General features: G+C 33.0%; 9 protein-coding genes across 14 annotated transcripts; 7 read left to right on the top strand and 2 right to left on the bottom strand.

Annotated features, from left to right (window-relative positions):
* Positions 1-6,395: 6,395 nt before the first annotated feature.
* Positions 6,396-9,044, top strand: LOC107431463 (ATP synthase subunit delta', mitochondrial). Its single transcript, XM_016042377.4, has 2 exons — positions 6,396-6,800; positions 8,442-9,044. The coding sequence occupies exons 1-2, from the start codon at positions 6,540-6,542 to the stop codon at positions 8,784-8,786; spliced, it is 606 nt and encodes a 201-aa protein (XP_015897863.1). The 5' UTR covers positions 6,396-6,539; the 3' UTR covers positions 8,787-9,044.
* A 2,944-nt stretch (positions 9,045-11,988) lies between these two features.
* On the top strand, positions 11,989-13,125 carry LOC107431453 (FCS-Like Zinc finger 3). Its single transcript, XM_016042363.4, has 2 exons — positions 11,989-12,244; positions 12,506-13,125. The coding sequence occupies exons 1-2, from the start codon at positions 12,123-12,125 to the stop codon at positions 12,678-12,680; spliced, it is 297 nt and encodes a 98-aa protein (XP_015897849.3). The 5' UTR covers positions 11,989-12,122; the 3' UTR covers positions 12,681-13,125.
* Positions 13,126-14,279: 1,154 nt separating this feature from the next.
* Positions 14,280-18,244, top strand: LOC107431442 (pentatricopeptide repeat-containing protein At5g39710). 2 transcript variants are annotated; one of them, XM_016042353.4, is made up of 3 exons: positions 14,280-17,538; positions 17,683-17,929; positions 18,051-18,244. In XM_016042353.4, the coding sequence occupies exon 1, from the start codon at positions 14,523-14,525 to the stop codon at positions 17,169-17,171; it is 2,649 nt and encodes an 882-aa protein (XP_015897839.3). In that variant the 5' UTR covers positions 14,280-14,522; the 3' UTR covers positions 17,172-17,538; positions 17,683-17,929; positions 18,051-18,244. The 2 variants fall into 2 exon arrangements, with proteins under 2 accessions (XP_015897839.3, XP_015897837.3); XM_016042351.4 differs by having other exon boundaries at positions 14,280-17,929.
* A 430-nt stretch (positions 18,245-18,674) lies between these two features.
* On the bottom strand, positions 18,675-23,172 carry LOC107431452 (probable serine/threonine-protein kinase PBL19). Its single transcript, XM_016042362.4, has 5 exons — positions 22,944-23,172; positions 21,637-22,039; positions 20,461-20,721; positions 19,752-19,874; positions 18,675-19,516 (listed from the first exon to the last, which is right to left on the bottom strand). Exons 1-5 carry the CDS (start codon positions 23,078-23,080, stop codon positions 18,962-18,964), a joined length of 1,479 nt encoding a protein of 492 aa, XP_015897848.3. The 5' UTR covers positions 23,081-23,172; the 3' UTR covers positions 18,675-18,961.
* Positions 23,173-28,834: 5,662 nt separating this feature from the next.
* LOC132803740 (eukaryotic translation initiation factor 4G-like) lies at positions 28,835-31,256 on the top strand. Of its 2 annotated transcripts, none has more exons than XM_060817213.1 (4): positions 28,835-29,042; positions 29,215-29,438; positions 29,678-29,757; positions 29,965-31,256. In XM_060817213.1, the coding sequence occupies exon 4, from the start codon at positions 30,270-30,272 to the stop codon at positions 31,191-31,193; it is 924 nt and encodes a 307-aa protein (XP_060673196.1). In that variant the 5' UTR covers positions 28,835-29,042; positions 29,215-29,438; positions 29,678-29,757; positions 29,965-30,269; the 3' UTR covers positions 31,194-31,256. The 2 variants fall into 2 exon arrangements, with proteins under 2 accessions (XP_060673196.1, XP_060673197.1); XM_060817214.1 differs by having other exon boundaries at positions 29,643-29,757.
* A 4,928-nt stretch (positions 31,257-36,184) lies between these two features.
* Positions 36,185-40,147, top strand: LOC107431458 (eukaryotic translation initiation factor 4G). Of its 2 annotated transcripts, XM_048476319.2 has the most exons (7): positions 36,185-36,405; positions 36,566-36,770; positions 37,446-37,582; positions 37,800-37,919; positions 38,106-38,179; positions 38,304-38,360; positions 38,643-40,147. In XM_048476319.2, the coding sequence occupies exons 2-7, from the start codon at positions 36,601-36,603 to the stop codon at positions 40,002-40,004; spliced, it is 1,920 nt and encodes a 639-aa protein (XP_048332276.2). In that variant the 5' UTR covers positions 36,185-36,405; positions 36,566-36,600; the 3' UTR covers positions 40,005-40,147. The 2 variants fall into 2 exon arrangements, with proteins under 2 accessions (XP_048332276.2, XP_048332274.2); XM_048476317.2 differs by lacking the exon at positions 36,185-36,405 and having other exon boundaries at positions 36,424-36,770.
* A 6,133-nt stretch (positions 40,148-46,280) lies between these two features.
* LOC107409981 (eukaryotic translation initiation factor 4G) lies at positions 46,281-55,355 on the top strand. Of its 2 annotated transcripts, XM_048476314.2 has the most exons (11): positions 46,281-46,558; positions 46,755-46,978; positions 47,176-47,312; positions 47,413-47,445; positions 47,536-47,655; positions 47,843-47,916; positions 48,042-48,098; positions 48,380-49,762; positions 49,866-53,059; positions 54,655-54,849; positions 54,957-55,355. In XM_048476314.2, exons 2-11 carry the CDS (start codon positions 46,809-46,811, stop codon positions 55,285-55,287), a joined length of 5,694 nt encoding a protein of 1,897 aa, XP_048332271.2. In that variant the 5' UTR covers positions 46,281-46,558; positions 46,755-46,808; the 3' UTR covers positions 55,288-55,355. The 2 variants fall into 2 exon arrangements, with proteins under 2 accessions (XP_048332271.2, XP_048332272.2); XM_048476315.2 differs by lacking the exon at positions 47,413-47,445 and having other exon boundaries at positions 46,282-46,558.
* Positions 55,356-57,325: 1,970 nt separating this feature from the next.
* On the bottom strand, positions 57,326-60,451 carry LOC107435920 (metacaspase-1). Of its 2 annotated transcripts, none has more exons than XM_060817212.1 (5): positions 59,906-60,451; positions 58,851-59,048; positions 58,141-58,283; positions 57,844-58,056; positions 57,326-57,589 (listed from the first exon to the last, which is right to left on the bottom strand). In XM_060817212.1, exons 1-5 carry the CDS (start codon positions 60,282-60,284, stop codon positions 57,530-57,532), a joined length of 993 nt encoding a protein of 330 aa, XP_060673195.1. In that variant the 5' UTR covers positions 60,285-60,451; the 3' UTR covers positions 57,326-57,529. The 2 variants fall into 2 exon arrangements, with proteins under 2 accessions (XP_060673195.1, XP_048332278.1); XM_048476321.2 differs by having other exon boundaries at positions 58,141-58,261; positions 58,718-59,048; positions 59,906-60,449.
* Positions 60,452-61,690: 1,239 nt separating this feature from the next.
* LOC125423129 (large ribosomal subunit protein eL43z) lies at positions 61,691-64,000 on the top strand. Its single transcript, XM_048476615.2, has 5 exons — positions 61,691-61,810; positions 62,714-62,753; positions 63,394-63,482; positions 63,607-63,689; positions 63,773-64,000. The coding sequence occupies exons 1-5, from the start codon at positions 61,808-61,810 to the stop codon at positions 63,834-63,836; spliced, it is 279 nt and encodes a 92-aa protein (XP_048332572.1). The 5' UTR covers positions 61,691-61,807; the 3' UTR covers positions 63,837-64,000.
* Positions 64,001-69,330: the final 5,330 nt, after the last annotated feature.

Here is a 69,330-nt window from a genome sequence, read left to right as displayed (position 1 = left end):
ACTTATATAATCGATTAAGAAGATATTGAATTGGATCGCTATCACCAAATAATCTCTAACTCATTAGTAAGGTCAAAATCTCCCTATCCTTCTCAAAATAAAATAAAATAAAATTATTATGTTATTTAAAGTAAGCAGAGAAAATATGTTAGTAAGAACAATTAAGAAGAAGCTAGAAAACGAGATGATTGTTTAATTAATTACCTATATTAAACAAAGTGATGATGGATAAATAGAGAGAAGGAATATAATGTTTTCCTACATTCAAATTTTTGAAATCTGCATATGAGATGCTTTCAATCCATGTGCTTACTTGGTCTGACCACATGTTAATTAGATAGAAGACTATGTACTTCAAATGTGAAGTCCCACATCGATTGGAAAGGAAAACGAAGCAAGCCTTACACAGGTGGTGTGGATACATTTCCCTTGCGATGCATTTTGACAAAACCGTGCGGGCTGGGCCCAAAGCGGACAATATCGCATGCGGGTGGTCTGGGCTGTTACAGATGGTATCAGAGCCGGTACCCAGATCGGTGTGCTAACGAGGACGCTGGGCCCCAAGGGGGGTGGATTGTGAAGTCCCACATCAGTTGGAAAGGAGAACGAAGCAAGCCTTACAAAGGTGGTGTGGATACATTTCCCTTGCGATGCATTTTGACAAAACCGTGCGGGCTGGACCCAAAATGGACAATATCGCATGCGGGTGGTCTGGGCTGTTACAGATGGTATCAGAACTGGTACCCAGATCGGTGTGCTAACGAGGACGCTGGGCCCCAAGGGGGGTGGATTGTGAAGTCCCACATCAGTTGGAAAGGAGAACGAAGCACTCCTTATAAGGTGGTGTGGATACCTTTCCCTTGCAACGCGTTTTGACAAAACCGTGCAGACTGAATCCAAAGTGGACAATATCACATGCGGGTGGTCTGGGCTGTTATACAAATTTATACCAACAACTAGCAATGCACAAGTGTAGAATATGTACTTTTATTACCCACCATAAATCATATAAAATTGTATCATTATTGTTAGTTTTCAATTTTACAAAAGTAAGAGGGTGTACGAAAAGGGAAAGAAAGAAAGGAGCAATTAAGGGCTTTTTCAAAAAAAGGATTCAAAAATCCATTTAATTAAGACTAGTGTGGTATGAGAATTTGAACTTCTAAGGAAAGTATGTGGGTGAAATCTAAGGAAATCTATGGGTGAAATTTTAATATTTAGGACTGTGGATAATTTTTACTATAAATTGAATTTTTATTGATTCAAAAAATCCTAAAATTTAAACCTAAAAGATCCCAAACTAAGCACATATAAGTCCAAGATTAAAATAAAAATATAAAATAGCAAAAAATAAACTAGAAATTCAGAAATTCAATGGCAAAAATGGTTACCTACCTAATTAATGTTCTCCCCAAAGTTATCTTCATTTTCCAGCATGTTTATTATAGTTTCCTTTGAATTTATAGAGTTTATTGTAGATGAAGAATGTGACACTTCTCTAATGCGTATCATGTCCTTCTTCAATTTGCTTGTTTCAACCATAACATAAGCTGGTTTTATATACTTTTTAATTAGCTAGTTCATTCAACCGAGTTTTTTCGATTTATGCCCTTAAATAAGATGATTCATCTAGTAAAGTGTTATTTTCCTTATTGAGTATGGTGTTCCTTTCCACATGAAGCAAGAATGAGCCATATATTTTATGTAGCCTTAAATGCCTCAACATGTAGGACTTAAGGCTATATCAAGACCCGTATTTTCTCCTATAAATAGAAGTTTTTTAATAAACAAGCATACATCCCAAAGTAAGAGTGAATACCAAGTAAAGTAGTGTCAAAAGCTCCCTTTGGCAAATAAAAAAAAAAAATAAAAATAAAAAAAAAAAAAGAGAATTTGGGGAGAGATAAACAAGAAACAAAAAAGAAAAAGTAGTTTGCTTTTACACCTAATGGACCCTTTTTTTTTATATGGTAGTCTGGACTATGATTTTAAAACTTGAGATTATTACTTCTTCTTCTTAGGATCTACCATTTAGCTAATATTCAAATTTATTAGTTTGATAAATATTTATTATACTCATAATTTTGTAAATAGTGGATGAGTCTCTAGATTGATGTCTCATGGTTTTCTCCCTCATTTGAAGTGTATCAATGTAAAATATTTAGGTTTATTTCTGTTCAATTTTATTTATTTCCATTATTATTTTAGTTGTTATCATGCCCATTTAATTGCACAAAAATAGGAGAAAAAAAAAATATATATATATATATATTATTTTATTATATTATTATTATTGTTTGTGTGCTTTTTTCCCGACACTCTCTTATTACTTTTACGTCATCCATTTTTAGCATAAACAACAATCAATAATCATCTTTATATACATATCGATATCCAAATTAAATTAGAAAAAGCATTCTCATCCAAAAACAAAATCAATTTAACATAAATGTTGCACATATACCTACAATGAAAATGAAATTTGAATTGCTACTGTGAAAAACAAAATTTAGAAAGCAATTGAGAAATAAAATATGGTGAAAAGGCCTACCACCACTGGATTGGAAGAGGAGGAGGATTTATATGCAATCTATGCAAGTTGTGTACAATAGAGTTGAATATTTAATGTATACAAAATAAACAAAAACAAACAAAAAAAAAAAGATTGCAAATTATAGAGAACAAATTAGAGAAAATGAATAACAGAGATAAAAAAAATAATAAAGTAAAAAGAAACAAAGAACTTATTCTAAAAGGTGCTATACATGTTAATTAATACAAATTAATATCAAAGTTCCATATGACCTATTAGAAGTTAAAAATAATGGTCAAAATGTAATGTTCAACATAAGAATTTTACACTTTTTTTGCTAAACAGATTTTTCTTCATCAAAATTATAATTAAAAATTAAAAAACAAATCCACCCCAAAAACCCTTCCAAGACTCCCAGATGGTCTTGTCTTGGGAAATTCTACTAAGCATTTTTTAGGAAAAAAAAAAATCCAATGGAACCTTATCTAAACCTGGACAAACACACATATACAATATAAAATAATACATTTATATATAAAAATAGAATCATAACAGTATATAAGTTCATAACTACTATCAATATCTACATTCTGTTATACGACAAGTCATTATTACACATACATATTAGAGTCACTATTGTATCTATAATTTAGATTCAGAATATTTTAAGAATATTTATAAAGTTAAGTAATACAACTTATATGAATAAATCTAGGAGAATAAAGATAATAGGAAAAGATAAAAACTACAACTGCTATGGAAAATACAAAACAACAAGTGATGCATGAGATTAATTGTCCACTACTATATGAACTTAGAGAAATGAATAAAAAATAAATAAAACATGAGATAATGATATTTCAATTAATAACATAGTACAATAGAAAAATAATATTTTATTTTTGTAGACATTTCTCTTAATACCACTTATTCCACATTTTAAAAAGTTTCTTTTTGAAAATCTATTTCATAAAACTAAATTTGTATCCCAATTCAATATCATAAAACAAAAAATAAAATAATAAAACCTTTGAAATATTATAATTCAAGCCTATATGTTGTAACTATTAGGAATAAAATAATATCAATATAAATTAATAAAATAATTATGAAAAATCAATGAAAATCCACATATATATCAGATAACCAACAATATACTTTGAAAAAATAAACAGTATATTATATGATATACCTAGTAATGCAAAGCGATGCTACACCATTGTATAATAATGAAAAAGAAAAAAACGTGTGGGATGAACCCATCTCATAACCAAATTCTTCTAAGATAGAGTTCAAACTGAATTTGACTTGTTCTAAAGTGGTAGAGTTCAAATTAAATTTGTCCTCTCTTTCACTTAGTCGACAAAAGTGGCTTAATGGATAAAGCCAATGATACTTCCTTAATGCTTTAAAGGTACCGTGGCAACACAAAACTTATGAAACGAACCCAACTCATGATCCTTAGTATTCGAAAGGTACCATGGTAATAATGAATCTATAGGATAAACCTCAACTCATGACCTTTAGTATACTGCAGATATCATGGAAAACATACGTGCTGTAATATAATATTGAACATAGATACTGGTTCTCTATGATACATTAATAATAATAATAATAAAGTATAATATTCATAAATAATTTTTTTCAAAATCTTACTTTTCTACCATAAACTGGAATTTAATATTCAGACCCAACCATTTAATTAATTATTTGAAAGATTCCAACTCATCATTTAATGCTAAAATATAAATACAACAATAAAATATATATCACCATAAATCATTTTTTTGCACTTTAAGATATACATCACTTAAATATGCTTAAACACATAAAAATTTCAATCCACTTTCTCAAAACTAATTATGCTCCAAAAGATTAAAACAGCAGTTCAAATACTAAAATATTATAATACCAATATTCACAAGGTCATTATAAACTTATTACAATTTGAAATCATTTTAAATCTTATAAAAAATTATATAAAACGAAAACACATATAAATAAATATTTTAAATCTCAAAATCATATAAAATATTCAAAACCATATTTACGTTGTACTAATGTACCCAAATCATTTAAAAATGTAAACAACTCATACATACCATAACTGATGATTTCTACTCCTTCGCAGGATTCATACATACTGTAATTGATGATTTCTACTCCTTCACAGGATCAACTCTAAACATAGTTTAGATGCCTATAATATAATAAAATATATCACAAGATCTAAAAATTAAACAAAGATATTGATGTATATTAAATATCTTAAAATAATTTTTATAACTTTAAAATTACATAAATTGGATACCAAATAATCTAATTATACTGTAAACCTTAAGACTCGATATCCAAAATTGGGAATTTTTTTATCTAAATATCAATTTTAAGAAATTGAACCTTCCGACAAGTCCTATTAACATTTAATTATGCAAAACCAACTTTAATTTGATTATAGATTGTCTAAATATAACCCATTTTATCGAGTATTGACACAAATTGACCCATTTTGGTTAACTACTCAAAACTCAATAATAATTTACAAAACATATATCAATGGAAAACCTACAAAATAGGTGACGTGATGGTATACTCACCTTACCTAGTTGAAGTTACTGGTGATCGAAAAATGGACAGAAAAATTCGACCAAACTTTAAACCGATATATTTCTCAAATGGTTAGGAATTAGGCAAAATGGAAGTCATATTCAAACTCATGCAGTCCAAATTCAATGGACAAGGATGGCCATACAACTTGGAAGTAGTCGAAATATGATGATCGGAGCATCACTAGCCCACTAGCTTTCCAACCTCTACATCGACACATCCGACGACTTCCCAGCTTGAAAATTTGTGGAGATGTTGGCAAGATGGGATGGGTGGTGATATTAAATTTCAATTTATTTGGAAGAAATTTTTTATGGAATCTCAGATTGCACAATGAAAGGAGGAATACCAACGACTAATGTGGGAGAAGATAATGGTTTGGGTGGTTTCATGTGTAAGGAGGAATGCCAACAACTCATGTGGGAGAGGAGGATGGTTTGGGTGGTTTCATGTGGTTTAGGAAGCAAAATAGGCATTTTGAAGTTTGTTCACTATAGGATATGCTTTCCAAAATATATATAGACCTTCATTTCATTAGCAGACAAAAATTAGATACTGATTTAAATACTGATATAATATTAACATTTAAAACATTTTAGAATTGTAAATTTTTAATCATAATTTAAAATTTGATGCACCGTTAGTTTATAAATTTGTATCGATAAGTTCTACATAATAATATTTCGAAAAAACTGAAACTTTAACCATAAAAAAAGTCTGAAATCCATATATAATGCACATGATCAAACACAATCAAACTCTTATATAATAAGAATTTTTTGGTACAGATTGATATCGATACAATATTTTGAGTAATGTTATTGCTTAATTTCTCGTTTGGTAAAAACCTTATCTTCTACAAATTAAAATGTACATCTATTTTAATATATATATATATATATATATATATATATATATATATATATATATATGTATATATTATATATTATATTATTAACAATATAAGATTAAAGGTGGAGACTGTCTCTTCATATACAATAAACATAAAATAATTAAATAATATAAACTTTAAATACAGATTTTATTTTTAATTACATTAAAACATCAATTTAAATCCCAAAATTCTAAATTTTCATTAGAGTAAACGAACTTGACCATTTTTTAAATCTCCAAAGAGAAAAATCGGGCCTCCCTGTTTTGGCCCTCCAAAGAAAAATGGGTCGGGGCAAAAATTACCCAACAATACAAAATGGATCCAAGCTCCCTTCCATTTTCACAAATCTCTCACGGCAAAATTTACTTTGTTCGCTTAAAATTACATAACAAAAATCAAGCCCTCTTACTCTTTCTCTCTCTCTCGGTCTCAGTCTCCGTCTCTCTCTCTCTCTCTCTCCGACCTTGCGAGCTCCGAGCGACCAAACCTCTCTCTCCCACCATGTTCCGCCGAGTCACCTCTTTATTAGCCCGTCCCATTATCTCCGCCGGCAGGGCTCGATCATTTTCTACCGATCTTCCGGCAAATCCCACCGCCGATTCGGCATTCGTCGATGCTTGGAAGAAGGTGGTCCCGAACACAGATCCCCCAAAAACTCCTCTAGCTTTTATGAAGCCTCGCCCTCCTACGCCATCTTCCATACCTTCCAAGCTCACTGTCAACTTTGTTCTTCCTTATGCTTCGGAGCTCTCGGCCAAAGAGGTAGTTTTTCCAATATCCTTTTTTCCCTTTTTTTTTTTTTTTTTAATGTGAGGTTGAAATAATTTGGTGTTGATTTGTTGGGTTTGTGGTAATTTCTTCGTTCTTTCATTCCTTTCTTGTGAATTTGGTTTTGACTTAGTGAATGTATTTTAGGGGTTTGGTTTATGCTACTTAGGGTTTATATGGGTCTGGTGTTACTTTGTTTCATGATTTAAACTGGGGGAAAGTAAAAAAGGATCTTATGGTTAAGTGCAATATCTGATTTTGTTTGCATTGATGAAATGTAGCTTTTCCATTTTACATACTTGCTATGAATTTCATTTTGCTGGCCTGAAAGGATTCTACATTTTGTCTGCATTACATAGATTTTGAGGTTTTTTATTTGTCTAGTTTTGAGTAAAGCTAGTCTATTTGTTTGATAGGTCCTAGGATATCGTTACATCGAAGTTTGAATTTTTTAGACTTTTTACTTTGTATCAAACTACCATTTCGGCAATCACACTGTTGGTTTTTCCTGTTTTGTTGTCATCTTGCATAAGCACGTTTTAATTCAATCATTTGCTTCTTGTTGTGGGTTATAGTGGAGATACTTATGGTTTTGGTCTTCGTTTAATTGTGTTGTTTGATTTTCCTCTTCGTTTTGATGTTTTGAGATTTGTTTATGCTATATAGGATTTATATGTGGGGGTGTCCTGCTAATTTTCATGTTGTAATATGAGTGGAATTATAATTAGGATCTTATGGTTAAGTGCAATATCTGGTTTTGATTGTATTGATAAAATATAATATCCCAACTACATATTCTCAATGGATTTCATCTTGAGAGCGTAAAGAAATTCTACATTTTATTAGCATTGGTTTTTTGAGTAAAGCAAGTCTGGCTTGTCTGATGAGACACTGATAGATACCAGTCCCACAATTTATTACATTTTGAGTATGTTAAAACATTTTTATTTGGTGTCACCTCTGTTTCGGCTACCAAATTGTTAGTGTTCTATCATCCTTGTGACATGTAGGGAAAAAGTTGCATTTAGTACTAAAATAGGTCTTGTTAAGAAGAAAATGAAACCGGTTACTGTTTGTCACAAGCATCCTCAACCTGCATTGGAAGTAGAGAATGTCAGTCCTGTATGAGTCTTCTGGTAAAACTATTTCAGTCCTCGCAATTGATGAATAAAATTTTATCACCCCAGTGCAACTGAGAACAGAGAAAGCAAATGAACTGTGTTGTAAGTGCTTTCTGTTAATTTAGATATTTTCTGTAGTTTGAAAAGAAGAAGGGAAGTAATAGTATCTAAGTGGCTCAAATTGCAAGTTCAGGACAGAAGCACCCTTTTTACAGTAGCATCTAATGAGATAACATAATAGCCGAGGGTGTGCTATTGAAATTTTGTGGAAAATAACCAGTTTTCAGCCTTTTTATGCTATATATCATATGTTCACCGAAAGTACATTCTTAGGAGTGATTAGGTGAGTGCATAGACCAAACGAAAAAAAAAAACTTTCCCTGCACGTTCATTAAACTGCAGTGCTAGTTTCAGCATATTTGAAATTGGAAATGCTGATGTGGAGGACTAAGTTAATCCCATAAGCAAATCATGAGCCACCATTTCTTACTTCTGATGAATCTTATGTTGACAGGTTGACATGGTTATTATTCCAGCAACAACTGGGCATATGGGTGTTCTTCCTGGGCATGTAGCAACAATTGCAGAGTTGAAGCCCGGGGTCCTTTCAGTTCATGAGGGTAATGACACCACAAAATATTTCATCAGCAGTGGCTTTGCATTCATCCATGCTAACTCTTATGCCGATATAATTGCTGTGGAGGCTGTTCCACTTGACCAAATCGATGCAAGCTTAGTCCAGAAGGGTCTTGCAGAATTCACCCAGAAGCTGAGCTCGGCTTCAACAGATTTGGAGAAAGCTGAGGCCCAAATTGGAGTTGATGTGCATAGTGCCCTTAACTCTGCTCTCACAGGCTAGTCGTAGAAGTCCTTTGGATTCGCGTTCTCATTACATCAGTCAATATCTCACTTGTTGCATCTTTAAGGCTGCCTCATTTGACACTTAAACTTGTCTTCTGAAGCCAAATATTTTGGTGTTGCTATTTTGTTCTTTTTGTGGAATTGATCATAATAATCATTGAATTATATCATGTTTCAAGAGAGCTTGGCAAAAACTTGGAGAAACAATAGGGTTGATTTTCAGTACTTTTTATGTGAATTCCTGCTTTCGCTTTCATTCCAGAGCCTGTTGTATGGGAATAAATTTTAGTGGGCTCCATGAAAACTATACCTATAAAACCAGTTGGTCATCCATGATTGGTATTTGCCTACTTGGCACTCCCTTTTTTGCTCAATTGAAGATAAAATAGCAATTGATTTTCTTGTCCTTTATTATTATTATTATTATTATTTATTTTAATTGTTTTTTAAAAGCCATAGAGATTAATGAGATAGAGGAGAGGGAGCTAATAAGAAAAGGGAAAAGGAGCTTAGGGAGAAGATGAACATGAGAAAACAAAGATGAAATGAGGATATAAAAAGACAGAAATAAAAGCACATTAAAATTGAAGGGAAAAAAAAACCATTACTTAAAAAAGTGAAAACCAAAAACTGAAATAGTGAACTCCGATAAGAATAATCTTCGTTAGAAAATAAAATTGTAAAACGTTTTTCTAGTTTAGTTTGCAAGAGAAAGTAAAATAAAGTTGGTACTCATTTCATTGTTGAAATATTTGGGAAAGTAAGTTACAAGTCAATGTGATGAAAATAAGTTTTCCCCACATAATTACAAAAGCAAACGACATATCTTCAAGTTCTAAAGCCCATCCAAAATAAAGTGAAAATAATCTACCAATACCGTTTTGGTGATTATTTTGAAATAAATAATTAAAAAACAAAATTTAAGAATTCTTTAAAAGAATCTATATAATTTCGAAAATAATGCGCGATTGATTCTCTAAATAAATAATCTTCTATGACGACATATCTCAATAACAAGAAGAAAAAAAAATAAAATAAAATAATTGCTCAATCATTTTTTAACTAATTTTTCTGTATTATTATATAATTAAAATCCTACCTACAATATTGCGTTTTTTCAAAGCCCACAAAACACACAACCAATAGCATCACTCATGCTTAGATGCCCGGCCCAAAAACACAAAAACAAACATAAAATATTTATGTATTTATTCAAATTTTTATTCTTTCCTTTATTAAATTGGAAATAAAATGACAAAAAATAAAATAAAAATAGAATCCCCACCACAAGCTCCTCCTCCAAGAGTCCGACGTGTGGAAACTTCAAGTGGAAAAAAAAAACCTCAATAATTATTAATTAGTAAGGTCAAAAGCGTGGCTCATCTTGCGCCGTTGATACAACTGACCTCGTTTTCCGTGATCGCTTCTCCAAGAAAATAGAACAAATTTTAGATCGACCATCTTTTAATAATGGGCCGCCACGTAGCACGTGTTAATAATTCCTTCTCGCTGCGCTGGAGAACAGTAAGGGTGCGCACGTGTAACGGGCCGGTAAAAAGAGTGGCTGACCGGGGAACGCGGGCAGCTTCTGTGGGCCCGGGGGACAAGGACCTAGGGAGTAGAGCCAGCATGGTCATGAGTCAGGTGTGGGTCCCCCGCGCATCGATGGTTTTGTTGGTTTCTGGAGTGGCCTGTGGGTCCCACTCCTAGTCAGCTCCAACGCTTCGCTTTCGCCATTTGGTTGTTTTGTTTTTCTAATTGGGCTTTGGGTCCCACCTCAGAGTTCTGGAAAGTAACGGATGATAATGGACTGGGCTCCAGAGAGATCGTCACGTTTTTAGACCAAAATTGTCCCCCTATATTGCGTGTAACTACAACACTGCCCTTCTCTTTGTTTTGTTAACTCTTTATGAGGGTGGTGTTTCTGTAATTATGATTAGATTTTGAGGATGGTTTAAGAAATTCATTACCATATGCCCTTTTTTGGTGTCTTTTTTGACATGTGTCCTAGAAATTTATTGATATTTTGTTTTTGCCCACATATCTTCCGTTTTTTCTTGCAAAAGCGCTATGCTGGTTTATTTCTTTTTCCACAATTTTGTTTTTACCATAAATGAATGATGCCCTAATCTTTTATTTTTTTCCTTTGTTTGTGCAAAATCTAATAAATTCCTAACTAAATATTCGGGAACCCCTTCCATTGGTTCAAAGAATTTTTTTTTTCCCACATTTAATATTATGTAACTCCTAAAAGTTTACAACTCTAAAAGCATTGAAATTCTAATAACTATTTCCTCACATTAGATTTTTCTTCTCTAAAAATGTTGTCCAACACAACCTTATACCTCATAATCTTTGCTGAATAATATTGCTAATTTTCTATTTTCATGTTTCCTAGTGTGCTCATATTTAAACACAAAATAATGTTCAAGATCAATAGTACTTTTTTCTTTTTTCTTGAGAAAAGAAATCAATACTACCTTGAATACCATACTATTGACTTACTTATTAAACCTAACCATGCAAAAGCATGTGAACTGATAATAAAATGATTTCCATTCCCATTTACCTTTTTTTTTTTTTTTTTTTCCTTTCCTAAACTTCAACAATTTTAACCTCGACCAGAGACATTGAATTTAGGAAAACCCTTGTCTTTTTCCTAATAGTAATATGCTTGTTCAATAAAGGAAACCTTATTACAAAACGCTATTCAAAAGTCCCTTTGGATTCTCATAACAACATGGAAATGAATACAGACATTTATTGAGAGACTATTAGTAAATAAAATAAAAACAAGTTGAAAAATTTTATGGATGTACAAGAAATACCCAACACCAAGGGGACCAAAAAGCTAATAAAAAATATCTGAGTACCTAAACACAAAACCTATTTGAAGAAAGAGATGCATGAACAAACAGCCAATGGATTCAACCCAATGGAAAACCCCATGGAATCTGGGGAACCGCCACTGGTTTTTATTATTAGACCTCTCAACGCAATTGTTTGTGATTTTTCACGTACTCTCTTGGTGAGAATATCTTTCTCTTCCAACCAATAGAAGTTCTAGCTTTTTGTCGTGAAGTTACGTATTTGGCCCTTTCAAGATTTTTGATTGGGCAAGACCATTCTTATAGCGAAACTCGCAGAGTAGCAGATTCCACCAAGTCTACCAAATGAGTCTCTATATATGACCACACCACCCATCGCTCTCCTCCCCCACAAGCTCCTCACTTATACAATTTTCTTCCATTGCTAGAAAGCCTGTAAGAAGAACGTCTTTGCCACCAATTTTTGGCTGAGCTTAACGGATTCTCTTAGTTTTATCTTTTACAATATGAGGACCGGGATGTTTCGTTTCGCTGAAGATGAAGATCATCAAAACGAGACTCACTTCCTTGAAGCTTGTTTTCTTTGCAGAAAACCACTTGGATACAACACAGACATCTTCATGTACAGGTTAGAAGCTTTGAACCCAGATTTGCTTCTGTACAATATTTTTGGTTTCCATGAATTTTTCTTCCAGTTTGTATGTTTTGAAAATCAACAAATTGGGTTTATGCCAAGTTTGTTCCTTTTTCATTATCCAGCTGCAAAGATTCAATTTTTTATTTTTTTTGGGTACAAATTCATGTCCCTTTTTTGCTTTGCTATGATCTGTGATGAACAATTCAATCAGATTCTGATGGCTATTCGTTAAAATTGGAATATTTTTTTCAGGGGAAACACACCATTCTGCAGCAAAGAGTGCAGACAAGAACAAATTGAGATTGATGAAGCTAAAGAGAAGAGCTGGAAATTATCTTCTTCTAACAGAGCGCTAAGAAAATCTGACCCAAACAAGAACTCTACCCCAAGCAAAACTGTGCAAACAGGAACTCTTGTGGTAGCTTGACCCGACCTAAAAGTGAAAAAGAGTATAAATCTTTCTGTCCTTGAGGAAAAAAAGAATGAAGAAAAAGGAGGAGGAGGAACATAGAAATTTCCATGTTTGGTAAGATGGGGAACGATTTAGTTGGAAGATGGGATTTGGGGATTTGGGGTTTTGGGAATCTGTAAAGGGTGTGGTGGTCTTGAGGCAAAAAGATTGCTGAGTTAGGAAAAGGAAATCCCAATATGAGAATTTTTATTTTTATTTTTCACTTTTTTGGATGTTTATAAGGGGTCCTTTGGAAAGGAGGATTTGTGTAATTTTGTAATGATCTTTGTCTGCTCTCCATAATATTCTGAGGCATTCAAGTTTCAGAGAACCTTGGATTTCATTTTTTCTCATGGGTCTCTTTTCTCTGTGATGTTGATTTCGAGGCTGAATACAATTTTGGTCATGGGTACTTTCATTATTGTTTTTTTTTTTTTTTTTTTTTTTTGGTCCAATTACTTATTGTTATAGTGAAATCTTATTTCTTATTTATTATGTAAGCCAATTGGTTTTCTTTTCTCCGGTTAAATTTGTGTTTTATGTATACTAACATAAATTAATTGTGAACTGTATATCAGTATGAAGCGGTGAGGTTATCAAGTAAAATGAATTGTTTATTACAAAATAAATTTCCAATTATCATAGTTATAAAATTTATTTAAGATCATGTATAATTGTATATATATCTTTTGGTTGAAACTTATGACTATTGATTATAGCAAAAGAAAAAAAAAAAAAACTTATGACTGTTGATGTATCTACAAGAAGTTTCCTCATGATTAAAAAGATGCTTCTAATTGAATAAGAATTGTTTTGGAAACCTTCAAGCATAAAAAAATAATTGTTTTGAAAACCTTTATTTAGAAGATGAAAAATTGATCATCACGAGCACACAAGACTAACAAGGAATATGTCCATATAAATTAAAATTTGTAATTTTGGTTAATAATTTATGCAAACCCTCTCGGTTGCTAAAGCTGAAACTGGGTCCTCCCTTTAGTCATAACATATAACTTTTGTTGGGTAATACTCATAACATATAATTTAAACAATGATAAAATAAACCTTATTACCAAGAAAAAAAATGATAAAATAAACCTCAATGGTTTAAATTTATAAAAATGAACTATTAAAATTAACATTAGGACTGCCAAATAATATATTTTGAATACCATTCAAAGATATTAATGATATTCTTAAACATAAAATACGATAATTATGCGCCAATAGAGTTTTCGGATGAGATGCAATTATGTATACTAATTTTGTTTGAGTAAACCATATAAAATAGTGGTTAAGTAGCCTATATTTGATATTAGTAATATTAAGATTACAATGGACTAAAATCGTATGGAAAAAAAAAAAAAAAAAAAAAAAAAAAAAAACAAAGTTTAAATTGTATCATCGAGACTAAGGTGGCATGAAAAAGTTAATGAAATGTACATAGCACAAAATACAAAATTACAATAATCCAAAATCTTATCATAAATATTTTTCCTATTTACATATTTTACTAAAAGGTAGGACTAGATCTTTTAAGAGACAACATGATGATAAAATCTTATATTTTTTTTCACTCAAGAGATCCTGAATTAGTTTTTGTAACTGAGTATCAATCTTCACTGACTTTTTTGTTGGCTTACAACCCCAAATAAAAAAGCTAAAAAAAGAAAAAAAAGGAAAATTAGAAATACTTATTTCTGTTTACATGAAAAATGGTATCGAGCTCAAACTGATCTTAACGAAGCTGGGATATTTGGGCCACAAAAGTTCGGTCCACAACAAGTCATTTAATAACCAACCCGACCCGCATTCCAAATGCCTCGTTTGGCTCTTCCATTTGCTTTCTTCCCTCTCCCCTCGCCATTGTCCCCCAAAGCCCCAAATCCAGCTCCACATTTGGCCAGAAACCGACGATCTCCGGCGACTGCCTCATGTCCGGCAATGCGGCGTCGTCTTCACAACACTCTTCAGGTACATTATCACAGCCTTAACTTCTCCCAAAGCTCCCAGAGCTTTGATCATTTAACTCAGTTTTTGCCTCTTGCTTATTCCAACTCGAATTCTTTTTGCTCTGTGAACCCTAATGAGCGTCGTAGAATAACTGTTGGATTGTCTAAGATAATCAAACACCCTCAAAATCATGTCTTGATGGGATTTTCTAGAGAATTTTGCCCATTCCTTCTTGCTAAGATCATTACACTATTGGAGAACCGAGAGACCGCTTTTGCATTCTTTAAATTCGTGTTTAGGGATGACTCTGTTGAGATTGTAAGGTCCTGTTGCATCACCGCGCATGTTTTGGCTGCGCAGCATCTTCGGTACCTCTCACAAGATGTTGTTTCTTGTGTGATGAAGAGGATTGGAGTGTGTAGAAGTAGAGAATTGGTGGAATTTATGTGGGCAGGTCACTTTGAGTACGAGTCTGATTTTTCTGTCCTCGATACGCTTATGCGGTGTTTCTTGAATGCGGAAATGGTTACTGAGGCATTGGATGTTTTGGGTAAAATGAGGGTGGCAGGAATGAGACCGAGTGCAACAGCAATTGTGATTACATTTAAGCTGTTGCTTAGAATTGGTGATTATGGTAGCGTGTGGAAGTTGTTTAGGGATATAGTCCGCAAGGGGCCTAGACCATCCAATTATGTGTTTAATACATTAATTCTTGGGTTTTGTCGAAAAGGATGTCTTAGAATTGGAGAGAGTTTGTTGCATGTGATGGAAAAATTCAGGTGCAAACCTGATGTTTTTGGTTATAACATTGTGATCAACGCTAATTGCTTGAGGGGGCAGACTTCAAATGCTTTTGAGTGGAAGCGTGTCATGATTCTAAGTGGTTGTAAACCGAGCACAGTTACGTATAATACACTCATAAGTGCCTTATGCAAGGAGGGAAAAGTAGTGGAAGCGAGGAAGTTATTTGATGAAATCCTTGATGAGGGTGTTTCTATAAATGCTGCAATATACAATACCATGATGGATGGATATGTTAAGGCAAGAGAAATTGGTCAGGCAAAAATTCTTTTTGAAGAAATGAGGAGCAAGGGTATATCTCCTGACAGCATAACATTTAATATCTTGCTTGCTGGTCATTACAAGTATGGAAGGGAAGAGGATGCAGATAGGTTGTTAGAGGATTTATCCGTATCTGGATTGTTTCCCGATAGTTCATTATGTGATATTTCAGTTGCACGTTTGTGTTGGGCAGGTCAATTGGATAAAGCCTTGGAACGTTTAGAGAATATGCTGGAGAAAGGATTTCCTCTAACTGTGGTTGCTTTCAATTCAATTATTGCAGCTTATAGCAGGGCAGGATTGGAAGAAAAAGCCTATAAGGCCTATAGAATTATGATTAAATTTGGTTTCATGCCATCATCTTTGACATGTAGTTCTTTGCTTATGGTTTTGTCCAAGAATGGGAGGCTAAGTGAGGCCAGAGAAGAATTGTGTATGATGATAGAGAATGGTTTTTCTATTAACAAAGTGGCTTTCACAGTGCTTTTGGATGGATATTTGGGGATAGGGGACTTGGGTGGGGCACAAAGTTTATGGCATGAGATGAAAGTAAGAGGAATTTTTCCTGATGCTATTGCCTTTGCAGCCTATATTAATGGACTCTCTAAAGCAGGTTTGATGGACGAGGCATTTAACAAGTTTTCAGAGATGTCGAGAAGGGAATTTGTCCCTAATAATTTTTCATATAATTCTTTAATTTGTGGGTATTGTAACAGTGGGATGCTGAACAAGGCATTGAAATTAGAGAAAGAGATGTGGCAAAAGGGTCTTCTACCAGATATCTTTACCGCCAATATTATCATTAATGGGTACTGTAAGCAGGGAGGAATGAAGTTTGCAATTGATTACATGTATCGGACCGGGTTGACTCCAGATATTGTTACTTATAACACTTTAATTGGGGGTTATTGCAAAGCACTTGACATGATTAGTGCTGAGGAATTAGTGAATAAAATGTATGCCTGTGGATGGGACCCAGATATCACAACCTATAATATATGCATCCATGGTTTTTGTAGCAGTCGGAAAATAAAACAAGCTGTTATGATACTGAATGAACTTGTTTCGGCAGGTGTTGTTCCGAACACAGTAACATACAACACCATGATAAATAGTATCTGTGGAGACATAATGGATTGTGCTTTGATTTTAACTGCAAAATTGCTTAAGATGGCCATCACTCCAAATGTAGTTACTACGAATATATTGTTGTCACACTTCTGCAGCCAGGGGATGCCTGAGAGGGCCTTGATGTGGGGACAGAAGTTGAGGGAGATTTCCATTGATTTTGACGAAATTACTGCTAGAATACTAGATAGGGCTTATTACAATAAACAAAAAATTGCTTTAAATTCAAAAGATCCATCTGGAAAAAGCATGTTTCTGGATTCTCTCATGCACATTACATATGATTATTTTGGTAGAAATCAACCTTACAGAGAAATAAGCTAGAATCCTCTTAAACCAATTGCAGTGGTTTTAGCGGGTTGTAAGTTGAGTTGCCATTGATTTAGCACTTCAGTTCTTGTTGTTTAGCACCATGTAACACGAGTGAATATTGTTCCGGTTGCGAATTTTTTATGCAATTGGAGCAATGATGTACAAGTAGCCGCAGTGGGGTAATGAGAGAAAAGAAGCTTGGTTGAAGTGGTTTTGACTTTTTACAGATATTTGTTACTGCACGTGGAAAGAAGTGAAAAAAAGACGAAAAGCAATGGTAACTAGAGGAAAAGAGAAGTGAGGCTGATGATATGACAAAAGATGCAACAGTCTGCAGTTGTTTTGATGTTATGTACCTCTATAAATCGGAACCCTCCAGGTAATTGAAATTGAAGTAGTTGGATGTAAACTGTAAAAACCTGCCAATCTCTAACATGTAAGGATGATCCGTTTTTGAGTTGGTTTTTTTGGTTCTTATGGAATTACCCCTTGGTGCTCACCTTCTTTCCTGGAAATTGTTTAGGCAACCAGCATTTCTCCAGTGTACTTTAATGTATAATAGAAACAACTGGTGTACATCATACACTGTAGTTCATTTGAAAGCAACTCCAAGTCAAATTGCTTGATATGTAGAGATATGATACATCAGGCCACTGAGTGGATTATAACTTTGCTCCATGATAATCAATCAACAGCAGTAGGCTTGTTTGTCTCTTGACAAGAACCTAGGACTGACAATGAACATGACTGCTGATAGTTTCTCTTTCAAGGTAAAATGGAGGCCTTATTTTTTTTAGTAGTAAAACTCAACTACTCTTCACTAATATTTCATCTTTTCATTTACTTGGGGCTTGGATCTCTTACCGAGTGCATTCCTTTGTTTTATTACAGGCCGAACAGGGTGGTTACTGTAGTTCATTGGCAGAAAAATATTTTGATAGGTTGTAACCTTATCTTTTGTATAGCCACAGAGTTGCTGCAAATTATTGACACTGTAAATTGTGAGTTTGAGACCTATCATTGTTTATGAGAATGTTAATATTTCTCTTCGATTATATTTTTCATAATTTAACTTTCTGATTAGATACCAGACTTGCTTAAGTGTTTTGCAAAAACTCTAGGTCTATTACCACTCTACTAATTTAATCTTATTGTTATATTACCCTGCACAAACACCTCATAATAGTCATCATCAATCAGTAGGAACAGAGGACCCAGGATACCTTTTTCCACCTCGTCTAGTGAATGGGTTATACATTGTATTTAAGGCTTACTAGTATTTTCTTGCATGCTTTTCTTGATGTGCGATGTGATACATTACTTTTTCTTAATAAATTAATTTTATTGCACCCAATTACAATAGTTCTGCATCATTTGCTATTTAAGCGAGCAACATTTTCTAACCAATAAGACGGACATAGTGAAGGGTGAAAAGCATGCTTTCGCACGTCATTCTTTTTCTCTTAATCTTGTAAATGAAATATTATTTCATATACATACATATATATATATTGGTAATTCTAAGTTTATGAGATTGACATATGATGAAGCACCAATTAAGAGAAAAAGAGAATAAAGAACCTAACAAATTCTCATTACAACTATACATAGTAACGGCCTACCATCTTTACAAAGCCTGCACATCAAATCCATAGAAGTTCCATTTTCAAGTGCAGGGTCATCAACCAAACAATCCATGGTTCTTTTACATGTAGCAATTTCCATATTTGTCTCAGAAAGAAGCCATAGGTCCATAGCATAAACCCAATTGAAATGAAACTGTGCTGTGGAAATTGCTACTATCAAGTAACTTTGGCTCTCTGCATGATCATGAATCTTCTTCTGCTAGCACTCTCCACTTGCTCACCCAGCTTTTCCAGGTGTGTCATCCTTCTTTTCCATGATTCTGTGGTTTCTACTCGCCTTGGCTTTGTTTCTGAGTCAATCTGGTTGTTTTCGATGGACTCAGGACTTATCTCATTCTCAGCTGAGTTTCCATCTTCTGGAACTTGCATAATATGCTTCAATGTCTCTACCACTAGACTCATCGTCGGTCGATCTTTCGCACTCTTTAACAGGCAGTTGTCGGCTAACTTGGCAATTTTTCTGGCTGCACTAGAAGAATACTGGCTTTCAAGTCGTGGATCCATTATCAAGCTAAACTTTTTGCTATCAGGAGGGAACTGTTTAACCCATTCCAAAAGTTTCTGCTCTGTCCTTGGTCGATTTCTCTCCAATGATCGCCTGCCAGTGAGAACCTCATACAACACAACACCAAAACTCCAGACATCACTCTTTGCAGTGAGATGGCCTGTTTCGATGTAATCTGGAGCAGCATATCCGTACGTTCCAACTACCTGATCGGATAAAAATTTTCTATCAGCACTGCTATATTAATCAGTACTTTGTAATGGTTTCTTTCTCTAAATTTGTCAGTCTTGGAACATATTTTGCTGTCTCCCAATTTCCTATTCATAAACTTTTAACTATTAACGATAAATATAATGTCATTTTCTTCATGATACTAGAGTATGCGTCTAAACAATCCACATGCAACATACAAATGGAAAATAAAGGCAATAAAATACTTACTGCAGTTGAAACATGAGTATGCCCTGCCATTGGCCCTTCTCTAGCGAGTCCAAAGTCTGACAGCTTTGGTCTGAAATTCTCATCCAATAGAACATTGGACGACTTAAAATCCCGATATATCACCTTGAACATTTAGATAAGAAAAACAGGTCAATAATGACGAGCACAGAACTTGAATACTAACAAAAAATCTACTGCAACAGAACATATGATCAAGTAGAATGACCAAATATAAAAGTTCGAAAATTTTCACTTCCAACAAAAATTATATTTGTGTTTTAATTGCAGGCAGCTGTTATGATGCACTACAATCAAAATTGACCTCAAAGGGTATCAAATTTTATCAGAGTTTCAACACAAAGCTCTCCTGTAGAATAATCGAAGAAGGAATATAGATGTTTGGATCTTGGAGATCATTGTAAATCTTTACCAGTATGGTCCTGCTGGAAAACTAATCTGCAACATTTTTTTTTTCATAGGTGATGATACATTTTTTTTTTTTTTTTTCATAGGTGATGATAGACCAGGGACACTTGGATGGGATGGCATATACCATCAAGTTGTTTGTGAAGGGCAAGCTCAATGCATGGAGGCATTGTGCACTAATGGGATCTGGGATTTCAAAAAAACTAATTTTATGCAAAAGAAAAAAAAAATTGTTGTTTTATAAATGTCTTTAAAAAAGCTAGTACAGAATATTGAGAAAAACCTGAACTTCTAATCCTTCATGCAAATAAGCCAATCCTTCAGCCGCTCCAAGCACTATCTCTAATCTTTTTTCCCAGGGAAGAGCTGCATATGCTTTATTGAAAAGATGATCTTCTAAACTTCTGTTTGGCATATACTCATAGACAAGTAGTCTTTGGATCCCTCTTTCTCCATCCATAGCACAGTATCCTATGAGTTTGACAAGATTTGGGTGCTCCACAACACCAAGAAATTGAACTTCTGCTACCCATTGTTTGTGACCCTGCATGAGTGACAGACATATGTCAGAAACAGTTCTCAGAAATTTTGAAACAAAAAAGGAGAAAAAAATTGAGAAAGAAAGAAGACTCGTATAGAAAAAGCACAAGCCGGTTCATCACTCAAGAAAGAAGCGTCCAAAAGGAGAAAACATGTTTCTCAACAGCAGAATGTGTGCGATGCACAACCATGTACATATAACAAATTGTGCACTTAAAGAAAATAGCAGAAAAAAAGTATAGTGATTGTCAAGTGCTTACGTAAACACAATCCAAAACATTATCTACAAAGTTACTTTCCAGAGGGAACAAAAATGCATCAGTTTACAAAAGAAGTTTTAGCAAAGAAACTTCTGAGATTTCTCATTTGTTTCACTTGACAATCTCATTCAAATCAAACGCAAGCTGAAATAATCAAATGGAAACCATGGAAGTCATTGGCAGAAACCCCTGAATGGTCCACAAAAGCTCCATAAATAATCAGCAATAGCCAGAAAGGTGAAGTTCTAAGTAAGGAGGTGCTCGGGAAAGAAACTATGGCCCACAAAGGAATATCCATATCACTTAAAGTCCTATGTTCACTATGGATATCATCCTCCACAGAAAACAAAAAAATGACCAAGTTGAGTTCATAGTCACAGTGACTCTCCTGCAATTGTTTCTCACCACTAGTCGAATAAGGCAAAGTAGCAGTTGTAAATCATTTTGATTAGTAAGCCTCTTTTAATGAATGGCTTAAAGCATGGAAATTACTAAAAGATAAAGAGAGGAAGAATTTCTAAGAAAGTTATAAAAATAGAACGTTTTTATCCATAGAAAATACTCCCAACTAATAAAGTTTTTAATGCAGTCCACAATACAATAAAGATTAACTTACAAAATGATAGCTTTAGGTAAAGGAAGAAGATTGAAATCCTTACCTGCAACCCATCCTTGTTAAGCTTTTTAATGGCGACAACGACCTGTTCGCCGTTGCCATCAGCAGGCTTAATTGAACCTTTGTAGACACTCCCAAATCCACCTTCCCCAATTTTAAGCAGCCTACTGAAATTATGAGTTGCATTTCTGAGCTCAGCAAAGGTGAATACCCGCAAATTATGCGCTTTCTCCTCATATAATTCCGGTATTCCACGTGGAGAATTTGCTGAGCAGGAAGACTTCGTGATCCTATCACCTGCTGAACAATCAGATTTCTTTCTCTCTTTCAACTCTGGTGCTGATCTTCGTTCCCTGCTCCTTCCTCTATCCTTGAAATAGTAGAAACACTTCATTGCATTTAGACTTCTACAGCAACTCCTTAGATCCAAATTTGAAATCTCTTGGCTGCAAATCGTAACAGTTTTGACAAAAAAGACTACATTTAATTTTCAATGAAATATGGAAAGTATCAGCATTCTTTAGGTGGGTGGAGAACCATTAGGAAATACCAATATGAGTAAAAGTTTGAATATCAGTAAAATCAAAGTCAAAAATAAATGACTGCTTTAAAAGAGGGCCCCGCGGGGAGCGGAGGGGGGGGGATGCATTACAGAAAGGTACAGAAGACTGACTAAACAGACAAAGAAACCAAATAAGGAAATCATCAGATGCAAAATGGATTGAAGATAGAAAGAAAACGAAAATAAAGAAAATTCAAAAGTTGGTAAAGAGAGAATAATACAAACAAAAAAAAATAATAATAATGAAAATTGAAGCCACAAATCACATGTGGAACAGCAAATCGGAAGAGAATGTAGAATGTGGAAAATGGAAATGGAAATTGAATTTTGACCAAGCTGAAACAGAACCAAACACAGTAAACGAAAATAGAAGTAAAACTACAGAAGAGACTACAAGCAAAAAAGCATGTGGAAAATGGGAATGGAATTTCAATACAGTACAAGATGACAAAAAGGCCAAATACAGGAAATGAAAACTGAAGGAAACTCAGAAAAGAATCACAAGCAAAAAAGCAGGGAAAATTTTTTTAAAAAAAAAATAAATATGGGAATGAAATTCAGCCCTCACCAAGATGACAAAAAGGGAGTTAAACACAGAGGACATGAAAATTGAAGAAATCCCAGATGAGAAAACAAGCCCAAAAAAAAAAAAAAAAAGGCAGGAAAACCAGGAGAGAGAGAGAGAGAGAGAGAGAGAGCGAGAGAATAAATTATGCAGATAAAAAAAAATTGATATAAACGAGCAAGAACTATACAAATAAACAAAAAGAAAGGAAAAAGTAGCTTACTTTTCTTCGTTTGCTTGGCTTTGCCTGTGAAACATATGAATATGATATGAAGGCAGAACAAGAAGGATGGTTTTTGGGTTTTGGCAGGTAGATATTGGTAGGAAGCAATAAAGTCTGTTTTCCCAAGACTGTACCATGTACAAGAATTTGGATTGAGAAATTCAACGTCCTCAAATATAATCTTTATAGTTTTTTTTTTTTTTTTTTTTTGGCTACAAAAATAATCTTTTATAGATTTAAGAGCAATTATATACAGATGTATAATATAAATTATATAATTTGATTTACCAAAAAAATTTATATACTTTGTTAACGAAATGAGTTTGAACTTTACAACTGTTTGTTTAAGTTGACACCAGACTACTTCCAGAAGGCTTTATTTCTCTAAGAGACAGAGCCGACAAATTTGTCTATCTATTTACATAATAAAACGAAATAGGGACTGACTTCCTTCTCTTTCTACATCTCCAGCTTTTGTACGAAACTGGTCCATTCGGACTTTATCACTTTTTCCTTTTCTTTTTTTTTCTTTTTAATTCTCCATATTAGGACAAGGAAACAGAAAAGGAAAAATCCTTAAAATATGAAATATTAATGATTTGAAAAAGGAATATCCATGCATGTGATGAAATGGCAACAATTAAAACTATAATTAAGAATATGCGTTTAAAAAATATATATATATATATGTTTATATTAAAAAAACAGTTTTAAAAGTTTATTTGATACATTTAAATTTAATAGTGAAATTTGTTTGTTGTTATCATTATTATACTCATTCCCCTTCCTTAAATTAGGTAAAATATCATTATGGTAATTGGTTGGAATTTTTTATTGCGTATGTTTTCCCTCTATCTTTCTTGGACAAACCTAAACCCTACCATATTTTTTCATTTTATTATTTGTCGAAAAGTAATATAATATATACATATTTACAGCTACATATCTCATAAATATATATATATAGAATTTTAATCTAATGATCTACCTAATATATTTTACAATTTGATCTACCTAGTCTATTTTATAATACAAAATATAAATATGACACAATATTGAATGGAATAAAAAAATGCATAAATTTTTTATTTTTTAAATAATCAATAGAGCCTATGTACCACTTGACAAGTTAATTGTCTACCATTCAATTAATTTTCCTTGTATTTTTATTATTAAAAATTATTAAAAAAAAATTATATTGTATACACAACTGGTTATTGACTTAATATTGTATACACAAATATCTGTATATATATATATATATAACAAATAAATTGTATTTTAACACTGGGGAAGAAATTAGACAAAAAACAAAAATAAAAAGTTGAAAATTGAAGCAACTAGTTATTGACTATATCGTACACACAAAATTCCGATAGAAAACTGACAAAGACAAAGGAGTCCTCAATTTTGAAAAACTGTTATTTGTCAAATGCTTGAAGCAAAAGATGAGATTTATTAATTCAAGGATGAGTTCATTGGAAAAATCAACCTCACGACCTCTATAAGGGCACTCTCATGATCTCATCCATATCAAAAAGTAAAATAAAGTTGGAGTTGTGCAACTCCTGTCACCGTTGAAAATAACTCATGTCACCATTGAAAATGAACAATTTTAAGCGCTTGAAACAAAAAAGATAGTGTGGCCCACTTCAAGGGGGGAAAAAAAAAATAATCTAAAAACTTCTTTGGGTATTAGAGTGGTCAACATGGTTTTGTATTCTTCTGTTTCTTAATTTAAAAAAAAATAAAAATAAAAATAAAAAATTGTTTAGCATGCTTGTGGGTCACCCTCAAAGAAATTTTCCATTTTAATTGGATTAGATTCATTTCAAAGGTTTGAGAATAGTTGAGGTGATATTCTCTTTTGTATCACTAATAAGTGTTTAATTAAGTTGTTCTTTTTTTTCTTTATTTTTTCCTTGCTTTTTTTTTATTTTTTTATTTTTATTTTTTGTAGAATTGTTGACCATTTCTTCAATAAAATCTCATAGGAAACTTCAAAAACCAAAATATTTACAAACAACCTCATTATTTCAAATATTCGTCGAGACAGGTCTTGAGGTGTGGCCTGAATAATTAAATATTTTTAATGTTTCAAATAATGTTAAAACTCAATTCTTATAAATTGGTCCTTTTGGTTAATTCATTAATTTGAAAATTTGCAATACATAATCAGAGAATACGTTATGATTATGATTTAAGAGCCAACGGACTTACATGGTTTACCAATAAATTGATGCTTGGTCTGTATTGGTTAAGAACTCTAATAAAGTCCTGAAATTATCCAAGACTTTGCTAAATCCATTTGATGTTGTTTGTGTTTGATGTTGACCCATATACAATTATCGTGGGGTGGTTGGCATCATAAATTAATCATCTTGGACTGACCAAATAGCATATCTAACTGTAATTAATGCAAAGTTCATTTGGGACTAATTCATCTCCTTATTCGCTCTCAGATACTAATAAAAATGCATTATGATACTTATTCGAAGTATACAATTTATTGTACATTATGAAGCATACCTAACCTGATTTAAAGAATATAGTCAATGAAAACAGTCTAAAACCATTCGGGAAGACCAGGCCAAAAAAATAAAACAATAAAAAAAATAATCCTGTTTGTCATCACTTGAAATCCTTTCAGCCCTTTTAACTGCTTCAAAATAAATTCCACAAAATGAAAAGACCATTTACAATCCAAGTTCATGAGAAATTGATTTAAAGAAACATTAAAATCCTTCTCATTTGACGATCTAATCTTTTACATTTCGTTGGATATTTATTTTAAGATTATAATTAGCCTAATTGAGGTTATCAAGAAAAATATATGGTAATAAACTTTTAAGGTATCATTTTCAATGACTTGGCCAATAAACCAAGCACCGTTTGGAATCCAAACTTGCACACATTTCCGAGCTACATAGCATTACTCAATCTTCTAGGCTTTTGGGTTTGATTTCGCATTGTGTCTTGATACTTTGAGACATGGAATATTAATTTATATTTAATTATTTGAAAACACCGATAAAAATATAATTTATAGTTGCTTGATGTATTTCTCTCTTTGCACTTTTTTACCGTATAACATTTAGAATCTATAAAATTTTAATATGTAAAGTTTTGTATAATAAATTTTTCTAAAAAAAAATTATTATTATTAAAAAATTAATAAATATTTGACTGTAGATAAAAAAAATTATATTAAATACTCAATAAGTTTTCATATAAGCCAAAAAAACTATATTAAATGCTCATTAAGTTTTCATATAAACTAAAAAAAGAACTTTTCTAAAAAATATAAAATTTGAGCTTCTTTAAAACAATTTAAAAACACTTTTTATTATTTTTTTTTTTGTCAATAAATGCTTGTTGACTTTTGCCAAACATCTTTATTTTTTAACAAAAGAGATTTTAGTTTTCAAGTAGAGCTTTTGATTTAAAATAAAATTCGTCCAAACAAATACTTATTTCAAAGCAAAATATTGTCAAATATCTTTATAGTTTATTGTGTAATCCAAAAGCACTCTTGTTCGAGATAAATAGCTCCAAGCTATAAGATTAAGAAAGCAATGTGTGAAGAAAAAATATTTTTAATTTTCAATTTAGTTTTATCATTTATATATATATATTGATGATCATTACTATTAAATCTATGCTGATTTAGAAAGTATTAATTGATTCTATTTAATGTTTTTTAGTTTTTTAAAACTAATAATTTAATATGAAAAAGTAAATCCTATATGGTATCCTATTAAATTACCTAATCAAGATGTAGTATCCATTGATAATGGGTCATCAATAATAATAAATAATATTTTTATTTTTAATTTGAGTATTAAGGGAGTTATGTAGTTAGAATAAAATAAAAGAAGAAGAAAAAGGAGTTTTGTTGTTTTAATTAGATTATGCTAAAAAAATTCCCTCTATAAAATATTTAGAAGTCTGTAAGTAAGATATTAGCATATGGTTTTCTAGGAGGTTTACTTTCTCTTAAAGAAGCAGTTCTAATATTATTTTCAACAGGAATGTGAAAATGAAGTGCAATATAGTTAATGTCTTTAAAAAATTATGGTTTAATGGTAATGTTCTTAATGAATGTTAAATTGTTATAACTTAAGACATTGTTAAAATCAAATTTTATTTTTGAAAATTCTGATAGACATTACAAAGTTTTACAAAAAATAATTTTTTTATAAAGTTAATTTTTTCCAAAAAGAAAAAAATGAATACAATATAAAATTTTTGAACATAAGTAACTTCTGTACATATAAAAATACTTTTATAAGTGTCCCAAAACCATTTTAAAATATAAACATATTTTTATCACACAAAACCCTTCCGAGAGCTGTACATTATTATTGTTATCATTTTTTTCCTTTAAAAATATTACCTTTATTATTATTATTTTTTATCTTTTTGTAATTGCTTATCTTTCAAATTAATTTTAAAATTCTATGACAAATTTAGTCCATTGTCTATTTCCATAGTATTAAGATGAATGAAATTAATGCTGACATGTTCTAAATAATTATTTTACCAGCATTCACCTAATACTCTCTTTCACATCATCAACCGTATTATCATTTGTATTTAGTAGTTATTCAATCATGTCACCTTATTATCTAATTAACAAACTTTTATTCCAACAATTATATAACATAATTTTTGGAAGCCTAGTTGCTTGACTTGGTTATTTAGAAAGGATTTAAAAAAAAAAAAACTTTTATTTTTATTTTCCAATGGTGGTACAAAAAAAGCTAGCATGAAGTTTGTTCATTTTTTAAAAATAAAAGGTGTTTGTGATTCAATTTAGCCCAACCCATATAAAAAATCAACAAATAAAAATTATTTAATACCAAATCTTGTTATTAATGAAATGGAAAATTAGGCATTTTAAGCATCTACAATATTGAACACAATTCTTCTTTTTTTTTTTTTTTTGGTAATACAAACACAATTCAAATAATAAATTGCACTTAAAATATAAAAAAAAGAAATGCTTTTCATATCCCCACAAAAATATTCTTCAATTTCACTTCCTTCTCCACAAAGCAACCTTTCACGTCTACTTGTCAAATTTCAATTTCCATTATAAAATACTTTCCCATCTTCAACCCCTCCAACCCAGCCCCACCACCACCACTTTATTTTTTTTAAATTTCTTTTTGGCTTTCCTTAGTGTGGTGGGTATGTGACACGTACACATTAGAAAATCACTTTTTTGAAATTTATTATTTTCGGTCATGCTTATGATAGGAATTAAAGTTAAAAAAATTAGATGAAAAATATTCTAATCCAATAAAAATAAATAGCAAATGGTAAAAAATAAAATAATCTTTTTACCCAAAAAGAAAAATAAAGGGTGGCGCACTCAGAAAGCAAAGCAAAGCAAATAGAGAGAGAGAAAGAGAGAGAGAGAGAGAGAGAGAGACCTATTTAATTTCCGATCTTCTAAAAAAACCTACCTTTAGACCATGTTAGAATCTTTTAAATGTATTTCGACCATGTTAGAATTTTTTAAATATTTTATACTCTTTATTCTAAAAAAATATTATTTAAGTATAAAAAAATATTATTTAAAAAAATTTTAATAGATTTTTTATTTTTATTTTTTATATAAAAATTAATTTGGCTTAAAATTTCAAAATTATTTTTATTTTAATATTATATAAATTTAATTCTATGTAAATATTATTATTATAATATTTAAAAAATAAATAATTTATATAAAAAAGATTATAAATAAAATAGTAAATATTTATAAAAATAAAATTAAAAAACATAAATAAAAAATTTGATTGAGTAGCATTTTTAAATTTTCTTAGTTATTTTAAGAAATACTTTTATTACAGAGAATATTACTTTAGCGTGTCTCGCACTGGGCGGTTCGCTACCCCAATACCCACTCTCTCTCTTATCTCCCTCTCTCTCCTCTTTTCTTTCTCTCTCTTCATTCTCAATCAACCAAAAGCAAAACCCTTCTCTCATTGTTCTTTATTTCTGTTTCTATTATTCTCTCTCTCACTGTTTTTTCACGGCTTCCCTGTAAAACCCTAATTTGCTCTCTCTCTGTAACACACTCTCACTTCACAGGTTTGTTCCCAAATACACTAACTTTCTTTGTTTTTTTAATAAATTTTGAAAGCCCTAATATTTATGGGTGTTTTGGATTTGATTGTATGTGATATATTTGTTTTAATTATTTTTGTTTTGTTGTTGATTTTTGCGTGTTCGTTGTTGGGGATCTGTGTGTGTTTGATTGCAGGGAAAGGAACTCAAAAACCAAGAGAAAATTGGATGGAATTAGGGGTTGGGATATATGTCCTTCAATCAATCAAGGTCGGATAAGAAAGAGAACGCCCAGTATCGAAAAACAACGCGATCCACGAGCTCCAATCAACAGCGGGGCTTCCCAGGAGCTTACGGTAAGGGCAGCGGCTCCGGCGTCAGTGGGCCCGCCCCTTCACCGTCCATTTCATCTAATCGCAGGTGGATTTCTTACCTAGGGTTTGCTTCTTGTTTCCGTTTTCTTATAAACTTTTTGGCCAAATAGGAATTGAATTGTTTTGGACTGTGAAATTATTTATTTATTTATTTATTTTAAATAGAGTTTATGGTTTTGCTGGGAAATTTTGGCTGGTGTTTTCTTCTTCTTCTTATTATTATTATTATTATTATTTTTGGATTGTTCAGTTGTAAGAAGTCTAATAACAATGCAATGTTTCCAGCGTACATTCTTTGGATTCTACTAGTGCTGCTATGCCGCGTGGGGCATAAACCGGCGCCCATACACAGCCCCAATTGCAAGGTATGATTATCAGGATATTCATCTTTTTTTTGGTGTACTTACACAGGAATTTAGTCTGATTGCCTTTTGAATTGTACTTGAAGGAGAATCCTTTATTGTTCAAGGATCCAAGATCACTAGACACTCAGTTTCATTTGACAATGATTTTGTTCATGGATTCATTATTTTGTCTTAGGAGCTTACGATTCTCTGTTTATATTAATACAGTTTCCAAGCAAGTGGAGCCATCGTCCACTCAAAGAAGCTCCCGATCTGTTCTGAAAGCTCCAACTTCTCAGTCTTCCTCCGTGAGTCCTGACACTACAGCAACGAACATCAGTTCCCCTCTTCTTGTTGAACGGGATTCATTCTCCAGTCCAGGTAGAATTATTGATAGTTTTGGTTCGGGACATTTGTGTCTGGATCCTGTGCGTGGAGCTAGTGCAGGCCTTCGACCTGGCCAACTGGTAAATTATGGTGTTCTGAGGAATCCACGTGGACCTATTCAATATCCTGGAGTTTTAGCCAGTCCTATGCAGCCAGTCGGTTCACAGGGAATGCAAGGAAATAGTCCTGACGCTGACAGGCGGCAGCGAGCCACTAATTTTCATAAGGGTTTAATTCCTTCTCCACAAACTCCCTTACAGAAGATGCACAAAGCTGAGAAGAAGTATGAAGTGGGTAAAGTAACAGATGGAGAAGAGGCTAAACAAAGGCAACTAAGGGCAATATTAAACAAACTAACTCCACAGAACTTTGAAAAACTGTTTGAGCAAGCAAAAAGTGTCAACATTGATAATGCTGTGACACTCGTTGGTGTCGTCGATCAGATCTTTGACAGAGCTCTGATGGAGCCTACTTTCTGTGAGATGTATGCTAACTTTTCTTATCATCTTGCTGGAGAGTTGCCTGGTTTTAGTCAAGACAATGAAAAGATAACATTTAAGAAGGTGCTTATAAACAACTGCCAGAAGGAATTTGAAAGAAGAGAAAGAGAGCAAGAAGAAGCCAACAAGGCTGATGACGAGGGTGAGATAAAACAGTCTGAAGAAGAAAGTGAAGAGAAGAGAATTAAGGCACGGAGAAGAATGCTTGGTAACATTAGATTAATTGGAGAGTTGTACAAGAAGAGAATGTTGACTGAGAGAATAATGCATGAGTGCATTAAAAAATTGTTGGGAAATTACCAAAATCCTGATGAAGAAGATGTTGAAGCTTTATGTAAACTAATGAGCACAATTGGAGAGATGATTGACCATCCAAAAGCTAAAGAGCATATGGATGCATATTTTGATAGGATGAAAAGCACATCAAACAATATGAAACTATCTTCTAGGGTTAGGTTCATGTTGAAGGATTCAATTGATCTCAGAAAGAACAAATGGCAGCAGAGGAAAGTTGAGGGCCCGAAAGGGATTGAGGGTCCGAAAGGGATTGAGGGTTTACCAATAAATTGATGTTTGGTCTGTATTGGTTAAGAACCCTAATAAATTCCTGAAATTATCCAAGATTTTGCTAAATCCATTTGATGTTTTCCCATATAGAATTATTGTGGGGTGGTTGGCATCGTAAATTAATCATCTTGGACTAAGCAAATAGCACATCTAACTATAATTAACGCAAATTTCATTTGGGACTAATTCATCTTCTTATTCGCTCTCAGATATTAATAAAAATGCATTAGGATATTTGTTTGAAGTAATACAATTTATTGTACATTAAGAAGCACACCTAACCCAATTTAAAGAATATAGACAATGAAAACAGTCTAAAACCATTTGGGAAGACCAGACCAAAAAATAAAACAATAAAAAGAATAATCCTGTTCGTCATCACTTGAAATCCTTTCAGCCCTTTTAACTACTTCAAAATAAATTCCACAAAATGAAAAGACCATTTACAATCCAAGTTCATGAGAAATTGATTTAAAGAAACATTAAAATCCTTCTCACTTGACGATCTAATCTTTTACATTTCATTCGATATTTATTTTAAGGTTATAAAAAGCCTAATTGAGGTTATCAAGAAAAATATATAGTAATAAACTTTTAAGGTATCATTTTCAATGACTTGGCCAATAAACCAAGCACCGTTTGGAATCCAAACTTGCACACATTTCCTAGCTACATAGCATTACTCAATCTTATAGGCTTTTGGGTTTGATTTTCGCATTGTGTCTTGATACTTTGAGACATCGAATATTAATTTATATTTAATTATTTGAAAACACCAATAAAAATATGATTTCTTGTTGCTTGATGTACTTTGCTATGTACACTTTTTTACCCCATTATATTGTCAAATATTTATTTCAAAGAAAAATATTGTCAAATATCTTTTTATAGTGTAATCCAAAAGCACCCTCCAAATTATAATGTGTAAGAAAGCAATGTGGGAAGAAAAAATATTTCTAATTTTTAATTTAGTTTTTCTAATTGTCATTATTGGTTATCACCACCGTTAAAAATTTATGTCGATTTGAAAATATTAATTATTTATATTTAATGTTTTTTTAAATTAATAATCTAATTTGAAAAAGTAAATCCAAATAATAGCATATTAAATTACCTTTATCAACATGTAATGCTCATTGATAATGAATTATGAGTAATGATATATAATATTTTTCTCTAATTTGAATGTTAAAAGAAGTTATGTAGTTCTAATAAATAACCCAAAAAAAAAAAATGAGTTTTGTAGTTTTGATTTAATTATGCTGAAAAATGATATTCCCTTTATAAAAGATTTAAAAGCCTTTCAGTAAGATATTAGCATATGATTTTTTTAATTTTTTTTTTTGGAGGTTTACTTTCTCTTAAGAAGCAATTCCAATATTCTTTTCAAAAGGAACGTAAAAATAAAATGCAATATAAGCAATATAGTCAATATTTTAAAAAAATTATGATTTAATGTTAATGTTTTCCACCTAAAAATTATTAAGTGAAAATTTATTTATGAAAATTTTCTTAGACATTATAAAGTTTTTCAAAAAAATCAATTTCCTTTACGAAGTCAATTTTTCGAAAAAGAAAAAATGAATAAAATATAGAATTAATGATCATAAATAGTTTTTATACACATTAAAAATAATTTTATAATTTATTATACAACTATATTATATAAATTTAAACAATATCAATTTTTATAGCATATAAAAAAACATTCTGCATTTATTATTGGATATATTCTAAGAAATTTGAAATACATATATGCAACTTATATTGATTATTGGATATTATGAATAGTTAACTTTTATGGCAAGATTATTGGTAGTTAATGTGGAAGGTTTTATACACTGAATAAAATAAAATTTATACATTCCCTTTAATGTTAAACTATCAAAAGATATATTTATCCTTTTGGAGTAGATTTTTTTTAAAAAAAAATTTACTTGTTATGCATTCTTAACAATAAAGGTTGAAAAAAAAAATATAACATTCATAAATTAAATTTAAAAAAAAAAAAAAAAGCACTTTTGGTCTTTTCTAATTCAACATTAAACGTGATACACGTATTCTTTTCTGGGTATATGCCATATAAAAAATCTCCACAAGTTTTTAGGACAATTCGGCCCAATGCCCACCAAAATAAAGGGTTAAGGCCTTCCATTTTTCAGGTTTTTTTATCTACCCACTGTTTTCCATTTTACCCTCGATAAAAATAAAAAATTACCTTATTATCTTTTCTCCTTTTCGAAAAGCACATAATCTTGCACCTCTGCTTTTCTTTTCTTTCTTGTTCTTTGGGAAAAAAATTTCTAAATGCTGCTGCAGTACTCAATTATCAATACTATTTCCATTTATTTTATGCCATATGAAATTTTTTTTTTTTTTTTTCACAATTGTGAACACAATCAATCCACAAAGAAAACTCTTTCTCTCCCCTCTCTTACAGACGGGAAATTCTTTCTCTCTCACAAACACCTCTTTTTCTTCTCCTCTCGCTCCAGTACTCTTTCTGTTCTTCCCTAAATTAATAAAAAAGCAAAACCACTAGTATGGAACAAAATTCTTTTAATCTGGAAACAAAAATCGCCTTCAATCAAAACTTCGGCCCTCTACTTCTCATTCTCAAAGGTGGAACAATTAAATTAACCCAAATGGGGGAATAATTAAATCAACTAAAAAAAACAGAAAAATTATGAAGAAGTCGTGAGTTAAAGCCCACCCAAACACACACACACACACATATATATATATATGTTGTTGACAAAGGGAGATGGTGAGATTTCTGATTTTTGTCAAGAAGTAAAAGAATGATTATGAGAGAGAGGGTTGCCTAGTTTGTGAGAGAAAAAAGAGAAAGAACAAGGCAAATCGAAGAGGAATTCATTTTTCAAATTTAATAGAGCAAATATTTGTCCTCAAATTTAAAGTTTCTGGACTTGGGTTTGAGTTTTTCTTGAAATTTCAATCCAAAGATTGAAGGAGGTGTTTGTTGAGAGATTGAAGGAAGAATTGCTGAGCCTACGATGCTTCCTCCACTCGCCCCTCCTTCTAAAGAAATCTCGGGTAGATGCTTCGCCATTCTCTCTTACTTTCTCTTCCTCTTTTCTTCGTGTTCCATTTCAGGGGAAATGTGGAATAGCAGAGTAATTTGGGAATATTAAAAAATAAAAGGGTAAAATAAAAAAGATGAAAAAAGAACAAGTAGATTTCCTTAGAGCCCTTCAAATAAGGATATTGGGCCAAATTTTCTGAAGTTTTTATCATAAGGCCCATTCGTCAGAAGAGTCTTAAGTAATTCTGGCCATAGTGATGACTGGGCCCTCAAGCTCTACTCAATTGGGCCAAATCTTTAACACACATTGGATCCTCATAGAAACCCTAATTTTTCTGGCGGCTCTGTGTACATCACAGTGAGGATAAAACTTTATACACCCATCTTAATACTACATCACCATAAGTATCCCAAAATCAGTTTAAAAAATAAAAATATTTTCATCCCACAAAACCCCTCGAAGATTTGTACAGTAAATTAATTAATTATTATTATTATTTCCCTTTAAAATTATTGCCATTATTTTTGTTTTATTTTATCTTTTTGTAATTGCTTATCTTTCAAATTAATTTTAAAATTCTATGACAAATTTAGTCCATTGTATATTTCCATTGTATTAAGATGAATGAAATTAATGCTGGCATGTTGTAAATAATTATTTTACTAGCATTCACCTGATACTCTCTTTCACATCGTCAACCGTATTATCATTTGTATTTGGTAGTTATTCAATCATGTCACCTTATTATCTAATTAACAAACTTTTATTCCATCAATTATATAACATAATTTTTGGAAGTCTTGTTGCTTGACTTGGTTATATAGTAAGGCATAGATTACAATAATCGTAACCTACAATTTAAAAAAAAAAAAAAACCTTTATTTTTATTTTCCAATGGTGGTACAAAAAAACTAGCATGAAGTTTATTCATTTTTATGAATAAAATGTTTTTGTGCTACAATTTAGCCCAACCCACATATAAAATCAACAAATAAAAATTATTTAATACCAATTCTTGTTATTAATGAAATGGAAAACTAGGCATGTTTAGTATCTACAATGTTAAACACAATTCCCTTTTTTTTTATTTTTATTTTTTCCTTTTTTCTTTTTTAATGTATAAACACAATTCAAATGATAAACCGCACTTAAAATAATTAAAAAAAAAAAAGAAATCCTTCTTATATCCCCACAAAAATATTCTTCAATTTCGCTCCCTTCTCTACAAAGCAACCTTTCACGTCTACTATTCAAATTTCAATTTCCATTACAATATACTTTCCCATCTCTTCAATCCCTCCAGCCCAACCCCACCACCACCACCAATTTCCTTTTTTTTTTTCTTTTTTTTTTCCTTTTTTCTTTTTTAATGTATAAACACAATTCACATAATAAACCGCACTTAAAATAATTAAAAAAAAAAGAAATGCTTTTTATATCCCCACAAAAATATTCTTCAATTTCACTCCCTTCTCTACAAAGCAACCTTTCACGTCTACTATTCAAATTTCAATTTCCATTACAATATACTTTCCCATCTCTTCAATCCCTCCAGCCCAACCCCACCACCACCACTTTCTACAACCCCTCCAAGTGGCGGCGCGTGCGTCTTGGCGGGTGTACCAACAATCTGCACTTGTTTCCCTTAGACTTGTCATTTGGTTTTCTCAAATTTATTATTGTTATTTTTTTTTTAAATTTCTTTTGGGCTTTCCTTAGTGAGGTGGGTATGTGACACATACACATTAGAAAACCACTTTTTCTTTTTGGAATTTATTATTTTGGTTCATGCTTATGATAGGAATTAAAGTTAAAAAAAAAAAATGAAAAAGATTCTAATCCTACAAAAAGTAGATAAATAGCAAATGGTAAAAAATAAAATAATTTTTTTTACCCAAAAAAAAAAAAAAAAAAAAGATAGCGAAGAGCACTCAGAAAGCAAAGCAACGCAAAGAGGGAGGGACCTATTCGATTTCTCTTCTTTCTCAATTAACCAACTCCTCTTTTCTTTCTCTCTCTTCTGTCTTACTTAACCAAAAACAAACCCCTTCTCTCATTGTTCTTTCTCTTTCTCTCTGTTAGTTTTTATTACTCTCTCTCACTGTTTTTTCATGTCTTCCCTATAAAACCCTAATTTGCTTTCTCTGTAACACACTTCCACTTCACCGGTTTGTTTCCAAATACACTAACTTTTTTTTTTTTTTAAAAACAAATTTTCAAAGCCCTAATATTTATTGGGTGTTTTGGATTTGATTGTATGTGATAGTTTTGTTTTGTTGTTGATGTTTGGGTGTTCGTGGTTGGGGATCTGTGTGTGTTTGGTTGCAGGAAAAGGAACTGAAAAACCAAGAGAAAATTGGATAATGTCCTTCAATCAATCAAGGTCGGATACGAACAAGAACGCCCAGTGTCCAAAAACAACGCGATCCGCGAGCTCCAATCAACAGCGGCGCTTCTCAGGAGCTTACGGTAAGGGCAGCGGCGCCAGCATCGGTGGGCCCGCCCCTTCACCGTCCATTTCATCTAATCGCAGGTGGATTTTCTTATCTAAGGGTATAGGAATATCAACGGGACGGACGGGATGAGTTTTTAAAATTCCATCCCCGTCCCGCGTTCCCGCGTTTTTTTCCGTTTCTTTAGAGCGGGTCGGTAACGAGGATTGTCCAATCTCAAACGGGACGGTGGTTTTCTGTTTTTTTTTTTTTATTTTTTTTTATTTTTTTTTAATTGATATAATTTTTATGAAACAGTTATATAAAAAAAATTTTATGAATAAAATATAAATAAAATAATAAAAATATAATAAAATATATCAAAATACAAATTTATAATTATAATAAAATATATTTTTAAAAAATATAATAGCTTAAATATATAAAATATAAAAAAATGTAAATATAGACTGACAGGATTCTTTATTCTCTGGTTCTGGTCCGTCTCTTATTCGGATTTATTCCGAGTCCGTCTAAACTGCCCCGTTAGGGGCGGTGCACCACGGTCTTCGGAGTGTGCGGGTACATTCCTACTAGGCTCTGCTTCTCGTTTCCGTTTCTGATTTACTTTTTGGCGAATAAGACTTGAATTGTTTTGGACAGTGAAATTAGGGTTTATTTTTATTTTTATTTTTAATTGAGTTTATGGTTTTGCTGGGAAATTTTGGCTGGTGTTTTCTGATTATTACTATTATTATTATTTTTGGATCGTTCAGTCTTAAGAAGTCTAATAACGATACACAAGGAGGGAAATCTAGGGCTAATGTATCCAGTATACATTCTTGGGATACTACTAATGCTGCTGTACCGCGTGGTGCACAAAACGGTGCCCATACACAGCCCCAGTTGCAAGGTATGATTTTCTAGATATTCATTTTTTTTTTTTTTTTTTTTGGGTGTGCTTTCACAGGAATTTAGTCTGATTGCCTTTTGAATTGTGCTTGAAGGAGAATCCTTTATTGTTCTAGGATCCAAGAAGACTAGGCATTCATTTTCATTGACAATGATTTTGTTCATGGATTCATTATTTTATCTTAGGAGCTTACGATTTTCTGTTTATATTAATACAGTTTCCAAGCAAGTGGAGCCATCGTCCACTCAAAGAAGCTCCCGACCTGTTCCGAAAGCTCCAACTTCTCAGTCTTCCTCCGTGAGTCCTGACACTGCAGCAACGAACACCCCCACAAAGGGTATGTCTTAGTTATTGATGATTTGTAATTGATGAACTTTATGTCCTACCTATCTTTTAAACTGTATGAAAGCATGTAATGCCTGCTTTTTCCTCAAATAAGATGTTATCTTTATTTATCTTTTATATGAAGCTTAATATTTCAGTGTGAGTAATGATTCATTCTTAATGTCTGCTAATGGCTTAGCCCCAGGAGATGGAACCAAAGCATTCCCATTTCAGTTTGGGTCAATAAGTCCGGGTTTTATGAATGGGATGCAGGTAATATTCCCAACCTATGTACTTTTTCCCCTATACCCAACATTCTATATTTCAATGTTGATAATGGATTGAATTGGTTTCATTGTTTTGTTTTTGTTTTTGTTTGATTGTTTTTTTTTCATAGATTCCTGCTCAAACTAGCTCTGCTCCCCCAAATGTGGATGAGCAGAAACGTGATCAGGTTTGCACTCTTTGAGTTTCCCTCTGTCTGTTTGTTTGAAAATAAATGACTTCATGAAAGTGATGCTTTTCTGGAGGAGTGCATATGAGCTGGTCATTTTCATTGTGTACTAGTAATACTTCCTCGTATTTTCGAATGACATGAATTGTTGCATTATGTGCAATAGTGTCTGTAGATAGGTTTCCATGACTAATTTGTTTGGCTTTTAATTGCTAATTATATTTTCAATTTACTATTTCCTTTTGCTATTAGCAAAATAATTATCTGGTTCTAAACTTGTAGGCATGTCATGATTCTTATGGATCTGCTCCTCCAGTGCCAACACCATCTGTTCCTAAGCAGCAGCTACAGAGGAAGGATCCAGGTGGTGTTGATCAGCTCAACACTGCTGAGGCACATCCAGTGCCGAAGCCTAAAAAGGATGTGCAAGTCTCACCTGCACCTTCTAGCCAAAGTCAGAAACCTTCTGGTCTTCCAATGACTGGAATTTCTATGCCAATGCCATTCCACCAGCCATCAGAGGAAACAACTGGTAATATTGTTTTGACATTGGAAACTGCACAGGGAGGAATGCATGAACCAGGGAGCCGTTGCCCAGAACAAGAGAGACTTGGTGCTAATTTATGTAGGTCTACATCTACAGTAGTGGATTCTAAAGAAGTAGAAAGTTCTTATGGTGACAAGTCCTTGAGCAGAAGTGATGGCATTAGTAGTAATGAAATTGCTTTTCCAAAATCTGGAAGATTAGATTGCCAGTCTGCTCCAGCTCAAGCATCTGGAGTTTTGAATGCAAATGATGGTGGTGGTGTAAGTGCAGAAAACACTGATGCAGCTGGTGTTTCAATTCCACGGTCAGGTTCCAAAGACAAACCCCTTATTGAACTGAGTAGGTCAAAAAGTACTGTTTCCAAGGGAAAGAAGAAACGAAGAGAAATTCTTCTGAAGGCGGACGCTGCCAGAACAACATCTGATTTCTATATGGCATATAAGGGTCCTGAAGAAAAGAAAGAAGTGCTTATTTCTTCCGAAAGCATTTCTGGTAACATAAATCTTAAGCATTTAGCTGCTGATGAGTCACATGAAGATCCCGTATTAAGTGAGAAAGATGCACAGGGTAAAGTTGAGCCAGTTGATTGGGAAGATGCTGCTGACATCTCTAAACCGAAATTGGAAACCTCAGATAATGGAGAACAGGTCCACAGGGATATGGTGCACGATGACAAATATGGAACAGGAAATATGGCAAAAAAGTATTCCAGAGAGTTTCTTCTGAAATTTGCAGACCAATTTATTGATCTTCCAGGGGGTTTTGAAATTAAGTCTGAAAGAGATGACCAGTCTTCTTCAGCTCAAGCATCTGGATGTTTGAATGCAACCTCAAAAAATGATGGTGGTAATGTAGAGAATGTTGGTGGTGGTGGGGTAAGTGCAGAAAACACTGATGCAGCTGGTGTTTCAGTTCCACAGTCAGGTTCCAAAGACAAACCCCTTATTGAACTGAATAGGTCAAAAAGTACTGTTTCCAAGGGGAAGAAGAAACGAAGAGTAATTCTTCAGAAGGCGGATGCTGCCAGAACAACATCTGTTCTCTATATGGCACATAAGGGTCCTGAAGAAAAAGAAAGAAATGCTTATTTCTTCTGAAAGCATTTCTGGTAACATAAATCCTAAGCATTTAGCTGTTGGTGAACCACATGAAGATCCCGTATTAAGTGAGAAAGATGCACAGGGTAAAGTTGAGCCAGATGATTGGGAAGATGCTGCTGACATCTCTAAACCGAAATTGGAAACCTCAGATAATGGAGAACAGGTCCATGGGGATATGATGCACGATGACAAATATGGAACAGGAAATATGGCAAAAAAGTATTCCAGGAATTTTCTTCTGAAATTTGCAGATCAATTTATTGATCTTCCAGAGGGTTTTGAAATTAAGTCTGAAATAGATGACCAGTCTGCTCCATCTCAAGCATCTGGAGGTTTGAATGCAACCTCAAAAAATGGTGGTAATGTAGAGAATGTTGGTGGTGGTGGGGTAAGTGCAGAAAACACTGATGCAGCTGGTGTTTCAGTTCCACAGTCAGGTTCCGAAGACAAACCCCTTATTGAACTGGATAGGTCAAAAAGTACTGTTTCCAAGAAGAAGAAGAAACGAAGAGAAATTCTTCAGAAGGCGGATGCTGCCAGAACAACATCTGATTTCTATATGGCATATAAGGGTCCTGAAGAAAAGAAAGAAGTGCTTATTTCTTCCGAAAGCATTTCTGGTAACATAAATCTTAAGCATTTAGCTGCTGATGAGTCACATGAAGATCCTGTATTAAGTGAGAAAGATGCACAGGGTAAAGTTGAGCCAGTTGATTGGGAAGATGCTGCTGACATCTCTAAACCGAAATTGGAAACCTCAGATAATGGAGAACAGGTCCACGGGGATATGGTGCACGATGACAAATATGGAACAGGAAATATGGCAAAAAAGTATTCCAGAGAGTTTCTTCTGAAATTTGCAGACCAATTTATTGATCTTCCAGGGGGTTTTGAAATTAAGTCTGAAAGAGATGACCAGTCTGCTTCAGCTCAAGCATCTGGAGGTTTGAATGCAACCTCAAAAAATGATGGTGGTAATGTAGAGAATGTTGGTGGTGGTGGGGTAAGTGCAGAAAACACTGATGCAGCTGGTGTTTCAGTTCCACAGTCAGGTTCCAAAGACAAACCCCTTATTGAACTGAATAGGTCAAAAAGTACTGTTTCAAAGGGGAAGAAGAAACAAAGAGAAATTCTTCGGAAGGTGGATGCTGCCACAACATCTGATCTCTATATGGCATATAAGGGTCATGAAGAAAAGAAAGAAGTGTTTATTTCTTCTGACCTGCGACCTGGCCAACTGGTAAATTATGGTGTTCTGAGGAATCCACGTGGACCTATTGAATATCCTGGAGTTTTAGGCAGTCCTATGCAGTCAGTCGGTTCACAGGGAATGCAAAGAAATAGTCCTGAAGCTGACAGGTGGCAGCGAGCCGCTAATTTTCATAAGGGTTTAATTCCTTCTCCACAAACTCCTTTACAGAAGATGCACAGAGCTGAGAAGAAGTATGAAGTGGGTAAAGTAACAGATGAAGAACAGGCTAAACAAAGGCAACTAAAGGCAATATTTAAACAAACAAACTACACAGAACTTTGAAAAACTGTTTGAGCATGTAAAAACTGTTAACATTGATAATGCTGTGACACTCACTGGTGTCATCAATCAGATCTTTGACAAAGCTCTGATGGAGCCTACTTTCTGTGAGATGTATGCTTCCTTTTGTTATCATCTTGGTGGAGAGTTGCCTGAAAAAGATAACATTTAAGAGGTTGCTTCTAAACAAGTGCCAGGAGGAATTTGAAAGAGGAGAAAGAGAGCAAGAAGAAGCCAACAAGGCTGATGAAGAGGGTGAGATAAAACAGTCTGAAGAGGAAAGAGAAGAGAAGAGAATTAAGGCACGGAGAAGAATGCTTGGTAACATTAGATTAACTGGAGAGTTGTACACGAAGAAAATGTTGACTGAGAGAATAATGCATCAACTTCACCGCCCTCTATAAGGGCACTCTCATCCATATCAAAATATGGGAGAAAATTGGAGTTCTGCAACTCCTGTCACCATTGAAAATGAAGCGCTTGAAACTAAAAAGATAGCGTGGTCCACTTCAAGGGAAAATATAAAAAAATAAAAACTTCTTTGGGTATTAGAATGGTCAACGCGGTTTTGTATTCTTCTGTTTCTAAAATAATAATAATAATAATAATAATAATAATAATAATAATAATATTGTTTAGCATGCTTGTGGGTCACCCTCAAAGAAATTTTCCATTATAATTGGATTGGAATTTCATTTCAAAGGTTTGAGAACAGTTTAGGTGATAAAAGTTATTCTGTTTAGGTGATAAAGTTATTCTCTTTTCATCTAAGTTGTTCTGTTTTGGTTTTTTTATGGAATTATTGACCATTTCTTCTACAAAATTTTGGAAACTTCAAAAACCAAAATATTTAATAAGAATCTCATTATTTCAAATATGCGTCGAGACAGGTCTAGAGGTGTGGCCTGAATAATTAAATATTTTCAATACTTCAAATAATGTTGAAACTCAGTTCTTATAAATTGGTAATTTTGGTTAATTAATTAATTTGAAAATTTGCAATACATAAGTAGAGAATATGCTATGATTATGATTTAAGAGCCAAGGCACTTGAGGGTTTACCGGTAAATTGATGTTTGGTCTGTATTGGTTAAGAACTCTAATAAAGTCCTGTAATTATCCAAGATTTTGCTAAATCCATTTGATCTTGTTCAAGTTTGATGTTGACCCATTATTGTGGGGTGGTGGGCATCATAAATTAATCATCTTGGACTGACCAAATAGCATATCGAACTATTATTAACGCAAATTTCATTTGAGACTAATTCATCTCCTTATTTGCTCTCAGATTTTAATAAAAATGCATTATGATATTTATTTGAGGTAATACAAGTTACTGTGCATTAAGAAGCACACCTAACCCAATTTAAAGAATTTAGTCAATGAAATGAGTCTAAACCCATTTGGGAAGACCAGGCCAAAAAATAAAACAATAAAAAAGAATAATCCTGTTCGTCATCACCTGAAATCCTTTCAGCCCTCTTAACTACTTCAAAATAAATTCCACAAAATGAAATGACATTTTACAATCCAAGTTCATGAGAAATTGATTTAAAGAAACATTAAAATCCTTCTCATTTGAAGATCTAATCTTTTACATTTCATTGGATATTTATTTTAAGATTATAAAAGACTAATTGAGGTTACCAAGAAAAATATATAGTAATAAACTTTTAAGGTGTCATTTTCAATGAATTTTTTTGGGCCAATAAACCAAGCACCGTTTGGAATCCAACCTTGCACACATTTCCTAGCTATATAGCATTACCCAATCTTATAGGCTTTTGGGTTTGATTTCGCATTAGTGTATTGGTTTAATACTTTGAGACATGGAATATTAATTTATATTTAATTATTTGAAAACACCAATAAAAATATGATTTCTAGTTGCTTGATGTACTTCGGTCTGTGCACTTTTTTACCCCCTAATATTGTCAAATATTTATCTCAGATAAAGAAAAATATTGTCAAATATCTTTTTAGGTTATAGTATAATCCAAGAGCACCCTTGCTCAAGATAAGGAGCTCCGAATTACAATGTGTAAGAAAGCAATGCGGGAAGAAAAAATATTTCTAAGTTTTAATTTAGTTTTATTAATTGTTAGTTTTTGTGATCATCACCGTTAAAGTTTATGCAATTTGAAAAATATTAATTAGTTGTATTTATTTTTGTTTAACTAATAATCTAATCTAAAAAAATAAATCCAAATAATAACTTATTAAATTACCATATCAACACGTAGTGCCCATTGATAATAGATTACCAATAATGATAAATAATATATATATATATATATTTTAATTTGAATGTTAAGGGAGTTATGTAGTTATAATCAATAACAAAGTAAAAAAGAAAAGATAAAAAAAGAGTTTTGTAGTTTTAATTTAATCATGATGAAAAATGATATTCCCTCTATAAAAGATTTAAAAGCCTGTAAGTAAGATATTAGCATATGGTTTGTTTTAGGAGGTTTAATATTATTTTCAACAGGAATGTAAAAATAAAATGCAATATAAGCAATATGGTCAATGTTTCTAAAAAATTATGGTTTAATGGTAATGTTTTTCACTTAGAAATTGTTAAGTGGAAATTTATTTATGAAAATTCTGTTAGACATTATAAATTTTTCTAAAAAGTTAATTTTTTTTTATGGAGTTAATTTTTCAACAAAAAAAAAAAACAAAGAAATATAGAAATAATAATCATAAATAGCTTTTGTATACGTTAAAAATAATTTTAGAATTGATTATACATTTATACTATATAAATTTAAACAATATCAATTTTTATAATTGGAGATACTCTAAGAAATTTAAAGTATATAGATGAAATTTATTTTAATTATATAGTTATTTCATTTAGATTTAAATAATATCAATTTTTATGTCACATAGAAAATATCCTGTATTTATTAATTAGAGATGTTTTAAGAAATTTAAAATACATTGATGCAACTTATGTTGATTATTGATATTATCAGTAGTTAACTTTTATGGCAAGATTATTGGTAGTTAATTTGGACGCTTTTATACATTGAATAAAATAAATTTTATACATTCCCTTTAATATTAAACTATAAAAAAAATATATTTATCCTTACAGAGTAGATTTAAAAAAAAAAATTTAGTTGTTATTTATTCTTAACAATGAAGGTTGAAAAAATATATAACATTCATAAATTAAATTAAAAAAAAATTCGTTAATTAAAAAAAAAAAAAGCTTTTGGTCTTTTCTAATTCAACATTAAACGTGAGTGTATACATATACTTTTCTAGGGTATATACCATATAAAACATCTCCACAAGTTTTTTATTAAAAGGACCATTCGTTGAAAGAGTCCAAGTATTTCCGGCATTGTAATGACTGGGCCCACAACGTCTACTCAATTGGGTCAATCCTTTAATTGATATTGGATCCTCATAGAAACCCAAATTTTACTGGCGGCTCTGTGTGCATGATAAAACTTTATACACCGATCTTAATACTACATCACCATAAGTATCCCAAAATCAGTTTAAAAAATAAAAATATTTTTATCACACAAAACCCTTCGGAGAGTTGTACAGCAAATTATTTAATTATTATTATTATTTTCCATTGAAAATATTATCATTATTTTTTATTTTGTTTTATCTTTTTGTAGTTGTTTATCTTTCAAATTAATTTTAAAATTCTATGACAAATTTAGTCCATTGTATATTTCCATTCTATTAAGATGATTGAAATTAATGCTGACATGTCCCAAATAATTATTTTACCAGCATTTACCTAATACTCTCTTTCACATCAACCGTATTATCATTTGTATTTGGTAGTTATTCAATCATGTCACCTTATTATCTAATTAACAAACTTTTATTCCAACAAGTATATAACATAATTTTTGGAAGTCTAGTTGCTTGACTTGGTTATACAGTAAGGCATAGATTACAATAATTGTAACCTACAATTTAAAAAAAAAAACTTTATTTTTATTTTCCAATGGTGGTACAAAAAAACTAGCATGAAATTTATTCATTTTTATAGATAAAATGTTATTGTGCTACAATTTAGCCCAACCCATATAAAAAATCAAAAAATAAAAATTATTTAATAACAATTCTTGTTATTAATGAAATGGAAAACTAGGCATGTTTAGTATCTACAATGTTAAACACAATTCCTTTTTTTTTGTTTTAATGTAATGTTAAACACAATTAAAATAATAAACCGCACTTAAAATAAAATTAAAAAGAGAAAGAAAGAAATGCTTTTCATATCCCCACAAAAATATTCTTCAAATTCACTCCCTTCTCTACAAAGCAACCTTTCACGTCTACTTTTCAAATTTCAATTTCCATTACAAAATACTTTCCCATCTCTTCAATTCCTCCAACCCAACCCCACCACCACCACTTTGTACAACCCCTCCAAGTGGCGGCGCGTGTACCTTGGCGCGTGTAGTAACAATCTGCATTTGTTTCCCTTAGACTTTTCATTTGGTTTTCTCAAATTTATTATTGTTATTTTTTTAAAATTTCTTTTGGGCTTTCCTTAGTGAGGTGGGTATGTGACACGTACGCATTAGAAAACCACTTTTTTTTAAATTTATTATTTTGGGTCATGCTTATGATAGAAATTAAAGTTAAAAAAATTTAAATAAAATAGATTCTAATCCAATAAAAAGTAGATAAATTAGCGAATGGTAAAAAATAAAAAAGAAAGAAAGCGAAGAGCACTCAGAAAGCAAAGCAAAGCAAAGCAAAGAGAGAGAGACCTATTCGATTTCTGATCTCCTAAAAAACCTACCTTTTGACCACCTTACTGGTCAGTTTGTTACCACAATACCCACTCTCTCTCTTCTTTCTCTCTCCTCTTTTTTTCTCTCTCTTCATCCTCAATTAACCAAAAACAAACCCCTTCTCTTATTGTTCTTTCTCTTTCTCTCTGTTAGTTTTTATTATTCTCTTTCTCACTGTTTTTTCATGGTTTTCCTATAACCCTAATTTGCTTTTTCTGTAACACACTCCCACTTCACAGGTTTGTTCCCAAATACACTAACTTTCTTTCTATCCTTTTTTTTTTTTTTTTTTTTTAAAAACTAATTTTTCAAAGCCCTAATATTCATGGGTGTTTTGGATTTGATTGCACAGGATATATTTGTTTTGATTGATTTTTGTTTTGTTGTTGATTTTTGGGTGTTTGTGGTTGGGGATCTGTTTGTGTTTGGTTGCAGGGAAAGGAACTGAAAAACCAAGAGAAAATTGGAGGGAATTAAGGGTTGGGATATATGTCCGTCAATCAATCGAGGTCGGATAAGAACGAGAACACCCAGTATCGAAAAACAACGCGATCCGCGAGCTCCAATCAACAGCGGGGCTTCTCAGGAGCTTACGGTAAGGGCAGCGGCGCCGGCGTCGGTGGGCCCGCCCCTTCACCGTCCATTTCATCTAACCGCAGGTGGATTTTCTTACCTAGGGTTTGCTTCTCGTTTCCGTTTCTTATTTGCTTTTCGGCAAATGGGAATTGAATTGTTTTAGACAGTGAAATTAGGGTTTTATTTATTTATTTTTATTTTTAATTGAGTTTATGGTTTTGCTGGGAAATTTTGGCTGGTGTTTTCTAATTATTATTATTATTATTCTTGGATTGTTCAGTCTTAAGAAGTCTAATAACAATGCACAAGGAGGGCAATCGAGGGCTAATATTTCCAGTGTACATTCTTCGGATTCTACTAATGCTGCTATACCGCGTGGGGCACAAAACGGTGCTCACACACAGCCCCAATTGCAAGGTATGATTATCCCGATATTCTTTTTCCTTTTTTTATTTTTTTATTTTGGGTGTGCTTTCACAGGAATTTTGTCTGATTGCCTTTTGAATTGTGCTTCAAGGAGAATCCTTTATTGTTCGGGGATCCAAGAAGAGTAGGCATTCAGTTTCATTGACAATGATTTTGTTCATGGATTCATTATTTTATCTTAGGAGCTTACGATTTTCTGTTTATATTAATACAGTTTCCAAGCAAGTGGAGCCATCGTCCACTCAAAGAAGCTCCCGACCTGTTCCGAAAGCTCCAACTTCTCAGTCTTCCTCCGTGAGTCCTGACACTGCAGCAACGAACACCCCCACAAAGGGTATGTCTTAGTTATTGATGATTTGTAATTGATGAACTTTATGTCCTATCTATCTTTTAAACTGTATGAAAGCATGTAATGCCTGCCTTTTTCCTCAAATAAGATGTTATCTTTATTTATCTTGTATATGAAGCTTAATATTTCAGTGTAAGTAATGATTCATTCTTGATGTCTGCTAATGGCTTAGCCCCAGGAGATGGAACCAAAGCATTCCCATTTCAGTTTGGGACAATAAGTCCTGGTTTTGTGAATGTGATGCAGGTAATATTCCCACCCTATGTACTTTTTCCCCTATACCCAACATTCTATATTTCAATGTTGATAATGGATTGAATTGGTTTCATTGTTTTGTTTTTGTTTTTGTTTGTTGTTTTTTTTATTTATAGATTCCTGCTCGAACTAGCTCTGCTCCCCCAAATCTGGATGAGCAGAAACGTGATCAGGTTTGCACTCTTTGAGTTTCCCTCTGTCTGTTTGTTTGAAAATAAATGACTTCATGAAAGTGATGCTTTTCTGGAGAAGTGTATATGAGCTGGTCATTTTCATTGTGTACTATTTATACTTCCTCGTATTTCCAAATGACATGAATTGTGCATAATGTGCAATAGTGTCTGTAGACAGGTTTCCATGACCAATTTGTCTGGCTTTTAATTGCTAATTATATTTTCAATTTACTATTTACTATTCCTATTAGCAAAATAGTTATATTGCTCTAAACTTGCAGGCACGTCATGATTCTTATAGATCTGCTCCTCCAGTGCCAACGCCATCTGTTCCTAAGCAGCAGCTACCGAGGAAGGATCCAGGTGGTGTTGATCAGCTCAACACTGCTGAGGCACATCCAGTGCCGAAGCCTAAAAAGGATGTGCAAGTCTCACCTGCACCTTCTAGCCAAAGTCAGAAACCTTCTGGTCTTCCGATGACTGGAATTTCTATGCCAATGCCATTCCACCAGCCACCAGTTTCTGTCCCGTTTGGTGGCCCTAATCAACAGATTCAGTCCCAGGGTGTGTCAGCTTCTTCACTTCAAATGCCAATGCCTATGCAATTACCAATGGGAAGTGCTCCTCAAGTGCAGCAACAAGTGTTTGTTCAAGCACTCCAACCGCATCCAATGCAGCCGCAGGGAATCATGCATCAGGTTCCAAGCCTGGGTTTCACAACTCAAATGGGTCAGCTGCCTCCACAATTGGGTAACTTGGGGATGGCCATCCCCCCCCAATTCGCCCAACAACAGGGAACAAAGTTTGGTGGTCATCGTAAAACTCTTGTCAAGATTACTCATCCAGAGACACATCAGGAGTTGAGGTTTGACAAACTGACAGATGCATATCCAGGTGGTGGATCGTCAGGCCCGAGGCCTCAAGTTAATGCTTCTCCCCAATCCCAGCCATTTACGCGGTCGCCTTATACTACTCCTTATAATCCTAGTCCGATATATTTATCAACCCCTAATCCACCTTCTTTAACAAGTAGTGCAATGCAGCCCAATTCTCAGGTACCGATATTTAGTAATCTTGTCAGCCAGGGTACCCAGAAAGTGACAGTCATGAATCCATCAGCTCCTAATCTCCCTGTTAGTAAGAGTGGGACCCACATGCATGGGGTTTTGGAAGCGCCTAACTCAGAACATGCACGTGATGCACAGAATGTAATTTTTTCTGCACCATCAGGAACTACACATGTGACCATTAAACCGGCAACTGGCTCTATTAGAGAAAATATTCCAGATTCATTGCCAAATAGCTCACCTGCTGTTGAAAAAGGTGAATCCACCAAGCCTTCAAAGTCATCTGTGGAAACTAGCTTAGCCCATCCTCGAAGGGATCCTGAGGTATCTACAGATAGCTCTTTAGAGCAATCAAAATCTGTCAGTGAATCGGTATCCAAGCCAATGGCAACTACTACACCTGCAGGTGCACCTGCTGCTGTTTCTGTTGAAAGCAGTGTTTCTAATTCTTTGTCCCCTGCTTCAGCTGCTCCAGCTGAGGAGTCTCTACCAGTGGTGGCTAATTCTGAACCCAGAAGAAAGGAAACCCTTAGTAGGTCCAACTCATTTAATGATAACCAGAAAAATTGCGAAAAGAAAGGTCATGGTCTGCATCAGGTACATTTCTGCTGTGCTTCGCCTATAATATTCTAGTCATCTCTCAATTTTAAAAAGTAGCCTAGTAGGTTTTTATTGCATGTATTTACACTCCTGATCACAGGTTGGTGGGCAATCTACTTCTTTGTCAACTTTACCATGTCAGCCTTCAGAACAAGGTGTATCCTCTGGCAGTGGTGTTCCAGTTCCTTCGGTGAGTTGTGAAGATGTTCCAGAATCCACTGAGGAATCGCAGTCAACCATCAGGGCTGCCAGTTATGATGCTTCTGAGGCCAATGCTGACAGTATTGCAGAAGGCACTGCATCTGTTTCATCAGAAATTTCTAGCGCAGGGACTGCACTCGGTACTTCTAGCTCTGTTAATTTTAGCAGGCTTGAGGATTCTTCTCTGCATGATGAACAAATCAAAGACACCTCTGTTGGAGCAGAAGAAGAACAAGGGGAAATAAGAATTCCCCAACAAAATATTAATACTTCTGAAGTTGCTTCAGAGCACAAGTCCTCAAAATCAATGGAGCTGCATGAAGAAACTAGGCATGAATCTGTTCCAGAGGAAACAACTAGTAATGTTGTTTTGACATTGGAAACTGCACAGGGAGGAATGGATGAACCAGGGAGCCGTTGCACAGAACAAGAGAGAATTGGTGCTGATTTATGTAGGTCTACATCTACAGTAGTGGATTCAAAGGAAGTAGAAGGTTCTTATGGGGACAAGTCCTTGAGCAGAAGTGATAGCATAAGTAGTAATGAAATTGCTTTTCCAAAATCTGGAAGATTAGATGACCAGTCTGCTCCAGCTCAAGCATCTGGAGGTTTGAATGCAACCTCAAAACATGATGGTGGTAATGTAGAGAATGTTGGTGGTGGTGGGGTAAGTGCAGAAAACACTGATGCAGCTGGGGTTCCACAGTTGGGTTCCAAAGACAAACCCCTTATAGAACTGAATAGGTCAAAAAGTACTGTTTCCAAGGGGAAGAAGAAACGAAGAGAAATTCTTCAGAAGGCGGATGCTGCTGGAACAACATCTGATCTCTATATGGCATATAAGGGTCCTGAAGAAAAGAAAGAAGTGCTTATTTCTTCTGAAAGCACTGAAAACATTTCTGGTAACATAGATCTTAAGCATTTAGCTGCTGATGAACCTCAGGAAGATCCCATATTAAGTGAGAAAGATGCTCAGGGTAAAGTTGAGCCAGATGATTGGGAAGATGCTGCTGACATCTCTAAACCGAAATTGGAAACCTCAGATAATGGAGAACAGGTCCATGGGGATATGGTGCACGATGACAAATATGGAACGGGAAATATGGCAAAAAAGTATTCTAGAGATTTTCTTCTGAAATTTGCAGACCAATTTATTGATCTTCCAGAGGGTTTTGAAGTTAAGTCTGATATAGCTGATGTGTTGAGTAATGCTAACATCAGTTCCCCTCATCTTGTTGAACGGGATTCATTCTCCAGTCCAGGTAGAGTTTTTGATAGATTAGGAGGGGCACCTCGACTAGAACGACGTGGTAGTGGATTGATTGATGATGACAAATGGAGTAAACAGCCTGGATCTTTTGGTTCAGGACATTTGCGTCTGGATCTTGCTTTTGGAGCTAGTGCAGGCCTTCGACCTGGCCAACTGGTAAATTATGGTGTTCTGAGGAATCCACGTGGACCTATTCAATATCCTGGAGTTTTAGCCAGTCCTATGCAGTCAGTCGGTTCACAGGGAATGCAAAGAAATAGTGTTGATGCTGACAGGTGGCAGCGAGCCACTCATTTTCATAAGGGTTTAATTCCTTCTCCACAAACTCCTTTACAGAAGATGCACAAAGCTGAGAAGAAGTATGAAGTGGGTAAAGTAACAGATGAAGAAGAGGCTAAACAAAGGCAACTAAAGGCAATATTAAACAAACTCACTCCACAGAACTTTGAAAAACTGTTTGAGCAAGTAAAAGCTGTTAACATTGATAATGCTGAGACACTCACTGGTGTCATCAATCAGATCTTTGACAAAGCTCTGATGGAGCCTACTTTCTGTGAGATGTATGCTAACTTCTGTCATCATCTTGCTGGAGAGTTGCCTGATTTTAGTGAAGACAATGAAAAGATAACATTTAAGAGGTTGCTTCTAAACAAGTGCCAGGAGGAATTTGAAAGAGGAGAAAGAGAGCAAGAAGAAGCCAACAAGGCTGATGAAGAGGGTGAGATAAAACAGTCTGAAGAAGAAAGAGAAGAGAAGAGAATTAAGGCACGGAGAAGAATGCTTGGTAACATTAGATTAATTGGAGAGTTGTACAAGATGAGAATGTTGACTGAGAGAATAATGCATGAGTGCATTAAAAAATTGTTAGGAAATTACCAAAATCCTGATGAAGAAGATGTTGAAGCTTTATGTAAACTAATGAGCACAATTGGAGAGATGATTGACCATCCAAAAGCTAAAGAGCATATGGATGCATATTTTGATAGGATGAAAAGCTTATCAAACAATATGAAACTATCTTCTAGGGTTAGGTTCATGTTGAGGGATTCAATTGATCTCAGAAAGAACAAATGGCAGCAGAGGAGGAAAGTTGAAGGGCCGAAGAAGATTGAGGAAGTGCATAGAGATGCTGCTCAAGAACGACAGGCACAAGCAAGTAGGCTGGCCCGTGGTCCAGGTCCCAATTCATCAGTAAGAAGGGGGCCTCCTATGGATTATAGTCAAAGAGGGGCGTCCATGTTATCTTCCCCCAATTCACAGATGGGCAGTTTCCGTGGATTGCCTGCACAGGTTCGTGGTTTTGGCAATCAAGATGTTAGATTTGATGAAAGACAGTCTTTTGAGGCCAGGACCCTTTCAGTTCCCTTGACTCAAAGACCTGTTGGTGATGATTCAATTACTCTGGGGCCCCAAGGTGGTCTTGGCAGAGGAATGTCTGTTAGAGGGCCACCTTCTTTGTCAACAGCTCCTTTAGCTGAGATTACTCCCAGCATTGGAGACTCTAGGAGAATGACAGCGGGTTTAAATGGATACAATTCTTTATCAGACCGAGCAGCTTACAGCACAAGGGATGATACAAGATTTATGTCAGATAGATTTGCAGGTCCATCTGCTTATGATCTATCAAGTGCACAAGACCGGAATATAAATTTTGGCAGTAGAGACCTAAGGAATTCAGAACGCAATTTTGATAGGCCTCATCCAAGTTCACCTCCCACACGTGGACAGGGACCCGTTTTTGCACAAAATATTCCCTCAGAGAAGGTGTGGCCAGAAGATCGATTGCGAGATATGTCTGTTGCTGCTATTAAAGAATTCTACAGGTTTGTTTATCACCATTATATCATGTTTCCTTATACATTTTTAAGTTCGTATTTGGAAAACCATGTGGCATGTAGGTTTCCTGGCGGTTAAATCTAAAATTTGCCTCTTTTTAGAGGAAGAGTCTTGCATGGTTATGGTAATTTTCTACCGTATTTATTAATATGATTATTCATGTCAAGAGTTATGCTGTGAGATTTTATCTGAGGTTCAAGAAATTAATTCACATTTTGATAACTTCAACTGTGATTTTGATGAAGTTGCAACATGTTGGGTAGTATTCCTGCTACTTGTATCATTGGGTCACTTATTCAGTAATAATTCACTGATCATAATGTAAATTGGGTCAAAACTAACATTTTGTTTCTTACATGAAAAAAATTGTTAGCACCAGCTTGGCTCTAATGATTGGTATTTTATTTAGCAAATTTGCAAGTGTTATTTAAAAATTGTTTAATTTGTTTTGTTGTCATGCTAAGTTAACTTTTTTGTTTGCTACACTTTTAGGCTGGTTTATTTTTTCACAATAGTAAGTATCGAAGCTGACTTTTGAGCTCTCTGTCATTTCATAGCTTTGGAAAATGATAGGAACCAAGAGCAATTTTTTTATTTTGGGGGGGGGGGGGGGGTTAAGAGTTTATGTTTTATCCCTGCGGAACCATTTGTGTTATTTGTTAAGTAGGTTTGTAGGGTTACATTTTGGTGCATAGAATACGTTCCTTGTTGCTTATCATTGCATAGATGGCCACTCACTTTCCATTTGTGGTTAAATTTTTCAGTTATGTTAAAATTTTCATGTTAGTACGTATGACAATCGATTGTCATATGGAGAAAGATTTGGGAATTTCTATGTGGACATTGATGACTTTTTACTTGTACAATAGACCTGCCTAATTTTTGCGTAGAACAATTAGGAATTCCAAGAATTGTGTTTAGTAGATATTAGAGCTGTAGTTGAAGTACCTTTGCTTGTATGCATTCTGGTAGATAAAAATAATAGTACCTTGATTTGAATGAACTGGATATAAAAGCTTTTGTATTGTCCATGCTAATAACTGTAAAACGATAATTTATTAAAATTTTAAAGTTTCTCATAATAATTCCATTGATCTGTCAAATTTTCTTTAGAAGTTCTGAGGGGATTGGCTGTAATGAGTCTCTCACCTATTCTTAATTACATAAATGAAACTGTGCACTTGGTTCCTAAATTACCTCTACCAACAGTAGAGTTGTCTAAACCACTTTTAGATGCCCCAATGCAGTTTTTATATGAGACTGTTCTTTATATTATTAGATTTCTTGTGTATGCTGGATGCTTTAGTGACCGGGTTGGGGGCAATGTAGTGTTAGCGTTTCAGTGTTTTTCATACATAATAAATGTTTGCAAAAGTGATCTAATGATTTCCACTGTTCATGTTTTGGATGGATATTGACATTATGCATTTAGCGACATGTTGCCAAATGACTCATCTCTTACATTATCCGGGCAAGATTCATAGCAAGTGTTTTTTTCCCGTATGTGTAAATTACGATATCTTTGTATTTGTTAATCTTGTGATCCTGATCAAAATTTGACTTGAGTTGTTTTCTTTTCCAGTGCTAGGGATGAAAAAGAAGTTGCTTTATGCGTTAAAGATTTGAATTCCCCAAGTTTCCACCCAACGATGATATCTCTATGGGTTACACATTCTTTTGAGCGTAAGGACGTGGATAGAGATCTTTTGGCTAAGCTTCTTGTCAATCTTACAAAGTCTCAAGATGGCATTTTGAGTCCAATTCAGCTTGTCAAAGGGTAAGGAAATTTTATAAGAGCAATCTGCAATTGGTTAATAACAGTTTTGATGGCTTTAAGTGATCATGCAAGTTCTTTTATATTAATTTTTAACTTAATCTGGCCAGGTTTGAATCTGTTCTCACAACTCTAGAAGATGCCGTCAATGATGCCCCCAAAGCACCCGAGTTTCTTGCCCGTATCTTTGCAAGAGTGATCGTAGAAAATGTTGTTTCTTTGGATGAGATTGGGCAGTTAATATATGAAGGTGGAGAGGAGCCAGGTAGTCTTCGAGAGAGTGGGCTTGCAGCTGATGTCCTGGGAAATACCTTGGACATTATCAAAAAAGAGGAAGGAGAAAATGTGTTGAATGAGATTCGTACAAGCTGTAATTTGCGGTTAGAGACATTTCGTCCTCCAGATCCCATTAGATCAAAGATATTAGAGACATTCATTTAATAGAGAGATAATGATGCTCATTGTAAACTTAGGGGGGGAGGAGGAAAAAAAAAAAAAAAAAAACAAAATTGATGCCTAGCGCTTCTAGGGTACTTATTAATTTGCATAAATATTTTGATGGATGGGTGGGTTGGGTGGGAATTTATATATGTGGTTTAATCCTTCTTGTTTTTATATTATTTCTTCAAAATCTTCACTGCAATTAAGAAAGGGTCAGTTGAGCATCAGTTTTATTTTTTTTCCCCCTCAGTTTTATAGATCTTGTTGTTGCTTCTGTTTTTGGGTGCAAGGCTAGCTAAAATGCGATCCACGGTCTCAAAAATTCATGGTTTTTTGAGGTGTACTTGGTTTTCATCCCATGACATCTTTGTTTAACAGATATTGTTTGGGAATATATGTAGTATTATGTTTTTAACGAGTCTGTTTTGCACCAAATTAGCAAAACCATGGGTGTTCAAACGCAGACAGCACTCGCTGTTAAAGAGTGCCTAAGCTAATCCCTTTTTTAAGACAAATCTTCCAGGTCAAAAATTCTTTTTCTTCTTTCTCTCCGGTTTTTCGCCTCCATGTTTCTTTACTTGTTTACCGGCACATGGAGGAATCTTTTAGAATATGATTAGTGAAGAAAAATTGTTATAAAAGACTTGAAAAATACTCCTGCTCGTGTTAAAATTGCAAGAGCCTTTCTTTATGACATGACTACTGGCTTCCTTGCTACATAGTTTTGGTATCGACCTCTCCTTTCTATGAGTAGTTTTGGTATCGACCTTTCCTTTCTATGAGTCGATAAACAAACTATTTTAATTTGCTAATATTTACTTATTAATTGATTGAAATTGCATTTTTGTTTACCATATTTTAAAAGCTTAAAAATGTTAAAATTAATCTTTGTTTTAAGTCTTATTTTTTGGTTAAGGTTCCCCACATGGGCTGTGAAAATTACATGCTCGTGACGGATCGTTTTCCTACATTGAAAATGACACGGGAAATGATATGGAGCTACAAAATTAAATGTTCTAGAAATATATCAAGAAGACCAAAACATACAGTACTTTTCAATAGCTGACCATATGGAACATAAAATATTTTCATTTTTCTGATATAATTAAGAAAATACTAAATATGTTCAAGAGAAGAAAAATTGTCTGACTATTTCTCTTTAAAAAGCACTTCATAATTCTTGTTATGCAAAACCAAGTCATATACAATACGCACTCAAACTTGCATATATTTGATATTTGGATGCGGTCCTGTATAAAGAGTGGTATTTTATAGCATTTACGCAATCTCAATGTAAATATCGATTCTAAGATTTGGTGTCAATATCGATCAAGCATAATGGAATAAAGCAAATTCCTTTGCTTTGGGATTGATGCTGACTAAAGATTTCAAGATTCTCCTTTTAGTCTATATTTAGATCATTCCGTCTGTATATATCAGTGAGAGCGTGGTGAAGAGAAGGGATATCATTGGGGCTGGACAACCTCAAAACATTTTGTTCATTCAGCTATCAACAAGCCAGTCACGGAGAGAAGAAAGCAAGGTAAGTTTGGAAAATCATACATGCCTGAACTTGATTGTTCTTATTATTGATGTGACTCTATATTTGTTGATAAATCCATCTTAAAACAGTACATCTATATATGCACAACCCAGATGAAAAGAACTTCACCCAAAAAATAAAAAAAAAAAAAAGAAAAAAAAAATCCAGATGAAAAGAAGCTACAATAACAGATAAGAGTTGGTTGGGTAGTGGTAGTTGTGTCCTTTGATGATCACAGTGTTTGTGCTAATCCGCTAGATTTCTCAGAACTTTCAAACCCAGTTTGTCATATATCTATTCCAATCTCTGTGACATGGGTTTTCTGCTCTTCGGAGAAAGTTCAGAAGTTCTGATGTCATGGATGGACTCTGTTCTTACAATATTAGGTTCAATTTCAATTCAACCATCGTTTCATATAGGTATCAATTCCATTAAAATGCCAGTCATCGGATTTCATCCCAGCCCCTCTCTAAACTTGTTTATAGAGGTCACGAATTACTGAACATAAACTATTCACAATACTTGGTATATGATTTACGGTTTCGGTACATAGTTTTTCAAGGAATCAATTGAATATGTTCAAAGTAATATTCACCAGAAAGGCTAAGGATAAAAAAGTACCCTAAAAGAGCTTCTTGAAAAGAAAAAGGAAACCTAAATGCCTTGCTTTAAACAAAATGATATTGTATGATTCATATTTCATAGGATGAAAGGTCTTGTGTACACATCAAATGGCTGGCAGGAAGTTAACTGCGGCTCCTGAAACAAGCAATAAGAATGGAAAAATTAGTCCTATCGGGAAGGGCAATACATTTGTATTGAGTGCTGATGGTGTTTTGAAAGAATAGGATGATGCATGCTCATGCATTTAGGTACGGAAAACTTGTGCAAATCTTTCAATAAAAATTCCAAAAGAAAAAAAAAAAAAAAAATCTCAATTCTATGTTGATATATCTTCAAATTGTACTTTAACTTCATAAGCTACTCAACAAAGATGTTGTACAAGTCAGTACCTGTCTTAGCCCACCACTAACACTGCCTCCAGTTAGAAGCATGGTGACAAGAGATGTAACAGCTCCACCTCCAAGGTCACTACCAGACCCCGTATTTCGAATGGTAGTTCGCATTGAATTCAGAATGCTTCCGTATGTGCCCCCATGTCCCTTCTCAATGGCTTGGATGAAGCAGAAAGTCATGGCACCTGTTGACGTAATCCTTGACAGAGCCTGTTCCATAAAGTATAAGATCAGACATTTACCATAGCCTTTGGACAAAGCATATTTTCAACATCCAAATTTTCTTCAACTTACGGCTGTATCAGCTGAGGTTTGATCATCATCACAACCACTGAAAGAAATAACTTCTCCACCACCTGCTCCTTTCCATATACCTGATCTAGGTCGGTGATCTTCCCACACATACTGCCCACTCCTATAACCGATAAAGAAAATAACTAAACAACCAGTGCGAAATTCATCACCATACTTCTCTCTTTAAAAATTATTAAATAAATGTATCTAGAAATGAAAATAAAAGAGTAGAGGGCACAACTCAATGATGATGGGAGGATCACATAAAAATTTGAGATGAGACAACAGTAGTAACTACCTAATTACAATCCATCATGTCACATATGAATTTGATATTCTATCACCACAACATTAGCCAAACGTATTATAGAAGGCAAATTGGAAGTCCATAATTTCTGATGGGTCGTTGTCAATTAAATACACTGACCCCAGTGCCCAACTGAAGAATTGTGTATCACAGTTTATTATTAACTATGAACATATTTACAGTCAATTAAATATCTAACCCCAGTGCCCAACTGAAGAATTGGGTATTACAGTTTATTATTGACTATGAACATATTTAGAGGAAACTAACCTGCTCATTCTGCAAAGGAATGGCAAATCTAATACGGTGCCACTATGACATGCATCTATTATTGCATGAAGCCTAACTCCAGCAGGAATAGGTCTAACAATTGTTGCATTAATCTCATCATCAACAATCATACCCTGAGTTTCAAAATCCAGGGGACAGAGAGTTTCATCATATCCATCAACCTCATCACCATTATAATTCCTTTGCCGTGAACCATGACCAGAATAATGAAACAGCAGGGAGTCACCTGCTTGACAGCCTTGTACAAGCCAATATAGCGCCATTCTAATGTTGGCTTTAGTTGGAATTCTATATGGGTCAGTTTCTTCTTCTGCAGTTAAAATTGTTGGTATCGATGAATATTTGACACATTTTCAATTAAAAGAAAAAAAATAAAAAAATACAAGGATAGGTATGGCAAATTAGAGATTCAAAGCCTTTAGACACATAATGAGTACCTTCACACATTTTTTTTTTTTTTTTTTTGGGGGGGGGGGGGTGTCAAAGAATTTTACACACATAATGAAATACAATTAACAATCAGATTTGAATGAAACTGCTTTCACTAAGCTCCTGATCCATTAATTCTTATTTAGCAATGTCAGCCTTCAAGCTTTGACACTGTTTTCAAATCAAATGTATGTGATTACAATGCATGTATTCATTCTTGAATGTTAATCTGAACTATACAATCCACCACATAGAACTGAATGAAGGGGGATTCTACAACTGCCTATAAGATCAAGATTGTCCAAGCCCCCAGACGGGGTGCATATAGGCATTGGAACTAGTAACTATCAGATCTCAGATTTCATAACACCAATAATAAACCCAGATGGGAAGGAAACCGATGTTACCAAGATTGCGTTTTTAAAACAGAATAAAACAGAAAACCCAATCCTAACATGAAAACACCTCACAAAAATTTAAAATTGCAACGTAAAAGAGAAAAAAGAGAAGCCTCACGAAGCAGAATCCAGTTTCCACATGCATTTTACACTCAAAAAATCAACACCCATATCTCCAAAAGCCCTAGAAACCTCAAAGATACAAATATCCCATTATACACACACACACACACATATAAATATATATAAACAAATATACATATGTGTGTGCGTGTGTGTGTGTGCGTGTGTGTGTGTGTGTGTGTGTGTGTGTGTGTGTGTGTGTGTATATGTATGATACCTGTGAGCATGAGAATTGAAGATTCTGGGAATTGAAACTTATTGATAAGAAGATATCGCATGCACTTGGCGTCATTGATGCAACCCTTGAGCTCGTGTCTCGAGTACCTGTACGAAATCCCGCAGATCACAGCCTTCTTGCGGCCATGAGCGTTCGGAGGAGGCCCGGGAGGCGCGTGGCTGTAAGGGGACGGAGGAGGAGGGGGCGTGGCATTGGAGGATGGAGGAGGAGGTGCGTATTGGGATGACGCCGGAGAAGGGACGGCGCGTGGGTCGGCGATGTGCGTGATGGCTTGGCAGATGGCGCAGCGGATGGATTGGGAGCCCGGAGGGAGCTGTAGTGGAGTCCGACAGCTGGAACAGTTCACCAGCATAAACATGGCCGTTTTGGGTTTGTAAATTGGAGGATCGACCAGGGGTATAATCGGATTAGTGGTTTTTTAAGGATATTCAGGGAAGATACACAAGCACAAGGAAAGAGAGAGAGAGAGAGAGAGAGAGAGTGTGTGTTTAAAAGGCGGGTTTTGGCAAATGTATATACACAAAATAAAAACAAAAATGCATTGTGTTTGCTTATTATTTAATAATTTACAATGTAAATATATGGTTTTTTTTGGATTAATTTTTTTCATAAAAATGGAATTTTGAAATTTATTTTTTTTTCCTTTTCTTTTTGAAATATCCCATTTAAGATTAGGTTTAAGCCGTAGAATAAAAATATATAAATATGATTTTATTTTTGTAACTAATGAAACCACGAGTCAATAGGGTGTATTTCCTTTCTATTGGCTTCAATATTTTTACATTTGAATATTAAGAATTTGATACATATTCTTTTATTATCTTATTGGAATATTTTTTTAGCAAGTTAATGTGTAAGCATGTGTAAAATAAAGTTTAAAAAAGTTTATTCTTTTTAATTGTAAAGTTCCCAAAAAAAAATAAAAAATTAATAATAATAATAAATAAATAAATAACATAAAACGGCGATGGGGGTTGGAAAGCAATATTATTAATCTTCGTTGGCTGGTCGTTGTCAGCTGGAAAATTATATTTAAAAAGCTATTTTGGGCGCCATGACAAAAATGTGAAGCCCAACCCAATTTGCTTTTAGCATTTTTTCCAAAGTTAAACTAGAATAGATTCAAAATAAAATCATTATAATAAAATCATCCAAATTAACCAAATGTAGCAAAATTTCTTTTGTTCTTTTAAAAATAATATATATATATCCCCCTTAAATATGTCGTAGGATAATTCAACTAGATGACCAAAATTTCCACCATGTTAATCAAGTTTTTTTAAACATCTTTTTTTTGGTTAAAGCCTTTTTTTTTAAGTCCAAAAAGTTGTGAATTTAACTAATTTCTATTCATCTTTGTTAACCATGTAAAATTAAAAGTAGTTTTTTTTTTTATAATACAATTTGAAGGTTATGAGTCACAACTTAGAAGCAAGATTGCCAAGAAGTAATACCTTATTTTATTCTAAACTATGTACATTTTAGAAGCTTGTGTCTGAACAATATATTGAATTGTTTACTTTTTGAAAAAACAGAAAATTTTTTTATTTTCATTTTTTTTTCCATCAAAATTATATGTAGCAATTTTTTTTTTTTTTTTTTTTTTTTGTTTTTTGTTTTGGGGGTGTTTGTCAATTTTCTTTAAAAGTCCATATTCCAATTAAGCATCGGACTATTGGGCCTAAATGCAACAAATATGGGCCGCCCAATCTGAACCCATGGAGTCTAGGGCAAATTTAGGGTTCGCACCTCGCACAATCAGGGCTCTATAATTTGGGAAGCCAATATATATAGACATACAACGAAGCTCAGGTTTCACTTTGGCCGTTCTCAGTCTCTAATCGAATCGAGGGTTTCTGCTCCACCAAATCGGCGTCCAAAATGGTACTCTTCTTTCTTCTGAGTGTTTTGCGCTTGAGTTTACTTTCTAGTTAATCTTGAAATGGATCTGGGTTTTCATAATTTGGCACTCAAAATAAGTTTTCAAGTTCGAATCTCAACCTTGAATTTACTTCACCTATGGAAATAAACAAATTTTCTTTTTTATACTTTTTTTGTTTTTCTCATGAATATTGCAAATGGGTTTGAACCTGGATTGGGAAATCAGTTATCAGTTCAAAAGTGTATGTGAGTTGCAAATCAGAGAGATATATGGTTGGAGTAAATTTTAGGTGTTCATTCACATTGTTCTGCAAAATTTTGTGTTGTTGTAATTGGGACTTCAAATTACTTATCTGAGATTTATGCCTCTACGTATTATTATTATTATTATTATTATTTTCCCTAAGAATAAAGAACATGTCAAAGCTGTTGAAAAAGCTGTTAGATTCTCGTTCAAGGTCAAATGGTTTCGATTGTTTGTTTAATATTTGGGTAAAAAGTTTGACTGCTTATGCTGATGAAATAAAATGCTATCGCTTAATGCAGTGATTTGCAGCTATTACTTCAATTTCAAATCGAATTTGTAGTATATTTTTAAAATCGAATTTGATTTTATGCTGGGAAAGAGATTCTAGCTTGGTGCAAAAAATGATTTTTTTTTTCCCCCTTCATACTGTCTTTGGTTGGATATTATTTCTTATTTTATATATTGTTGTAATGTACCGTATTCCTATTGTATTTGGAAAGGTCTCCTTGATCCTCAGCATCATAAGAATCTTTTTCTCTGTCTTTTACATGAATTATACGTGGGAAGCATTAGTTTCTTGATCAAAATTAAATAAGTTTTTGTGAATTTCGGTTAATTGCCAGTTGCCTTATATGTTTGGTTATTCTGTTGTCTTGCAGACAAAGAGAACAAAGAAGGCGGGTATTGTTGGGAAATATGGTACGTGCTTACTATAGCTTTCCTGCTTTTGTATAATTTTCCTATAGAATGAAATTAATGGTAGGAATGTACTGTAGATAAAAAAGTAAGGGAAAGATTCCTTCTGTGAAATTTGGTTGAATGGAAGGCAAATTTTGGTAAAAGTTAACTTAGCTATATGAATACTAAGAAAGAATCACATGCAGAGGGTTCTTTTGAATGAACCTACATTAGAGTGTTTAATGAGAATTGTGAACATCATTTGCCATCTAGAGAAGTTTTTGAAATTAGAAATATTGGGTTTATCTCAGTGGTTGTGTCAATGATCAAAAGCTGTGTCATTGGCAACCTTAGATGCTAGAACCTGGTAAAGAGAATTGGATGCATAACAAATTCTTAATATTTATCTGCTGTTAACATTTGTCCAGTTGCATCAAAATTCCATCAACAATTATGTTGCTGGTGAATTTTCAATGATTTATCTATTGGTGACAACTTTTTTATTCAATTTCCATCTGTTCTGTGCATCTGTCCAATTTTTAGTTAGGATTTTATGATGTGTTTTTTTCTGTTGCAAATGTCTATTGTTCGTTCGTATTTATGGCATTCATAAAAATGTTGTTTAAAGGGTTGTGAATTTAAGCTTTCTTTATCATTTCAGGCACCCGATATGGTGCTAGTTTGAGGAAGCAGATAAAGAAGATGGAGGTGAGTCAGCACAGCAAGTATTTCTGTGAGTTCTGTGGGAAGGTAATGAACCCTACCGTGTTTCCCTATCTTTTTTGTTTCCGTTGGGTTTATGAATGAATGATTCGAAGTTGTCAATATAGATAAGATGGAAACAATCAATCTAATAAAAATCACATTCTTGCAGTTTGCAGTGAAGAGGAAGGCCGTTGGCATTTGGGGTTGCAAAGACTGTGGCAAAGTTAAAGCTGGCGGCGCTTACACGCTCAAGTAAACATTTTTTTTTTTTTGGTTTGTTTGTTTGTTATTTTCTTGATTGTGTTGATATTGATCTTCATGTGTTTATTTTGCAGTACTGCCAGTGCTGTGACAGTTAGGAGCACCATCAGAAGGCTCAGGGAGCAGACTGAGAGCTGAGACTGCTCTATTTTTTTCAAGATTCATTTTTGTTTCAAGAAGTTTAATACTTAGTGGACCATCTGTAAAAACTTAATTTAGCTGGAAGTTCAGTATATGGTTAATGTTTTCTGGTTAATGTTTACTTTAAGATCGTTTAAACAATTTGATTTTTATTTTTCTTATGTGGGTGTTGCATGAAGATTGAATCAATGTGTTTTTTGACCTATAAAATGTGGCCAACTACTTTGATGGACTGTTTAACCAGTTCACTGAAATTCCGGACTCAAAACATTTGTTTAACCCGTTGTAAAGTTTATTTGCAAGAGGGTTAAAATAAAAGGGGTATGAAATGTCTAGATCTCGGTAAAGAAAATAATTCAATTGAGGATTACCTGAATTTCTGCTTGTGTTTTTCGGATGGTGGGTGTTCATCTGTTGGATATGCAGCAAGTATGATGAACCTCGGTTTTAAATAATAATCTTTGAGCTTCAGTTTTAAATAACAATCTTTTTATATTTTTATATTTGTAAATAATGATGGGAAGGGACTATTGGAAATAATCATGCTACTTTGTCTTGGACCATTTCAAATTTTCGTTTATGACAGGGATAATCAACTCTGCAGTTCATTCTGTGTCGTCGCTTTCCCTCTCAAAAGCCATGGTCCGTCTTCCTTTACTGGCTAATGAGCGGGAGCCTTCTTGCTGCTATTCATCTTAACCTTCGTCCAACAAGGGCAAAAAAAAAAAAAATAAAAAAAAAAGAAAAAAGAAAAAATACTAATAGTTTTGATAGAGATTTTTAACAAACGATCATACTAAGAAGTTAAATTTTATTTCTAGATTTAAAACAGCACTTATTATTGTCAAAATAATACAATTAGCAATAATTTTCTCATCAACAATGTTAACTTATTAAACGGGTGTATTCAATTAACATTTTAATTAATTTTTATGGAATTGAAAAATCATATCATATTCAATTTAAATTTTTAAATTTTTTTAAAAATTTGAAAATTTAAATTAAATTTTAAAAGACTTTTACAAAGTTAATAAAAATCATGAAGTATGCAATCAAAGTTCTTAAAAACTTTTAAAAAGCATATACAAATTATAAAATATTCAATTAAAACTTTTTAAAATCTATATAAAAGTTAAAAGGTAATCAATTTGTTAATGATTTTTATAGATTTTTTAAAATTATAGATTTTAATTCACTTTTCACTGAAAAATGAAAATTTTTGTACAAAAGTTCTTCACTCAGCCATCCAAATCACTCATCCATCCAAAAACTTTTGCAGACTTTTTGAAGATTTTAGAACAGTAAGACATTTATGAAACCTTCTCTTCCTAGGTGTAATAAAAGTAAAACCTAATACAAAAATAACATGTTGCATGATATGCATAGGTGTGCCGTAACAATATAAATGGAAAAAAAATGTTTTTTGGTTTAATTTCCAATACAAAATTAAAAAAAAAATGTTTTTTCAATTTTTTAAATATTATTTTGTAGCATCCTTATTTTATACATTTTGATTTTAAATGGACTTAAAATTTATTAAATTCATAAGAAATGTTAATACAATATATGGAAAAAAAATGTTTCTTCTTAATTTATAAGAATTAAAGATTTTTTTCCATTTTACCATTTTTTTCATTTACCTATGGGTTTATCTTAAAAACACTTTTTAACACAAAGTTTATAAAAGTCTACGAGAGTCATATATAATTATGTTTATAAAAGTCTCCAAAAGTTAATTATTTAAAAAAATTATTAAAAGATTTTAAAAATTCAAATTGAACATGCACTTTTAATTTCTTATTTAAAAAACCCAACGTTAATCTTAACTCATTCAAAAAAAATAATATTAAATCTCTCCTCAAAAAAAGAAAAAAAAAAGAAAAAAAAAAAACAGGGGCTATACTTGTACTATAAATAATCAAAATGTGAACATAATAAACACAAATACTAAATTTGCCTCTTCCATTACTGTAAATATGTAATCCGACATTGTTAAACCGAAGTTTCAATATTTTACAATCAAGAAAAGAAATAATTTAAATAAAGAACGATAATTTCTTGAACATTACAATTTACACCATTAACTCTTTCTATTACAATTTATCACTTGGCTGTCCCGCATGGACTACTATATATGCAGAGTTGTGATAACCTTCACGATAATTAACTCAACTAAACCCAACAAAATGTCTAATAAAATCCAAGAGCTCTTAACAGTATGCATCTAGTACACTTAAGAGAGCTAAAGGTTAAAAAGAGATACCTTTAGCGCCAAACAAAAAAAAAGAAAAAAGATAAGCAAGTAGTAGATCTATATTATTTACACACAATCTTATTTCTACTTTATGTTATATAATTATATTTTTAATATTAAAGATTAATCATCTAAAATCTTTTATGTAGAAAAGGAAAAAGGGACCAAAATTTTTCAAAGCAGTAACAATTATTGGAATTTAATTTTACATTATTAGAGATTGTATATAACCAAAAAAATAAGAATACAAATTGAATACCAACAATAGAAATTTTCCAAGCCCTTCTATTATATAAAGTAAGGTAAGCATGTTGACTAAGAAGCGCATTTTGCTTCTTTCTAATAGTTTGAGATAATATTTGTTAACATAAGAAAGTAGCAAAAAAGAAAAATTGTGGTTTTAGTCTCTGGGCATATCCGGCTTGTTGGTAATTATGATCAAATTTGTGTTGGCCTTGGAAGCTTAAGGTTAAATATGTTAAGTTAACTTGCTATTTAGTCTACTTTTCAATTAAGATGGAGCAATGTGGAGTGTACAAAAGATCAATCATTCAATAAAACATGAAAAAAAAAAAAAAAAACTATTCATTTGTCCAACAGTATTCTGTTTATTGATAAAATCGTTGGTCTTATTTATGCATATCGTTAAGGTATGTTTAAAAGCGCTTTGAATTTATCTCAAAATGAAAAACATTTTATTAAAATTTTTACTTAATGATGAAAAAAATCTATATATCAATTTTAACATTTTTACAATTCACAACAAAATATATATATATATAAATATATAAGTTTTGATATATATAAAGTGAAAAATTTATAGATAGTAATGATGAATGATGGCCATCAATAGTAGTCAAATTATGCAAATTATTTAAATTTCATAACTATGAATGATTGTCTTTTATAGTTTTTATTCATAATTCAATTACTATATTAAATTTGTATGTATATATATATATCCACATATATAGTCAGTTTTAAGTAAAGTTTATTAATTTTATTAAACTAGGATTAATTGTTGATGGCCATTGAATAACATTAAAAGTATAAATGTAATTTTAAATCTCAACTTTTATAATTTAAAAATAAAAAAAAAAGATATCATATTAGTCCTCATAATATATATATATATATATATCAAATAAATCCTTCTTACTTTATTAAACTAAGATTATTTTTTATAACCATTAGATCATATCAAAGGCTATGATTTAAAATTTAAAAAGTGGTCAAATATGATTTTAATGATATATTAAAATCTTATTTAGTAAAAGTAAATCCTATTGGAACTTAATAATTAATAAATGTAATTTTAAATTTCAGTTTTTGATGTGATCTAATGATTAAAAAAGAAAAGGAAGCAATGATCAATAAATATAATTTGAAATCTCAGTTCTTGATGCAATTCAATGACTAAAAAAAAAAAAAAAATTTATGTTAATCCTTATATTAAGGATTTTAATTGAAGTTGTTGAACCCTTCAAAGTTGAATTTTCATGAGTTTGGTTATGGAATTTGTATTGTTTATCATAGCTATTATGAGTAGAAGTATTCTGTTATCCCTTAAGTCTTTTTCAGAGATAAACTAGTTGTTTGAATATATCGTTTGCGCTCCCATTCATGGGTCACTTCCCTTCAAGTGTTTTATGGAATCAAACACAAAGATACGATATCCAACCCCAAGAACAAAACATGCCGGGTTGGTGGAGGTTGGGGAATCTTACAAGCATGGATAGAAGGTGTATATTGTGTAATTATTCGGAGTGTCTTTGTTGTATTCTTCTTTTTTATTAATCCTGAATTGACGATTGGTATTAATCTTTTTCATTTATTTATTTATTTTTTTCAATATTGGTAGTTTAATATGTTCAGAATTTTTTTTTTCTTTTTTAAATTTGAGGGAGGAGTAGTCATTGTAAGATACGGTATATTACATTAGTTTCAGTTTAAAGCCTGTGAAATATTAAGAATTTAGGTGTATATTTTAATTGTTTGTAGTTGTTGCCGTTAGTTTATATACCTACCTTATAGTTAACCTTATGCTGATGGGACTTCATTTATACAGGCAGCAAACTGTTCAATGGCACGGGTGTTTGAAAGTTTCTCTTTCTTTCTCTACGATATCCAAATTAATTCGGAATCAAGGTTTTGTATAGGTTATTGCTTTGGGTCTCTCCCAGCAAGAGCTTCTATTGAATGGCCATATTGCTGATGACGCTGACGATCAGTTGCTGGATACAAGTACAACCATATTAGTCCCCACCGAAAAAACAAAAAAAAAAAAAAAAAAAAAAAAAAAATCATAAAATGACTTTTATTGTTTATACATTGCTGATACCGGCTGCATTGGATTTTGAAAACTATTATTAATTTGGAAAATTTATTTTATTTAGCATTTAATGGGAAATTTGGAATCGGTGTGATTTGTATTTTTTATTAGGGTTATGTTGGAACAATTTGAAATTATAAAAGTATTTAGGAATTGTTATATCCAAAAGTGGCAGAAATTATTTATAAATACATATATATATATATATATATATATATGTAGATTGGAGGCCATTCCCTATATAAATTTTTTTGACAAATAATCTTAGCCTTTTATTATAATATACGGTTATTGATCAACAACTAAAATTTAAGGCGTGGTTGAACCAATTTCATATAAGAAGAAAATATATATGGTTATTATTATTATTATTAGGAATTGGGTTAGAAATATTGCATTATATATTTATATATACATAGAAGTAGTTATTATTAATATCTATAGCTATGATAAAAGGGCGAATGGTTAGAATTCTAACCAGCTTAGGTTGGTTTGTAATTTTGTTTCTTATGAATTGTTATATAAAGCATTTTTGTTAAAGCGTGTGTAACTGGTGCATTTGTTAATCCTTCCTCAGTCTAAACTAAACTTTTTTCAAATGATTATAAATACTTTTTAAGTATTTCTAGAGCTTTTGACAAATGCTATAGCTTATTTTGAATATGTAACAGTGAGTCGGTGATAGCTTGTATTATAAAAAATATAGTAAATAGTATGCAATATAAAAAGGGCACTTACTCAGATGCAAGTCGAGGATGCCTAAGTTATTTACAAAAGTAAAGGTTGTTGAGAAGTATACATAATTTTGGGTCATGTAACTATTAGGCTTTTGGACTAATCAATTGTGTACCTGGTTTTATTGAAAATTAGGTGTATTGTTTTTGTGGGTCCATATTCTAGATTTT

Source organism: Ziziphus jujuba, chromosome 5, assembly GCF_031755915.1.
Source record: "Ziziphus jujuba cultivar Dongzao chromosome 5, ASM3175591v1".
Classification (NCBI taxonomy): domain Eukaryota; kingdom Viridiplantae; phylum Streptophyta; class Magnoliopsida; order Rosales; family Rhamnaceae; genus Ziziphus; species Ziziphus jujuba.
This window is presented reverse-complemented; position numbering and strand designations above follow the sequence as displayed.

Bases quoted from the DNA above. Each gene is read 5' to 3' on its own strand.
- LOC107431463 (XM_016042377.4), top strand. From the start codon at position 6,540: ATGTTCCGCCGAGTCACCTCTTTATTAGCCCGTCCCATTATCTCCGCC. The intron at 6,801-8,441 runs GTAGTTTTTCCA...TTATGTTGACAG, and splicing joins CGGAGCTCTCGGCCAAAGAG to GTTGACATGGTTATTATTCC.
- LOC107431453 (XM_016042363.4), top strand. From the start codon at position 12,123: ATGAGGACCGGGATGTTTCGTTTCGCTGAAGATGAAGATCATCAAAAC. The intron at 12,245-12,505 runs GTTAGAAGCTTT...TATTTTTTTCAG, and splicing joins ACAGACATCTTCATGTACAG to GGGAAACACACCATTCTGCA.
- LOC107431442 (XM_016042353.4), top strand. From the start codon at position 14,523: ATGCCTCGTTTGGCTCTTCCATTTGCTTTCTTCCCTCTCCCCTCGCCA.
- LOC107431452 (XM_016042362.4), bottom strand. From the start codon at position 23,080: ATGGTACAGTCTTGGGAAAACAGACTTTATTGCTTCCTACCAATATCT. The intron at 22,040-22,943 runs GTAAGCTACTTT...TACGATTTGCAG, and splicing joins AGCCAAGCAAACGAAGAAAA to CCAAGAGATTTCAAATTTGG. The intron at 19,875-20,460 runs GTTTTTCTCAAT...TAAATGTTCAAG, and splicing joins ATGAAGGATTAGAAGTTCAG to GTGATATATCGGGATTTTAA.
- LOC132803740 (XM_060817213.1), top strand. From the start codon at position 30,270: ATGCAGCCAGTCGGTTCACAGGGAATGCAAGGAAATAGTCCTGACGCT.
- LOC107431458 (XM_048476317.2), top strand. From the start codon at position 36,520: ATGTTTGGGTGTTCGTGGTTGGGGATCTGTGTGTGTTTGGTTGCAGGA. The intron at 36,771-37,445 runs GTGGATTTTCTT...TGGATCGTTCAG, and splicing joins TCCATTTCATCTAATCGCAG to TCTTAAGAAGTCTAATAACG. The intron at 37,583-37,799 runs GTATGATTTTCT...ATATTAATACAG, and splicing joins TACACAGCCCCAGTTGCAAG to TTTCCAAGCAAGTGGAGCCA.
- LOC107409981 (XM_048476314.2), top strand. From the start codon at position 46,809: ATGTCCGTCAATCAATCGAGGTCGGATAAGAACGAGAACACCCAGTAT. The intron at 48,099-48,379 runs GTTTGCACTCTT...CTAAACTTGCAG, and splicing joins ATGAGCAGAAACGTGATCAG to GCACGTCATGATTCTTATAG. The intron at 49,763-49,865 runs GTACATTTCTGC...TCCTGATCACAG, and splicing joins AAGGTCATGGTCTGCATCAG to GTTGGTGGGCAATCTACTTC.
- LOC107435920 (XM_048476321.2), bottom strand. From the start codon at position 60,284: ATGTTTATGCTGGTGAACTGTTCCAGCTGTCGGACTCCACTACAGCTC. The intron at 58,057-58,140 runs GTAAGTTGAAGA...TTTATGGAACAG, and splicing joins AAACCTCAGCTGATACAGCC to GCTCTGTCAAGGATTACGTC. The intron at 57,590-57,843 runs GTACTGACTTGT...TGCTTGTTTCAG, and splicing joins TTAGTGGTGGGCTAAGACAG to GAGCCGCAGTTAACTTCCTG.
- LOC125423129 (XM_048476615.2), top strand. The intron at 63,483-63,606 runs GTAATGAACCCT...ACATTCTTGCAG, and splicing joins TCTGTGAGTTCTGTGGGAAG to TTTGCAGTGAAGAGGAAGGC. The intron at 63,690-63,772 runs GTAAACATTTTT...TTTATTTTGCAG, and splicing joins GGCGGCGCTTACACGCTCAA to TACTGCCAGTGCTGTGACAG.